Raw genomic sequence first — 69,793 nt, 5'->3', positions numbered from 1 at the left:
GGCACTCAAGAACTATCTGCTGAATGAATCCATTTGGGGGACTTGCCACGTATCGTCAATGGATCGTCTCATTTTAAAGTAGCGGAAAATGAGAGTTGGATTAAGAGAATAAGTCTTTCCTAGACTACGGACAGGTGCATTTGGCAGGAGGTCCCAGCAAAGTGGCTCTGGGGGTAGGGAGTGCCTGAGTATCTGCTGACACCTGTCCCGACAACTGGCCCCCCGTACCCTGACTTAGGGCCGGGGGCAGCTCCAGCCACACCAAGTCCCTCCCTTAGCACGTATAACACCCCTGCCCCCAAGAAGTACAGAGACCAAGCAGACCCTGGGAGGCTCTGGAGGGAGGCAGAGTCCTCACTGGTTGACCTGCTCGCTCAACCGGAGGGTGCCTGTCAGTGGCCTGAGGTCCGTGTGGGGGTCACCACTGGATAAACGATCCCCAGGAAGCCCAGCTCTGTTCTGCCACAGGCCCAGACAGCAGCCTGGGTGTGCAACATTGTGAAAGATCTGGGGGTGACAGGTGACCACCAGCTTCCAGCAGGCGGACAGTACAACACGAGCCACTCAGAAAGGGCCAGTGACCTGAGACAGCATACACAGGATGAGAGGTGCAAACCGGGCAGGTGGGGAACCTGTCTTGTGATGCCTAGTGGACACCCCCGAGCTCCCAGGCACAGATAGGGTCTGGCCCAGAGAGGACACTGCAAACGGGCCTGTCAGAGGCCCCAGCAGAGGGAGGCTGCCCTGCAGGTGGCTGTGGGGCTAGAGGGCAGGTGCTGTAGCAGCCACCCCAGTAGCATCAGACACAAGCCAAGCCCAACAGGAATAGTCCCTGTACTGGGCATCCTACCTGCAACATCTCGATTGATTGTCCTACTTCTAAGGTGGGTGTAAGCGTCCCCATTTATTATGCATCCCCCTCTGTTGCTGAGGCTCCAAGAGACAGTTAATTTGGGACCAGAACCAGGTTTGACCCAAAGCCCCTGCTCTTCCTTTCTAACTTGGGAAAATACCTTCTGTTTAGTTTTAGGAATTCTCAGTGCTTATTAGCTCTGAAGGCTCTGACAAGTCCTGCAGTAAACAAGTCTGTTCTTTTTTGTTAAACCCTTGTTGCCAAACTTCTTCAACGGTAGCATCTTTTTTCACAGAATATTTTTTAGCATCCCTTGGAACAAGTCCTCCCTGGAACCTTCTTGGAGAAACGTTACAACAAGGCAGAGTTTCCCAAGCAAGGGATCCTGTTCTTGCCCATCCATCACCTAATCCTGGGTGGAGCCGGCACTCAGCACATCGGTGTTAAGTGAACAAGCATTTGCTCCAGAGGGACAAAGGGGGTAAGCTCTCCCAGCTCCACTGTCCATCCCCCACCATTCTAGCAGGCTCTGGCCACCACTGCTCCCTGGCTGCCTGCCTTGGGGCAGAGAAGACCAAGTGGGCTTTGGAGGCAGACAGATCTAAGCTCCAGCCCCAGCTTTGCCACTAACCTGCTGTGTGACCATGAACAAATCCCCAGGCCTCTCTGAACCTCTGTTCCCTCCTCTAGAAAATGAGGGTGAGGCTGAGGCAAGGCAGTAGTAACTGGGGACACTGGACAAGCAGGTCCTTCTCAGAGGCTGTCCACATGCCACCCTTTGTCCCTGCCCCCTCCCCCTCCCCACCGCCTCCCCAGGTATCTGGCACTGGCTTACAGGTAGCCCCACTCTGTGCTGACCAATACTGGACTTGCCAGCTCGGGAAAGCCAGATATAGTCCAGAGTCAGGGAACAAGCGTGCCAGACCACTCCTCAAGGATGGGGCTCACAAGGTGAATACATGGGTCCTGGGCATCTGGACAGGAAGGCAGGTAGAGGCCAGGCCCTGGGCTCATTGACTGACCCCTGACCCAGCTTGGCTCTGGCCAAGCTCCCTGGCCTCTATCAGGCTGAGCCCTGAGAAGAGAGGACGACGACCTTGTGGCCTGGGAACCTGGCCTTGCTCATCCTCCCCCAGAGGGGCCAGGCCCTGCTGTCCGGCAATGGTCTCCCCAAGCCCTGGCCTTTAGTGGTTCCCCTCGCTGGGCAGACAAGGTCACACTGAGGCTTGGCTGGGCCTTTGAGGTCTCAAGTCCCAGATAGGAGGCTGTGGCTTTTATTCCATGAGGAGCAAGGAGCCTGACAAGGGTGGTTACTGTCGGGCAGGAGGCTGGCCCAGAGCAGAGCTTGCTGATGAGGTTGTGGGAGTGCAGGGGGCATGGGCAGAGACCCCTCCTGTCCTGAGCCCTCATCACAGCTGGATGACCTCTGGGGGCACTTCTCCCAGAGCTGGGGGAGGGGAGGGGCAGGCAGGGGCAAGCATCACAGGCTCTGGCCCTGGCACAGCCCTGAGACGCAGCCCTCCAAAGCACACACCCTCACTCACCCAGGAGGGTGGGGCTGTGCAGTGGCCAGGCCCAGATTCTTCCTCTCACGGGGCGGCCACAGGGACAGAGTGGCTCGAGCTGCAACCCATTCCAGGGGTCACCAGCTCCAGGAAGCCACAAAGCACCAAGGAGAGAGGGGGCCTGGGCTCCCACCCGCTCTGTCCTGCCTCGCAGTGTGACCTGAGCAAGTCACTCACCCTCTCAGGGCCCTTTTCTCAACTGGCACATGGGCCCAGGTCAGCAGGACCGGCCCCTCGGCTACTATCCTCATCCCCAGTTCACAGATGAGCAAAGCTGAGGCTCAGACAGGTCAAGTGTCGCCTGAGGTCAGCAGCTGGTGGGCTGAGAAACTGAACAGACCCTTTGAACTCTCACAAATGCTGGTGTCGCAGGCCCAGGCTGCTCTCGCTGAGCACCTGTGTATCCCCAGCGCCCACAAGTCCCAGCACAAAGGAGGAAGATGCGTAACCGATATGAATGATCCAACCTGTCTAGGGGCTTCCCCAGGTAGGTACAGGACGGTGGTTGCCCCCCACCCCGCTCTGCCCCCCTGCACTGCCCCCCCACAGGCCAGCAGAGCCAGCAGGGCCACCACCTCGCGCCTCGCCCGCCTCCCACCTGCCCAGGCCTGGTGTCCAGCTGCCACCTCACCATGTTCATGATGGTCAGCACGTAGCTCTCGACCTGCGGCTGCCCATGGTACTCCACCATTTTGGCGTCGGCTACCACCAGGGTCTCCACCCACTTCTCTCTGCTGACCGAGCGCTGACTGAGACGCCTGGGCCGCTGCCGCCGCCACTGCTGCCGCTGCTCCCACCGCTCCCGCCGCGCCTCCACCTGCGTGGATGCTGTGGGCCCAGGTGGTGGGGTTAGCAGCCTGGGGGTTAGCGGCTGGCCGAGGGTGCATCTCAAGGCCCCCGCTCAGCAGCTCACTTGGGGCCGAGGGAACAGTGCGGGGTCAGAGCAAGCTGCCAGGACACCCACTGTGGCTCTGCCCCAGACCTGGGCTGTGTGACCCTGCTCTGGTCACGTCCCTCCTCTGACCCGGAGCATCCCCGACTATAAACAGCAATCAGCCAAGGAGCCTCAGAGGATGCCCTTGGGGTGCAATGAAACAGTAGATGTGAACAAGGAGCTCCTGGGCCCCATCTCCAGTGTTGCTCCCTGTCCCCTGGGGTTGGCAGATCCCCACACAGGTGGACCCCAGGGCCCTGCCTGGGAGGCCATCCCCACTGGAGGCCTGTTCCCCTGTCTAAGCCACCCCAGACAGAAGCCAGGAAGACTGGGGCCCAGAAGCCCAACTCTGGATACTGTTCCCATGAATAAAGTCACTGAGCTATGGCAGCTTCTGAGGCTGGCATGCTGGCCAAGCAGCCCCCAGACCCCTGCGGCCCTTCGTGGGCAGCTCCTCATCTGGACTGGCCAGCAATGTGGCTCTGCAGAAGAGGTGCTGGTGCTATGTCTCCAGTAACAGAGCTCACCTATTCTGGGCTGGGGCCAGAGCAGGGAAGGGAGGGACGTTCCTGGCTAGCTGCTCTGATGGCCCGGCCACCCAAGGAAGAATGGCCAACAGAGCTGCAGGTGTGGTAGGCAGTGAGTAAGGCAGAGGCAGAGGCCTCAGGCCTGTGGCGCATGTGGAAGGCATGGGCTATGGTGATATGTCTGCATCCCTTTGGTCTGAGGGGAGCTGGACATGGAGATGTTGATGAGAGAAGCTTCTGGAAAGGAGCCCAATGCCTGCAGCCCTTTCCCCAGAGCTGGCAGCAGAGGCACATACCTTGTACTCCACAGGTGCCTGCGGCCCTGGAACCACCCAGTGCTGCTTCCCTCTCAGAAGCCTGGCGCTTGTAGACCACATGCGGCTGGGCATGGCCGGGCCGGGCTGGGACACCCTCTAGGGGCTCGATGAAGTAGTCCTCATTGGAAAGCTGGAACACACCTTTCTGGGAAGAAGCGCCAGGGTCACATGGAAAGGCTGCAGTGGGTTCCTCCGCCCCACGGTCCCTGAGGCCCCACGCTCTCAGTGCCTCTGACCAACCCCCAATACATGTGCTTTCACTCCTCTGGGCCTCTGCTCACTCTGTTCCTTCTGCCCTGCATGGCCTTCCCGGCCATTTCACACGGCCCAAGGCCTCAGGGCAGAGCTCAGAAGCTAGTACTCTCAGGAGGATGCTCCACATGTCTGCTTTACCCTCCCCCCCTCCATGCACACCCAGTTAGGAGCAGGAAATGCAGCCACGCTAAATCTAGGATGGCATCTTCAACATGGTTCCAGATGGCTGCCTTGAGTCAGGCAGCGGGGCATCCAGACCATCTTCCCTCTTCTCAGCATGCCAGCCATTGTGTCCTCTTGCCCCTGGCCTGCGTCCCGATCTCCCTGAGGTGATGAATCACTCCAAGTGCAGCCCTGCCCACACCCAAGCCACTGAGATGCCCACAGTCACCAGGACATTCTACTGCCCGGGCCTGCCAGAGCAGGGAAGCAGGCAGGGGCATCTCGGGCACATCCGCTGGCGTGCAGAGGCCAGGGCAGGGGGGCCTGGGGAGGCATCTTTGGGTAGCCCACCACCTCCAGAGGAAGCCCAGCCCTCTGGGGGGAGGGTCTTGCCTCCTCTGCAGCTCCCTCTTTGCACCAAGTGTACCCCTTGGGCTGCACAAGGCTGGGAGCCCCGAGGGCCAGAAAGTGCAGCACCAGCAGCAAGGACCCTGGGCAAGGTTCCCACTGAGCCTTCTGCTCATCTGTAAACGGGAACGACACCAATATGCACAGCTGCTGCAGACTCAACAAGATGACCATATGAGAGGACAGGCCCCGGCTCTCAGAGGTCTGGATGTCCTGCAGCAGTGGTCCTGCTACAGCCTGTGGCTTCTTGGGCGCGCTCTGAGCTGAGGGCCCTCCTGGGACCGGTAGACGGCTGACCCACTGACCATGTACACGTTCCTCCCCCTCTACGGTTCCCACACTTGCATCCCCAGAAAGGGGAGGGCATATCTGGTCACCTGGCCAGGAGCAGAGGGATCCCTGTGCTGCTTGAGGTGGGAGCCGTGCCAACCCAAGCAGAGGGAGGCAATCAAGGCTGCAGCATAGCCAGCATCACCTCCACCCGGGGCAGGGTGGCTGAGGCTCTCGGGAAGGAAAGGTAAAGGCGAGGCTGCCCCACTGAGAACAAAGGCATAACCCACGCTCCCCAGGACGGACAGCTGCGCTGTGTTAGGAGTGACCTGGTCTACAGGGTGATTCTCAAAGAGCCCTCTCTGCACCTGCAACTTCCACACTGGGAAACGCTCAGAGATGCTGGCCTGGGAGCATCACCCACCCCATCCTAGCACAGTGTTAACAAGCGTGCTTCTGGCTCAAGTTCGAAGACTGCCACCCTGGGGGACAGGAACCCCCCACCGTACAGCTGCACCCCCCACCCCGCTCCGTGAGTCCCCTGGGGTGCGGGGCACTCACCAGCCCGTCGCAGGCGCTGATGGCCGCCAGGCCGCCCTCCAGCTCCGGGTCCTGCACCTCGCCGAGCAGGTGGCAGGCGGGCGCCTGGGCATGGATGTGCGTGCTCCCCAGGTCGCCGCGCCGCCGCGTCTCACTCACGTAGCCGGGCGCCAGCAGGTGCCTGTTGGCCGTCAGGTTGAAGCGCAGCTCGCGCCCGCGGTACTGCAGCTCGTAGAAGGTCGGTGCAGCGCGGGGTGCGGACCCGTCCCGCTTGCGCAGTGCGCGCGGCCACAGCTCATAGGACAGGAAGGAGCCCCCCGCGTCCACGCGCACGGGGTGCACGACGTCCAGCGCCACGCGGCCATCCACGTCGCGGCCTGCGGGGAGAGGGCGGCCGGCGACCGACCCGGCGTGAAGAGGCGGCGGTGCGAGCCGAACCCCGCCTCCCCAGGCCCACTTCTCTGCCCTGTTACCCCATAACCCCCAGCCGGCCCCTCCCAGAGGCTGCTTGCAGCACAGCGGCCAGAGGGAGCCACCCCACAGCGGTGGATGGAGGCCCCCACTCCTGCCCAGGCCACATCACAGAGAAAGGCAAACCTCTGGCCACAGCCAGGGAGGCCCCGGGCAAGGTCACTCAAGGTTATCTGCTACACCTGCTGAGTTCCTGCCACTCAGCCCACTGGGCTTCCTGCGGCTCCTCAAAAAGCCACACCTGCTCTGGCCTGCGATTCTGTGCTCCTGCCCCCCAGCCGAGTGCCACCCCGCGAGGCCAAACCCTCACCTCCCTCCAGTCCCGCTCAGAGGGCTCACTGGCCTCCTCTGACCACTATATCTTCAAATGACAACTCCCTGGCTCCCTGTCCTTCTTCCCTGCTGTATTCCTCCCCATAGCACGACTGACACACTATGTGGCTTAGCATTTTAATTATTTTCTCCATTTGTCTATTTTCTTCCAATGTAAACCCCAGGAGGATGAGAATCTTTGGTCTTTGTTGAAGACTCTACCTGTCAGAACAGTGCCTTAGCGCTCTAGGTAGTTAAGACTTGGCAGTTTCTCGAGAAATATCAGATCTGTAGAATGGGGATAATTGCTTGTGCTCTTAGTGAAAGAGCCCATCCACCCACGGCAGTGCACGGCTTGCTGACCGCGCGTGTGGGCCATTATGATTATTAGGGTGGACTGTATAGCCTGGTGGATTTTTAAATGTGCTCTCAGGGTCCACGGTGGGGTAGGTGTCCTGCCCCTGGGAGATTGAGAAGGACCATCCAGATGTGAGGCCCCCACTCCAGCTGAGCAACTCTGGGTTATTTGTGTTACATGCAAGGGTCCATTTGAAGAGAAGGTTCTAGGCCTGGACAAAACCTGCAGCCCTGTGCTCAGGCCCTGGAGGCTGTTAGAATCCCTCTCAGAGTCTTCTCAGAGCAAGACTCTTAACTAACCTCTTTCGTTGAGGAGCCCTTCTCAGAATGACATTCTCGAATGCATAAGATAAAATGCAAACGAGTGCCAAGGAAATGGATTATACTGAAACACAGTCATCAAAATTGTTTTGGAAGTGGGATATACACTTAAGCGCTCCTTTATGAACGTGTTTAAAAAGACCTAAGGGCAAATTTAACCATTACAGTAATTTTGCAGTAGTGATGAGCAGTGATTTGATTTGAGATAGAAAAATAGTTTGGGGGACCCCTGGGTGGCTCAGTGGTTGAGCGTCAGCCTTCAGCTCAGGGCGTGATCCTGGGACTCCAGGATCGAGTCCCACATCGGGCTGCCCGCAAGGAGCCTGCCTCTCCCTCTGCCTGTCTCTCTGCATCTCTCATGAATGAATGAATGAATGAATGAATGAATGAATAAAAATCTTTATTAAAAAATGGTTTGGTTTTCTAGCTCGGTAACAAAGTCACAGATGCTCCTAATGCTATTGTAGTTTGGTGCTAACATGCAAAATTGAAGGAAATGCTAACTTAGAAGTAAAAGAACTTAAAGACGTAATATCTTCCCATCAGAGTTTATGGATCCTCTAAATTTTGCCCACGTCCCTGGGGCTGTGGAGTCCAGGGGAGGACACCCGTGGGAAAATCTGCAGGCTGCAGGCTCAGAGAGGAACACAGCCGGCCTCGAGCCACAAAGCGAGAGTAGCAGATTGGGCTCCAAGTCCCCCGGGAACATCGTTCTGCATTCTCAGCAGCCCGTTCCTTGCTAGGCCTGTTTCCTCATCGCTCACATAAAGGAGTTGCACCAGATTAAGTGTTTCAAACTTCTTTAGCCACCAGATCTACTCTTCAAAAGAAATCTTGTATGGACACATACACATCAGAACAGCACTACTGTGGGGGTGGGGGAGGGTTGTCCCAGGGATCCTGGTGCTGATGCTCTTGTCTCCTTTCCCTCTGCAGTCCCCAGGCTCTGGGGAGCACTTAGGAAACTGGCCCATCTGAGGTCTTTCTGCCCAAGGTCCTGCCCTGATGAACCAGATACAGGCCCAGCTCTCCCAAATCCTGGCTGCTCGGGACAATGACCCCTGGGGCCATAGAAATGTCTGGGCACCCTGCAAATGCCCCCCAGGCTTTCTCTGTGGCTGAAAGGGCAGCCCAGCCCAGTCCAGCCCCAAGCTCCATCCTGGCCAGGCTGCAGAAACCAACTGGCCATCTCCTGCCAAACCACGTGCAGCGTGCCCTGCACACACCAGTGGTGTGCTCCTGCCAAGGACATGCCCGAATGCCCCAGCCGCCTGGTGGGCAGCCCACAGGGTGCCGTCCAGGAGGATACTCAGTGAGGGGCAGACGGGCAGGGTCACTCTGTGTGGTTCTGGGCAAAGGTTCCCTCTCCCAGTCTCCGGAGGACACAAGTACAAGGATTTTCCAGGCTTCTTGGGGAAGAATTTGTTAAAATCAAATTCCCAGAGCCATTGCAGACCCACTGATTCAGCATCTCCAGGAAATGGGACTGGGAAGCTGTGTTTTTTGCCAAGGGCCTCAGGGGACTGTGATCATCAGGGAAGTCCGGAAATCCTCCTCAGAGAGTGAACTTGGCCGAGCATCAGCAGTACCTGGAGGAGAGCTCTGAAAGGCTACAGAGGCTGAGAACACAGCCCACAGATGGATTCCATAGACCTAGGGCTCTGGGGCCCCAGAATCTGCATTTTCCATATTTTCCTAAGCCTCACAGGGACTCAGACTGGACTGTTTCCGAGGCTGACCTTTGGAAGCCAGTGGGCAGGCTGGTTCAAGGAGGCTCCTTGCTCTGACGTCCTAATGAGGGTATTTGGGATTACAGCTCCACAATCACTGCCTGCAGATTTGGTTTTTGTCAGTTTATTGATCTTGTTTGTTCGTTTCAACTTGCACAAATATTGAAAAATATTTAATCAGTTGCCTCCGGTTTAAAAATTACATGATCTGGGCAGCCCCAGTGGCACAGCGGTTTAGCACCGCCTGCAGCCCAGGGTGTGATCCTGGGGACCGGGGATAGAGTCCCACATCGGGCTCCTTGCATGGAGCCTGCTTCTCCCTCTGCCTGTGTCTCTGCCTCTCTCTCTCTCTCTCTCTCTCTGTCTCATGAATAAATAAAATCTTAAAAATAAATAAATAAATACAAATAAAAATTACATGATCTTATCCAAAAATTTCAATTTTCAGCTTTCTCCGAAAAGCCTTATCATTCATACATGTCAGACCTCAATCTCCACCCAGCAGAAGTGGCTGCGGTAGAGCAAGGAGCCCCTGGGAGAGGGCCTGTACTCCACCCTGGCTGCCCCCCACCCCCTCCCACCCCCCGCCCAGTCCCCACGGCTCCCTCTTCTATTCCCAACTGCCACTGACTGCCTCCTAGTTATGCTGTCTTTCAGTGACTAAAGAACTGAATTTCTAACAGAAATGGAGAAACAGGAGATGGGCCACCTGCCAGGCTTGTTCACCCATGTTGCTGCCCTGGGGGACGGCACCTGATGTGTCACACTGGGCTACTGATTGTGAGGGAGCGGTAGTTGCTCCGAAGTCCAGGAAAATGTATGAGACACCATCCTTCCCTTCAAAACAGGGAACTGGTGTCGGGCACTCCTGACCCTGATGCCTGGCCCAGGACTGAGTGGTCCAGCTGGGGAGGGGATGTCACACAGATAGGCTGAGGTTAAGAAAAGCCTCATCAGGGAGGGTGCTGTGTGCAGTCCTCTGACTCCGGAGGGTCCCGTGGCAGACACCAGGTGATGGACCCTGCCGGGTGATGGGCCCCAGGAGGACTAGATGCTGTAGGCTCAGGCAACGCCCACGTCTTGTAAAACAAGACCATGGAGTGATGAAATAAGGCATTGTCAGGAATGTGGGCTTGGAACACAGAAAAGTTTGGGGGCAGTCGCTGGATGGTCGCTGAGCCTCTGTGAGCCTCTGTGTCCCCACCCACAGGGGGAACCCTGGTCAGGGGACAGAAGCCCCGGGGGGAGGGAGCATAGGACAAGAAGCCTATGGGATAAGTCAGCAGCTGCATCCCAAGGCTCTGTCTTAAGTACCACCCGTGGTTCCTGGGCCTGGGCCATCCCAGGTACCTCCCTGAAGGTAAGGGCATGCAGGTGCCCACCTGCCTGTGGCGCCCAGTGTCCTGAGCAACAGGGGCTGCGTGGCAACAGCAGTGTCTTTAGCACATAGGGTGGGAATCGGGGGTACGAATGCGATGGGGGAATCAGAACTACTGGGGAGAAATGGCCCACTCTAAACAGGTGTCCCTGGGGAGGGATCCACGGCCCCCGGGGATAGAGGGTCTTGCTGAAAATCCTGCTCTAGACCTTGTGCAAATCACAAGACCGAAGTTCAGAATGAGTTATAAAGAAGCTGCCTATTAAGCTCAGAAATGTGACGGAAATGCAGGTAAAAGGCACGAGGATCCGTGTGTTCTGGAGCCAGGCCGCCCGGCTTGCGTCTCATCTCTGCCGCCCGAAGCTGTTAGCCCGCAGGCAGGTTACTCAACCCCTTGGAGTCTGTGCTCCATCTCTAACTCAGGCGCAAGAATCACCGCACCTGCCCCTCCGGGTGTGTGAGCTAAACAAGCTCCCACGTAGGTGCTGAGCACAGAAACACAGCACACAGCACGGGAGAGCTAAGTTACAACAGAAAAGTAGCCAGAGAGGTTCTAAAGTAGATTCCACAGTTTCCTAAAAGCCTGTTTTATCTCTTTGCCCAAAGGCTTAAGAAGATGATTTTTAATCAAAAAAAGGAAACTAAAGACTTGGAGAAAGTTATCACTTCGCTGCAATAATTTTATTTTCTTGTTTTGCTCTGCACTAATCTTTTTGTAACATATTGTTTTGCCATTAAAATATTTTATGATGGGGGCTGAGTGAGTTACAAAGCAAACAACCCTTTCCCTGTCTCTACAGCTGACCCCTGGTAGAGACTTGGTAGCTGAGACTCTCATCCCCCGCCCCAGGGCTGGCAAGCCGTAGAGGTGTGTGGGCACCACAGGGCTGAGAGGCTGGATGGTGCGGGCGCTGTTCAGCAGGACCATGCTGCTTGGCGGCCCAGCGGTTGTGCCAAGTCAGGTGCTCTGTTCTGAATGGACTGAGCCCCTGCCACGCTGGGTGTTAAATACTTTCAATATCACCACTGGGTGACAAAACCGTCACTTTGCAGCTTCTACCAGAGAAATGCCGTCAGGTCTTTACCCTCACCTCTCTATCAAAAACCAGAGTAACAGTCCAGCCCTTCAAATGACCTGACCCGAAGCTCATGACAAAGAGGAAAAATAACCGGGGTGTGAGAGTGCATGAGTGTGCGAGACATGCCATCCTCCTAGAATTGGCATTCATGTGCCCAGCATGCACACAGGGCTCACATGTGCAATTCAGTGTTTAGTGGGAGGGTACACCACCCCAGTCCCATCAACCCCAAAACGTCTCTTGATGTGTCACAGGAGGAAAAGTCAGGATACACTTTCCTAAAAGGGAGCTCAAAATGTGCCCTTTTGGTCTCAAGGAAGGTAGTTCAGTGGGTAGAGACCCCGGTCTAGGACTCCCAAGGCAGCTCCAGAGAAAATGATAACAGCTGTGCAGTCTGGGGTCAGGATGGGGTAGCCCCGTCTTGTCTACCTATGGGGGCTCGAGAAGACCTTCCAGCGGGAAGGGGGCAGGTTACATGGAAGAGGGTACCTGCCCTGCCTCATCTGCCAAATGGAGGTTGTCCAAACCACAGGACTCACCAAGGCCTCCCTAGTCTTCCTGGGTCTCTGTGGCAGATTACTGAAAATGACCTCCCAGTGGCAGTCACTCTACCCTGTGCTAAGCTACTGACATTCAGCACCTGTATCTTTCCCAAGAACCCTGCGAGGTACATACCATTATCCTGGTAACTACAACAGAAGGCTGGGAAGTGGACCGGGGCCCCCTCACTCCTCTGACACCTGCCCGGGGGGCCTAGAGCCAAGTGCAGGCTCAGGGGCAGTTCCTTGGGGCAAATGCTTTGCTGCCTCATCCCCATCACCTGGGCAGCCTTCAGGGGCCCCCCACTCCCAGCAGTGGGAAAACAGGATTCACCCAGTAGCTAAGGACCCGACCGGGCAGGCCACTCTGAGCCTGTCCCCTCCATCATGAAAGAACTTTGTATTCCCTGCCTTTCAGGACTGTTGCAGAGATGATGAGAAATAAGAATTCATTAAATATTTGTTCCCTCTGCACAGGAATACACTGCCGCTTGAGGGAACCTCCCGAAAACTCCACTTCCACGAGCTACGTCCGTCAGTGGCTCCCCCAAACCTCTAAAATCTGGTTTAAATGCCCCCACACTCGGCCCAGGGAGGCTTTCCCCATCAGTCCCTGTCCTGGGGGGCAAAGGCCCCCATCCCCAGCACGCAGGCCCAATGCGCCCGCGCCCTGCCAGGGGGCGCCCCCACCGCCTCCAGCCCACCCGGAGGGGTTCATCCATCCCGTCCCTCCCGGCTCTGGTCTCTCCTCCCCTACAAAGCCTCCCGGAGCCCGTCGCCCGCATGGCTCTCGCGGCCATCCGACCGGCCCATCAGCCCAGGGATCCCCCGGGTCCTCGGCCCCCCAAGTCCCAGGCCAGCTGCCTCGGACGCGCCTGCAGCTCCGCAGCCTAGCAGGACCTGGACGTGGGCCAAGGGCTCGTCGGAGGCCGGCCGGGCGGGGCAGGGAGAGCCGAGCCCAGGGCCGGGAGAGAAGCTCCCCTCCGCTCCCTCCGGGGAGCTCCGGCGTCTGCACCCTCCGGGCGGGGAGGAGAGGGAAGGAGAGGGGAGGGGAGGCAGGAAGTGCGGGGGGCCCGCGAGTCGGGTCCCCGCGCCCCCGGCCCCCCGCGCCCCCGGCCCCCGGCCCGCCGCGCCCCCGGCCCCCGCCCGCTGCACCCCCGGCCCCTGGGCCCCTGCGCCCCCGCCCCTGCGCCCCGGGTCCCCGCGCCCCCTGCACCCTCGGCCCCCACGGGCTGCCCTGCGGACCAGGAGCCGACGAGGCTCCGCACCGAGCCCTCCGCGCGCGGACCAGACCCAGGGGGACCCCGCGCCGTGCGCCCGAAGGCCGAGGGGCTTCCTCCAGGCACGGGCAGGGGGCCCCGACCCCACCGCTCCCAAGCCCCCGGGCCGTGCGGGGGGCGAGAGGGGGGCGCGCGGGGCGGGCGGGGAGGGGCGGCCACCCACCTGGTGCGGGTCCGGGGTCGCCGGGCGCCAGGGCGCAGAGCAGCAGGAGCAGGGGGCGCAGCCGGGGCGCGGGGCTGCGGGGGCTGCGGGGGCTGCGGGGGCTGCGGGCGCCCGGGCGGCGGGGCATGGCCGGGGCGGGCGGTGCCGGGTAGGGGGGCGCCGGGCGCGCGCGCTCTGGTCCGTCCCGTCCGCCGGCTGCCCGGTCCCGGTCCCGGTCCCGGTCCCGGTCCGGCTCAGGACATGCCCGGCCCGCGCGCAGCTCCCGCGGCGGGACCCGGTCTGCGGCAACAAAGGCTGCAGGGCCCGCCCCCTCGGCGGCGCAGGAGGCTCCCGGGACCGAGGGCCCGACGGCGAGAAAGAAAGAGAGAGAGAAAGAGGAGAGGAGAGCGGAGGAGAGAGGGAGGGAGGGAGGGAGGGAGGGAGGGGGCCGCGCTGCCGCCAGCCCCTCCCCGGCCCGGGCCGCCCCGCCCCGCCCCGCCCCCGGCCCCGCCCCCGCCCCCTCCGGGCCCCGCCCCCCGGCGACAGCTTGGGGGCTGGCGCGGGGACCGACGCGCGCGGCGCCCCCCGACGGCCCCGACCTTCCCGACCTCCCGCCGGGCCGCGGGCGCCCTCTGGCGGCGGAGCCGAGCCGGACCTCTGGGCCGTGACCCTGCAAGTGTCTCCCCGCCCCCCACAAGCCGCCCCCCCCCCCCCCCCAGATGCCGGCATTTCGGGACCATCCTTCCCGGAGCCGGCCGGCCCCCAGGAGCAGGGCACGGAGGTCTCCCCGGGGACCCCCACACAGACCCCACTCCGATGCTGTCAGCCGGGAGGCCCGGCTGGTGGGCCCGGCTGGTGGGCTCGTCCCCAGGCTCCGTCCTGCCCCGCCGGTGGGTCAGCACAGAGGCCGGCCATCTGTCCCCAGGGTCACAGCCCCTCGGCCAGTGCCGGCAGGAGCCCACCCCCGGGACACTGCTGCCCTGGCTCAGCCTGGCCTGCCCTGGACTTCCCTGCTCCTGGTGGCCAGCCCCCCTCCCCCAGGCCCACGCCTCCTCCTGTCTGTCCATCTCCATGCACTTTCCCCTGGTTCCTGGAAGCTGACTCCTGGCTCCTCCAGGGTCGCAGGGAGCATGTGTCAACTCGGCTCCCTGACGTCCTCGTGTCCAGGGACCTTCCCTTCCAGCTCGGCCAGCAGCTCCCACAGCCACAGCCTGGGCTTGTCATCTGGGACCTCCCCCTCTGACACCTGAGGATCTGGCGGCCTTCAGATCAGACCTTGGTCTTTCCTGCCCTCCCCATGCCCTCATCACATTCTGTTTTCTTCCTCTGGTCCTGTGTCACCCCTTCTCTCCCCACCTACCAGCCCCTCCTGGCTTCACCCACTTCCTTTGCTGCTGGCCCCTGGCTCCCACCCGCCCCCAGTGCCCGGGACAATCCCACTCCTCACCCTCCACACATCTCACCCCATGCACCCAGCTCCTGTAACTTCCCCTCCCTCTGGACACAACGGAGCAGGGACCCCCCAGAATCACAGGCAGATACATCCACCAGGGCCCTGTGCCCCTTGGCCTCCTGCTTCCCCCAAGGACCTTGCTCTGGGAGCTCCCTCTTTCCTTGGTCCCCATAGTTGGCAACCCTCAGTCTAAAGGCATCCTAGTCTCCCTCCTGTGAAAGACACAATGACACTCCTCCATGGACTAGGGGGCCCTAGGGCTCCCAGCTGCCCCTCTGCCCCCCTCTCAGCCCCACGTCTCCAGGGCCTAGCTAGACTTCTCTCCCTCTTCCATCCTCCGTTGTGGTGCAAGAGCCCCTGGACCCACCCCGGTCCTGGTCTTGACCTGCCCTGAGCATTCTAGAAATGCCCCTACCTCACCCCTGCACTTCACCCTCAACAGCCTGGCCCGTCCCCTCCTCACCCTGCAGATGTGGGGGATTCACAGGGGCCTCTGCAGGGAACAACATGGACATGGTGTCCCTTCTCAAGAGCCCTGTGGCAGGGGGCTGCAGACAGCGGGCAGGCGGACAGCCCCTCTACTGAGAGGGCTGCAGGGGGTTGGGGGGGAGTTTGCGGGGAAGCCTTCAACCAGAGTGATGAGGGCCAGCCGTGTGCAGTGAGGGGATAGATGGGCACAGACATGGTACCTCCAACATCTATCCTTACAGACTGTAGGTAATACCAACTCTCACGGGCACTCTGCCCACCCTGCCCCCTCCTCGGGCCTCCCAGAGGATCCGGCGAGGGGGTACCAGCTCTCCCTGGCCAGTGCCACAACCTGCCGCCCTTGTTCCTGTGGCCACCACCAAGGCCAAATCCCGATCTGAGGCCTCTCTGAAAGACAGCCCTGGAGTGTGTGTTTTCACGCCTCCAGGCCGACGACAGTGGCCATCTGCCTCTACTCCAGCCCCAGGCCCCGGCCTCTACCCTGAGTGCACCCCTTAGGAGTGCCTTCCCTGTGCACCTCCTCCGAAACCAGGCCGGACTGCCCAGCACACAGAGGATGGGACACGGGGATGACCCAATCAGGAAAACAAGGCCCTGGGGTCAAAGAGAACATTTTGAACAAAGCAAGGGAGAAGATATTTCAGCATGTTCAGTGCAATCGTTCAGAATGTCCCATTAGAGAGTCTCCCTCCCAAGTCCTAATAGAGATTATTTTCCGTTTTCAATGATCACTGCGCTACGTGGCCCAACATCGCCAGTTAGCCTTAACTTAGCTAAAACGTTACCAGAAACGGCAAAAGTAAACCAGAAACTGGATGTATTGACAGGTTGCTGAAACGGTAGTACACACAGGAAAGCACTGTCTATTTTTAAGGTTATAAATGAATAGGTAACTGATAAAATGAGGCACAGAATTTTTAAAAATTCAATAAAAACTCTGAGCCTCAACTGTCTTAACCTATTCATGGAGACGGTGATCCGCACTCCTTGTTTCATGTGTTTTCTAGCATGGGCGTTCTCAGCCGGGGGTGATGTCACCTCCGGGGAATTTGGCAGTGTCTGGAGACATTTTTGGTTGTCACAGCCAAGGGCGAGATGCCACGGGCAACCTCCTACAGGGGGCCAGCCTCCACCAATAAGGATTATCCAGCCCTGAATGCCACTAGTGCCTAGCTTGAAAATCTCCGGTCTCGTGGATTAAATCGTTTGAAGGCATGTGGCAAAGCAAAAGGCCTTATGTTCTGGAGTTTTGTTGTACTTTGCGTTTTTTGGTCAGGCGGGCACAGGACAAATATTGAGACTTGACCCGCAGAGAAAACTAACTCTTCTCCCAAAGCGGGTCCCTGGTGCCTCGTGCTCCATCCTGGGGCCATTTCTGCCTCAGTTTCTCACAAATCATCCCAGGGAATGTGTGTGCATACATGAAGTTGTGTTTCACACACAGGGTCACACATACACTCTAGCTATATCTGGATTTTTCACTTAAAACAATGTAGCATGGGATCCCTGGGTGGCTCAGCGGTTTGGCACCTGCCTTTGGCCCAGGGCGCGATCCTGGAGTCCCGGGATTCAGTCCCGCATCGGGCTCCCTGCGTGGAGCCTGCTCCTCCCTCTGCCTGTGTCTCTGCCTCTCTCTCTCCTATGTCTATCATGAATAAATAAATAAAATCTTTAAAAAATAAAAATAAAAAAATAAAACAATGTAGCATAGTGATGGTCCCACCTTTCTGCTTGTGGATCTGTCACAGCCTTTCATGGCTTCCTAGCAGGTGGCACACACATCGGAACGTGAATAGCTCGACGAGGGAATCTTTGTTTCACCCACTGATGCATTCTAAGTAGCAGTCTCACTGTGGCCATCCTCTGTGCATCAGGGTGAGCACATTGTGGGGTCAGGTCCAGCTCCAGGCTAGCTGTCCAGGGCACGTGCACCTGTAACTGACAGATGGGCAGCTGTTGCCAAATTAAAGGCACTGTTTTGGTGGGGTCTCTTCCACCCCAGTAAGTTGCAAGAGTTGCAAAATTAATTTTAAATTCCAGTGTAGGGGGCAGGGATGCCCCACAAGCCCCCTCTGAAGGGCCAGCCCGGGAGATGCATGAGACCGTTGCCTCAGAAGGGAATGTGGAGGCACCACCCCAGGCCCCATTGGCCATCATCCTGGAAGCCCCGAGACTCCAGTGTCCTCAATTTATCTGCATCTCTGAAGCCCGACACCTTCCCACCTAGGCCAGGCCTTGGCAGGGCGGGCTGCCCCAGGTCCCCCAGGGAGGCCAAGTGTGGGTGCCTAGGTGGCTCAGTGGGTTCAGTGGTTGAGCCTTCAGCTCAGGTCATGATCCCAGAGTCCTGAGATCGAGCCCCATGGCCATCCAGCTCCCTGCTCAGCGGGGAGTCCGCTTCTCCCCCTGCCTCTCCCTCTCTCCCCTGCACATTCTCTCTCTCTCTCTCTCTCTCTCTCTCTGTCAAATAAATAAAATCTTTAAAAACAAGACAGAGGCACATGTGACATTGGATGCACCGAGTCCAGCGTGCTGGCCCTACACCTTACCTGCAATATCTCACGTCATCCTGTTCCCAAGTGAAGTAGAGGTCACCGCTATCCTCAGTGATCGATCAAGTGGAAACCTGCAGTGCACACAACCTGCGTCATCTGCTGAAGGTCCTGAAGCGAAGGTGTCAGAGCCGGGCCTGCCCGCAGCACCTGGGTCCCTTGCCACCGCGCCCTCTTCCTCCCGGATCCATCATCAAAGGCTCCTCAGTGGTGCTGCTCTCCTTCTGGAGATGTTTCTGTCAGGCTGCTAAATGCGTGTGGGAAATAGGCCATCTCCTCTTCAAGAAGGATTCGCAATACCTTCCTTCAACAGCCGTGCTGACTCCAGAGGGACCCTGGCGATGGCCCTCTCCCTGCTCCCTGCCGTCTGCTCTTGCCTTTACCCCGAGCCCCGAAGCCCCCAGAGGGCCGGGCCTGCTCTCCTGGGCGGCCGCCCACAAGGACCACGAGAGGAGACTGTCACCTGCGAGTCTGAGCTGCTCTGCAGGTGAGCTGCGCACCCGGCCTGAACCTGGCAGGAACCTGGCCCTGCTCGGCCTCTTGCCACCCCACTCGTCTGCAGCCACTCGTCACCTCCTTGCTTCCCTTCTCTTCCCGCCATCGCTTCAGCAATGGGTGCTCCATATCCCCGTGTCTGGGAATCATTTGAAAACTCCTTATGCTTCTCTGTTAATTTACTGAGGGCTTGGTAGTTCTTTCTGTTCATTTATCCTTTAACTTTTTTTCCCATGCATTTTATTAACTTTTGTAAAGAAAATACCATTTCAACACTTAAAAACCAGAACCTTGGGGCACCCGGCCAGCTGAGTTGGGGGAGCATGGGGCTCTTGATCTCGGGATCATGAGTTCTAGCCCCACGCTGGGTGTAGAGATGACTTAATGATAAAATCTTTAAAAAGAAAACAAAACAGAATTTTGCTGGTAATAAAATCCTGGATAAAATAGATTACATGGGTCGTTTTTCTTCTTTTTTTAATCAATAAAACGTTTCTCTCCTTTATTCACCTGACGAACACTCACATGTGCTGCCTGCGGTGGAGCCAAGCTGAATGGAAACAGCACGAGCCTGATTGTGAAATTGGTTTCACCAACATTACAAATGGGGCTGGTTATATAATCTGGGGGTTGGGATGAATACTTTAAAGATGAAATCAACAGCAAAATCTGTACAGAAAAAAAAAAGTTAATAGATGCGCCTACATAAAAGGCAAAACTTCTCCATATTATAAACCTCCATAAACCCAACATCCAAAAAACGGGAGATCTGGAAAGATCAGAGAGGTCAGAGAGACGACCATCAGGCCGACGGCACAAGGACGTCTCTCGGACAGAAGCACCTAATTTTCCAGATTGGAGGAGCTTGCTGGCATCCAGCACAATGGAGAAGGAGCAAGCGGATCCACACAGGCACACCGCCTCGCTGCATCTGTGTGTGCCAGCCCACGGGCACTCGGGTACTCGGGTAAGTCACCCCTGGAGCTTCCAGAGCGGGGGCCACGGTCACAGAGACGGGAATCGGGAGTCCTCGCCATCACTCTGAGAGCTGGAAGCCAGCAGAGCGCTGCCTTTGAGGTTCCGAGGAAGATGGTTTGTGACCTGGAGTTCAGTTCTTGGACTCTCCATCCTGTTACCATGGTATGACATAATTAAGGAGATAAACCCAAATCTGAATGCAAGGCGGGGGTGGGGTGGGGTGGGGGTGGGGCTGTTGCTTCTACGAAAAGTGGGCAAATGTTTTTGGAAAGATCATGGAGAACTGCCTAGAACCATAGTGGAGCCCAGGAGGCTCCAGGCCAGGCTGACGCCGGAGCTCTGGCCGTCAGCGTGCCCTGGCCACCGGGCCTGCCGACAGCAAGTCCCCTGTGTGCCCTGAGTGGGCCTGCAGTCCCCAGTCCACCACCCCGCGTTACAGCCACTTGGGGGACAATCTGGTCGTCTCATTCCTGCGCTGACATTGGCCTGTGGATGTGGTGCAGCTCGTGGATGTGGCGGAGACCGTGGACATGCTGGATGCTCTGCAGGAATTTTCTGGTTAACCCTGTGATCTGTGTGTGCCCCAGGCCCACCTCCCACCGTGGCACCTCACTGGCAGTGCGCACGGCATTCAGAGAACACAAATGGTGATGTTCATCCTCACCGGCCACAAAGGGAATGTCAGTCCAAGCATCCATGAAGCCCTCATCACCTGTCAAATTTGCAGAAATATCTGGTTTTTGCTGTTTCATTTGCAGATGTATCCAAGTAACACCTGTTCATGGTTAAAGAGGCCAAGTGGTGCCACAAGAACCTGGGCCGCTGACCCTGTCCCGACCTCCCCGGACACACACGCACACAGACACACTCTGTGGAAGGATAGGATGCAGTTCCAAGGGGGCCCTGAGCCAGACCTGTCCTCTGTAGGTCCCAGAGGTCCCCTGGGCCGCTGGCACGTGGGCTCTGAGATCATCCAGCAAGGCTCTCTGGGAGTGCGAGGGGGCTTGGCAGGGGCTGTGCGGCAGGCAGGAACCCAGAACGGCTCGTGACTCACCACCTGTAATCTCTTCGTGGGGAGTTATCCCAAAGGGAAAAATACTGACCACATAACTTGTGAAAAATGATCCATGGAAGTGCTATTTTTTTCACTGTAGTAACAATGGTCAAGAAATTGTTTTTTAGAAAAGAAAACTAATTTGTCCCTCACCCGAGACCCTCTCCTACCCATGACAGCCTCCTCTTGGGTGGATCCTGTGTGCTTGTCCTTGGGGAGCCATCTGAGCAGCACAGGCAGACCTCAGGTTCCTCCCGTGTATGTGGGGCCCCATCCCATTCCCCCAGGGCCTCACAGGGGCCATAGGGTGGGAAGAACCAATCCTGTGACAGTGCTAGCCCTGGGCCTGGATGCAGGAGGCACAATGTCCCCTGCCCTGGCTCCCTCCACCCTCTCTGAGACACTCACCCTGGTGAATGCAGGTCCTGCAGGTCCTGCAGGCCCAGCTTAGAGCTCGACCCTCCCCATCTGTCCCTTGACCTTGCCCCCAGCACTGTCTGTGCTCCCCTATACCCTGAGAGCTCCTGGTCCCATCTCCATCACATTGTTCCCTGAATGCGGGGTCCAGAACGGGCAACGTCCCGTGGCACAACCACCCCGTGTGTCATGCTCTGCTTCTGGATGTGGGTGCTGCTTACGTGGGTGTGCTTGGTCTGTGAAAATCCATCATCTGTACACTTGTGATATGTGGGCATGTGTGTGGATATTACATTTTACTTAAAAAGGTGATGAGAGGGAGACTTGAGGTGGGGTGGGGTGGGAGATATAAATACAGTGGTCAGGGAGGACTTCTTGGAGGAGACAACTTCTGATCTGAGACCTGTGGCGTAAGAAAGAGGCAGTCTTGGAGCAAACTGGGGGAAGCACTCCAAGCAGACAGTGTGGCAAGTGCCAAGGCCTCCAAGGCAAGGAAAGGTTTGGTGCTCTGGGGAAGCTGAGGCAGATGTAGGTGGATCCTAGCACAAGGTGGGCAGAGTCAGGGGGCAGAGAGGGGAGCCGGCACCTGATCAGGCAGAGCCTTGTGGCCAGGGGAGGAGTGAGGAGCTTATTCTAAATGGGAAGGAAGTCATGGAGGGCTTGGGGGTGGGGCATGCTGGCATCTGACTCCTCCGAATGCAGAGGGGCTAAGAGGATCCCAGCCGGATTACCCACACACCATCCATGAACCAACGAAGACAACAGGTGCACAGGGAGCTCATAGAGTATGGGGCCTTACAGAGCACTGTATGGGGGGCGGGGGGCGTACAGACGGGTGAGGGAGGGCAAGGCACTCACCCCCAGTTATACAGCATGTTAGGTGCCGAGGAACAGACACTAGAGCCCAGGCCACCTGACACACAGTGACACCTCCCAGAGGAAGAAACCCCTGGCCCTCAGGGTCCCCTGGAGGGAAACCCTGGGAAAGTATGACCTAATTTTGCAAACTTCCTATGAGATTTCTAGTTCATCCAGGGTCTGGCCCAGACTAGAGCTGGGTAATTGGGTCAATTTCCCCTTTTCTGATCACTGGGTAGAGACTCCCACTTGTTGCTGATTCTCCTTCCCCTGGGTAAGGGAGGCAGAGGCCTGGGAGCAGGGCTGGCTGTGGTGACTGATGGAGGACAGGAGACTCTAGCAAGACCTGGTCTCTGGGGACCACCTCCCAGCTCCTGGTGGCATGCCCAGCCAGTGTTCCTGAGGAAGGCAGGAAAGAAGGAAAGAGCCAGGGCCAGCAGGGGATATCCACCCACAGAGAGGAGCCTGGGAACCATGAGAAGAAGGAGGAGGGGAAGGAGGAGGGGAACCGGGAGGGGGAGGAGGGGAAAGGAGGGAGGAGGAAGAGAAGGGGGAGGGGGAGAGGAGTAAGGGGAGGGGGGGAGAGAGGGTAGGGGAGAAAGAGGAGAAGGAAAGGAGGAGGAGGAGGAGGGAAAGAAGGAGCAAGGCCCCATAGCAGCAGAGCTAAGGCCCTCCCCCATTCACTGGGCTACTCCTCCTATGACCCTGACAAGGAGTTATCACTAGGGTCCTTTACAGATGGGCAGGGTTCACCGGTCAGCCCCAGGACACGCAGCTAGTAAGTGACTTCACGGGGCCCACGGTCTCCTCCTCCCCTGGGGGCCCTCCCATCCTTCAGTCCATCGCACCTGGAGCTTCCTGCCAGGCTACTGACCGTCTGTCTACTTCCCTGTGTTATCCGCCGCCCAGTCCCTTGCACCGGCTCGGCTCGCCTACTGGTCTTCATCCCCCAGCAAAGGCTATGCTCCCCCTGCACCACTGCAACCCTAGCGCTCCTGGAGTGCCTACTGAATACAAGGGCTGCACCAACTATCTGGGACCTGGAGAAGCAGGTGGCAGAGGGAAGGCTTCCCTGAGGGGTGGCACTTGATGAGGCCTGCGTGCTGAGAGGAGCCAGCCACAGGTAACTCTGAGGACTGGTGACATTGGTGTGCTCGGGTAGGTTAGGCCAGTGTGCCTGGAGTAAACTGAGTCAGGTCCAGAATGGTGGCAGGTGTTCAGGGATTGCACAGGGAGACTGTCTGTGCTGGCGGGCTCTGGGGTTGCTTGGGGCACCTGTGAAAATACCAAGGCTTAGATTCTAGCCCACAGCTCTGGGGTCTGGGATTCGTTCATTGATTTGTTTTCTAAAGCCCGGGTTGAGGGTCTCTGTCACAAGGCCTTGCAGGAAGTCTGGATGTCACTCCAACTGCACGAGGAAGCCACTGGATGCGTTAAGCCAAGGGAGTATCGTGAGCAGCGCAAAGCCACCTCCTCTGAGAAGCCTTCCAGGCTTTCCCTGGTTTGGGACCCCTATTCCGAGTCTGCTCAGCAGTGCACTGCCTTTGGGTGAGCTGCTCCTTCTCCTCCCCTCCCCACCCCCACTCCTGGCTTAGTCGCCTCTCAGGGTCCAGCCCAGGTGTAGGGGCCCCTCTGGTCTTGGGAACCAGGTCCAGGGCTCAGGAACAGACCAAGATGGGGTTCTGGGGAGGGGTGTCCCGAGCTGGTGCATGGGGGAGCACCTTTCTCTGGAGAAGAGGGCTCAAGGGCCGGGTGCTGGAGGAGGAGGGACGTGGGGCACCCACGGGTCAGCGCCCCACCCGGGGCCTGGGAGTGCGAGGACTCTCTGAGCAGCTGCCAATAGGAGCACGGACTGGAGCCCTGGGTGGGGCTCAGCTGCTGCCCCCGGGACAGTGACGTGGGTGGAGGCGGGGGGGGGGGGCGGAGGCGTGGACCCTGGAGAGGGCAGGGTGGGGCACAGACCCCAGAGAGGGAAGGGGGGTGCCGAGTGGGCAGGGAGAAGGTCCCTGGAGACGGTGGGACACACCCCCCTTCCAAGGCTCCATCTACCTGGCCCACTCCAGCAGCTGCCCCTGCCCCCTGCTCTGCCAGCAGCCCTCTGAATCTGCCAGGGTGGAAGAGAGCTCTGTGGCCCCAGCAGCTGTACCTGCAGCTCGACCTGCACCCCCAGAAGCACCCCTCTCAGCAAGGTGCTCCCTCTGTATCAGTACTGGGAGCTACAGGCTGAGCTGTCATTTGCGGGGGCCCACGACCTCTGGCATCAGGGCCCGTGTTCTGGGGTCTCAGAGGGGGCGGTGGAGAAGACTTACAGGTCAGAGTGGCCCAGGCTGAGAGCCCCCTCCTGCCCAGCCTGGGTTTCTTGTCCATGAGTAGAGGCGAGGACCACTGAACACAGGGACCACACCAGGTCTGGCACCTGGGTGTCCTGCCACAGCCTCTGCCCACAGTGCCCTCCGCTCCTCGCCCTCTGACGGACCTACAGCAGAACGTGTCCCCTTTGTGTTTGTAAGGGGCCCTGGCATCTGTGGGATCCTACAGTGGAGAAACGGAAGGCAGCCCTCCATGGCTGGAGGTTTCTGAGCTCTTATCCGGGAGGCCTGCCTGCGCCCTATCCTCCAGATCCTGGTGCTTCTCTGATGGATCAGCATCATTGGTTGGCATGTGCTCTGGCTTGGAGAGCGCCAGCTGTTGCCTGAAAAGTGGCTGCAAGGAACAGCCAGAGGCCTCAGATAAACATAAGGGAGTGGGGGTGGTACAGTGGTAGCCTGGGTAGCCACAGACCATGCACCTGCTGTGGGGTTGGTGGGGAGAAGTCATGGGAAACAAATTTGATCCCTACTTATGACAGACTTTTCCCATTTTTGAGCACTTTAGCATCATGAGGTAGTGAGAAACCTGTCCTTGGAGGTATTCCAACAGATGCGGGTTGGTCACACGGGGGTATGGTGTTGCTGGGTGATTTCCACACTCCTGTGAGCCTAGATGGGGAGCGTATCTTCAGTATGTGCTTAACATCTGCCTTAGATGGGAGCACCTTCTCCTCCTACTCCCCACATGCACCCCAAAAGGTAAATGAAAAGGCATGTGATTTACATGTGGTAGATAGTAGTTGATTCTTCCCAATGCAGAGCCACTGTAAATCATTCTCCGCACAGCTCCCTCGAGAGGAGGTGGTTAGAGCTCGGAGCCATAGTCACATCTTTGGCAAACATTGGCGCATAAAGTTCATGCTTGGTGCTTCTCAGGGAGGAAAACTTGAAGCTCGAATGTAAAGGAAAACCCATTCTGGCCCCTGGGTGGCTCAGCAGTTGAGCGCCTGCCTTCAGCTCAGGTCATGATCCCATGATCCTGGGATCCAGTCCCTCAACGGGCTCCCCGCAGGGAGCCTGCTTCTCCCTCTGCCTGTGTCTCTGCCTCTCTCTGTGTGTCTCTCATGAATAAATAAACTCAAAGAAAACAAAAGAAAAGAAAAAGAAAGCCCATTCTGCCTGCATGGTGTCCAGGCCCAGAGTCCATGCAAGACCTTGGTCAACCTGCATGTCTGCAGATGTGCCATCCCAGAGCCAGTGCCTGATGCAGTGAAACCCTGCGGCTCATGGTGTGGGCAGTGCCACTATCTCTGTAAAGCACAGTGTTTAGGAGGGATCTTAGTGCCTTGGAATACTTGTCCACTTACAAGGAAGTTACTCTTTTCTGGAAAGTAAAGAACTGCGCTGCTTCATCAGCACCAAACTGTGATTATTTTTCTTGGTGTTAATTTTAAAAGTGGGCCATTTGCAGTTCACTTCTCCCTCACGTGTAGGGGGAAGTGTTTCATGGAGCAATGGCGGGGAGGACAAGCCTGGACTGTAGTTTCCACCTTCTCCCTGCAGCCCAGGCCCCAGCTGTCCCTAAGAGCCAATGGTGTGACACAGGGTCCTCTCCCGAGACACCCTGAGACTGAGAACTGCAAGCTCTGAATCAGAAATAGTAGCTTCTTACACGGTCACTCCTAAAATCATCCTGTTTCAAGAATATCATAGAAAGGCACAGTAATCAGCCCATGAACACCATACCGTGGACACCAACCAAGGTGTGGGAGGCAAAGACATTCAGCGTGAAGCCAGCCTGGCCAGAAGCCCCTGGTCTGCCCTGCGGTGTGACCCTGAGCAAGTCACCCTGCCTCTCTGGACTCGTTTCTTCCTCCATAAAATGAGGGGATTAGTAGTGACTCAATGATGAATTTTTATACCATCTGTGCTGTTTTTTGACTGTTCTTCACATGCAAACTGCTCTTAGGGCCATTTCTTGCCACAAAGCAGAGTTCGTCTGACTATTGGTTCTGGCAAACCGTCTCCTTTCCGGAGATCAGGGTGACTTTCCTGGCTCTCGTCATCAGAGTGTGAGGCTGTTTACCCAGAAAAGGACTACGGACCCCAGGGAGGTGTGGGCAGCCACGGCCAGAGCCGACGCGCCTGAGGCCTCTCCGCAAGCTGCCCCGGGGCTGGGGGATGGTGAGGAGGGACACACGGGTCCACAGCACCCATGCACCTTGGGATGGGAATTGTCAGCAGACGTGGACGGGAGGGCCACGCCGAGACCCAAGCGTATGAGCCCAGCAGACGCGACATTTCCGAGGGAGCTTGCAGAGTGGGCGTGAGCAGTGGGCTGGCGTGGACCGACCCTTCCCGCAGAGGCAGGCGGGTTAGGCAGTGGGGACTTGCGTGCTTCTCATGGCCCGGAGGGGGATAGTCTCACACTGCCACTCTCTGATGGCCAGGCCCAAGCCCTGACCTGGGGTCGGCTCATCTGCCCAGAGCCCGGCAGGCAGACAGATGCTCGGAGGGCATCTGTCAGTGAGCACGCACGGCCTAGACACAGAGGCGACGAGGAGCCGCGTGCCTGCCGAGAGCGCTGGTACTCCAGAGGCCAGGCTGATGGGGCAGCAGATGCTGCAGGGATGTGTGTATGTGGGGTGAGGGTGGGGGTGATGGCTTGAGTGGTCCCAGGCACGCTGATACTGCCCTTCATCCCAGAAAGTGCTTGTCCCCTCGGTGGTGCGTGGGGGACCCTCCGGCGCCTGGAGCCCCTCTGAGTGGACCCTGTGTCGGGGTTGGGGAGCACATAGCTAGAAGAGCATCTCCAGCTTGCATGATGGTCCCCTGCCCCGTCCCAAGAGGGCAGCAGGCTCCCTGGTGCCCCAAACCTGAGCCACACAGCCCAGCTAGCCTGTGAACCCTGGGCCCTGGCACTTAGTCCTTGCCCCTCAGGATGGAGGAGCCTTGGAGCCCTCCTTTCCCATCCAGGTCCCCTTTCCCGTTGCCTCCAGGGAGGCTTCTAGGTATTGTGACCCCAGCAGAAGTGTTCTAGACCTTACCTCGACGTCAGCCCACTCCCTGCGGAGGCTTTTGGGGTCATTGGCCTGTGTGCCCTGAGCTCCCCCTCTGCTGCAGGCAGCCCTGCAGTGCATCTGGCTCGCCTTGGAGGACGCAAGCCAGGCCTACAGGTCTTCCTGGTCCCTTCCACTCGGTGCTCCACCCTTGAAGGACGGCACACTGAGTGCTGAGTATGTCTTTGTTTCTTCTTTGCGGTCACAAACCATAGCTACCTGCGTCTGATTCTTGCTCTTACTGCTTTACAGCAGGTTGTCAATAAACGTCTGACGGCTGAGAGGACTCTGCTGTGTGCACTCTCATCCTGCAGTTTGCCTGCACATCATGAGGTCGCAGGTCCCCCTTCTCTTCATCTGAGCAGGGTCTTCTCCTGGACCTGTCCTCGGGTCCCAGAGGGCTGTTCCTGGAACACAGGCTGCGGTGGGGCAGGCCTGCTGGCCGGGGCCTCTGGAGCTCAGCTCCCTGCAGCCCATTATGTGCCCCACACCTCCCCTGCGCCATTAGCACCCTGGGCAACCACATGGCACTGTGCCCACTGCATGGAGGAGTCACCTCAGACTGCTGTAGGGAAGGGGCACTCTGTCCAGACACACCTGAGTGACACGGGGAAACATGGGGATGGCTAACGGCCTGCTAGAGGAGCTAGAGGGCCCCGTGGACGTGGAGGTTGCCAGGGGAGGGTGGCCTCGGGCCAACGCAGGGACTTCCAGATGCTGAGAACTGGGGTCTGAGCACGGATCCCTATGAGGCTGCCCCTGGCTCAATCCCCAGCTCCTGGGAGGTGCTGGGCAGCTTGGTGGGGAAGGCCAGATTGAGGAAGAGAAGTTGGGAGGTGAGAGACAAGAGGCTGCCTGTGTGGACAGCTCTTGCCAAATGGCATGTGGCACGTGAGCATGGGATGCCACGACGACGGTGAGGGAGGATGGTGGCTCCCCCGATGCTGGCGGGAGGGAGCCAGCAGAACACAGCAGGGCTGGCCTGGGAGCCAGGGGGTGACGTCTGTGATGCAGGCCGTCCCTGTGGGGCTGGTGTCCAGGCTGACAGCTGTATCTGAAAACACCTGCTCTGAGGCCTGAGCCGCATCCCCAAGGAGACCAGCTAAGTGTGCACCCCCAGGCCCTGGGGAGGCAGCCTTGTTTGGAAGCAGGATTCTTGCAGGTTGATCGGGTTAAGGTTGGGCTTGGTCCTAAATCCAACAGCTGTGTCCTCGTAAGAAGGTGTCATGAAGGTGGAGACAGGCAGTGAGGATGGAAAAGGAGATCTGCTGCTAACTCCAGAGTTGGAGGCCCCCTTGCAGAGGGCTTTTCCCCAGAGAGTGCACCCCGCCAGCACCCTGGTCTCAGACTAGAGAGAATACAGTGCTGTTGTCCTAAGCCACCCACATGCGCCCCTTGGTTTGGGCGGCAGCGACAGGGATCTAGCACAGAGGTCCCGTGGCAGCCCCCACGCCTTCCTGCCTGCTCCTTGCAGCCCAGCAGTTGGGCAGGTTAGCAGTGTGGGGTCCAAGCCCACAAGGTCCAACAAGGAGCCGCACAGGTGGAAGCCTGGGGACAGGGCATGGGCTGTCAGAGCCTAGAGCAGGTCCTGTGAGCTGCCCCACCTGGCAGAGACCAAGCCGTCCATCTGCCAGTGTGTGTTTTTGTTCTCTTCATGGGGATCCACTCACATCTGCAAACGTTTCCTGCAACCTGGCTGTGCGTCAGGCGCTGTGTCTGAGACATGCGTGCATATGCTATCTATGCCCTGAGATTGTCACACTGCATTTGGAAAACAACCCCAGAGGGTAGCTCCTCGCTGTTCGCACAGACTCACCTCAAACAGGCCGCAGATTAACGGCTGGCAGCCTGCAAATCTGAACCTGAGTGACCAGGAAGATGCAGCGGTGCTACCGTCAGAGGGAGGCGTCCAAGGGCACCAGACCTCACGAGGGCTAGAGCAGCTCACTGGAGGACAACACAAAATAACAGCCCTCCAGCAAGATACGTGGAGACGGTTGGCTCTATCCGAAAAATAGAAGAGCCTCAAATTCTACGATGCAAAAAACAATAGGATCACAAAGGAGCAAAGGACAAATCCACGATTGTGGTGGCAGGTTCTGAACACACCTCTCAGTAGCCAAGGGTTCAGCGGATTAAAAATCAGGGTATATGGAAAAATCTCGGTGACACAGGTAACAAGCTCAATCAAAGGGATAAATATAAAACCCTACAGCTGATGTTCAGAGAATAGATGTTCCTTCAAGTGTTCAGGGAATTAACTTTGTAAAGACGGACCGTGAACCAGCCACAGATCACTTGACAGCAGAACCAGCGAGCTCCTGTTGTACAGACTTCCAACCTCCGATCACAATCCAGTTACACGGGAAGTCGGTAACAGCAACAAAACAAAAACCTGCATGTAGGAGAAAAAGCTTATGAATGATGCAAAATAAACAAACAAATAAATAAACCACAATGGAAATTAGGAAACATTCAATACTGAATAATGAAAATGCTAACAGCTACCATGTCCTGAGTGTCCACTGTGAGTTGGGCCTGTTATAAATGTTGTGACCTCTGTGTCCCCACTTCCCAGGTGAGAAAAATGAGGCATAGCCTGGCTGAAAAAATGGTGCAAGGCTCCAGGGCAGCTAGCTGGCAGAGCCGAGAGCCACAGCTGGCCTGGGGGTCATGTTCAGAACTGCCCACAGGAGCTACATGGCCTTCAGCTCCTGGGGAGGACGTGGCTCATAGGCCTCTCCTACATGCAGGCAGGCACCCAGGTGGTGGTGCCTGTCACATGCTGTCCTTCCGCCTCAGGGGCCTCATCCCACCATCCCCTGCAGCCTCTTAGTGGGAGTTCCATCCTGTATGCTGTGCCCCCACCTTGGGCCCTGCCTGGCCTTTCCTCCCATGCTCACAGGGTACCTTGGACCAGCCCCTCTCCCTGCCCACCTCTCCCCACTACCTCCCCACCCGCCCCTCCACCCCTCCTCCTGGCCTTCCTCCTTGGCTCTCCTCTCAGGATGTCCCCCCTCCCATCGCTCCTCCTGGTCCTCCTCACAGCCTCCTCCCCTGCTTCCAGCTCCCCTCCCACCCCTACCCTTCCCTGGTGAAATCACAGCCTACATCAAGGCCCAACTCAAAGGGCCCTTTCTGTGGGCCTTCCCACCTGCCTTGGGCGCTCTGGGAACTGGAACATACACTCAAAGCTGACCTTGCTGCCCCCGGGTCCCTGCTGCCTGGTGGTGCTTCCCCAGACCTCTCCACCCCTGTGATCTCAAGGACTCTCCATGCAGCTGGGAGTGAAACGTTCTTTAAAGTCTTGAGTTTTATCCTCAGAATTCACCAGTTTGCAGTCTGCTCCATGTTTATTTTATGGTGAAAACATCTCCATGGTCAAGCGCCTGGTGTAGACAATGCTCCAAATACTCCATTGTAGACAACCCAAGTGAACAGCAGGAACTCGCAAGACAGAGCCCCACATCCCCCGCCTCTGCCTGCAATGGGCTTCCTCTGCAGCCCTCTCTGGACCCAGACCTTGCACAGACCCACTCTTGCTGTCCCCTCTGCCCAGGGCACCAGCCTCGTGAGATGGGGATCTGCTGGTGTGCCCACCATCTGTGCCATGACGCTCTATGTCCCCAGTTTCCAGGCCCCTGGACGCTCAGCCTTCTGGTCTGACAGCCCTGCACCTGTCAACATGTCTTCAGCTTTCTCTTTTAAAGCACTCCGGACCACTGACAGCGGGTTGGGGTGAGTGACAAATGTCATGCACATGCCCAGCTTATGCCCTGACAAGTCATGTTGTTCAACTGCCCTGTATTTTGGCTTCCCCCACTTCCTGGGGACTTGGAGGGCACCTGCCACATTGTGCCGGAAGCTCAGTCCCTTGGGGCAGGACACCCTCCACAGGCTGAGTGGAGCCTCTTGAAGCCAGTTACCCACTTCCCTGCTCCGGCTGTCGAGCCTGGAGGGGTGTTGAAGACTCCTACTGACCTGCAAATGAGCATGGCCCCCACTCCTGATGTTTCCACTTTAGGTTTCTCAGCTTCTAAGTAGCTGGTTAAAATGCCAAGTAAATGGGGATCTGATCTGTAAGCCCACTTTTAATTCCCTGCGGGTGGATGGGCTCCATTTCAAACATCCCTCCTGCTGTGGTGAGGATGAATAATCACCTCCTAACCACACACTGGATGAATGTGGGGGCTCCTGCACAGGTCCTGCTGCCGCATGGGTTATCACAGCTGGTTTCTCTGCGATGCCCCAGGGCAGCAGCCACGTGGAGACCACGAGTTGGCGTCAGCTTGGTCAGCAAGACATAGGTCCCTACTGAGAAATGGTGAGGCGAGAGGCAGTTTCAGATGTTCTAGCCGAGCCCCTGCTCATGAGACGGGGAAACCAAGGGGGGAATCTTGTGTCTTGGCCTGTGTCCCTCGGTCTGATGGACAAGGTCCCAGGAGAAAGGCAGGCCAGCCTGAGGGCTGAGGAACCACTCGGTTTGCCTGGGGCGGGTTTTCTGGCTCCTGGGCAAACCCAGATGGAGGCAAACCCAGATAACCCCTCCGTTATCTCTCCTCCCTGTCTATAAGGTCCCCCTGAAGCAGGCAGACCTAGCTGAGGCCCAGTCTGTCACCTGGGACCCCCAGGCCTGTCCTGGCCGCAGGGCAGTGGAGGCCTGAGGTGGCCGGGGCTTTGCCTTGCTGGGTGCTCGCCCCCAGGTCTCTAGCTCAGCCCGTCTCCGCCTGATTCACTCTCTTGTACAGAAGACAATTTAAAAGCTTTCTGGGAGCTGCTTAACTTCAATCTCCATAAACATTCCTTTTGATAAAGGCCAAGGTCCACAAGGTGAGTATTTTGTGAGACTCTGTTTAGCAACGCTCTGTTACTCTGCAGTTGAGGGAGACTCAGACAGCTCTGTCCCTGTGTAATCCTCAGCAAATCCTCACACCTTGTTACAAAAATTATCATTATTATTTTTAAATTTTTAATTCCAGTGTAGCTACTATACAGTGTTATGCTGGTTTCATGTGTACAACATAGTGTACTTCCATGAATCAAGCCCACACCTTTCTGAGCCTCGACTTCCCCGTGTGTGAAGTGGGAGATGTTCACGTCTGCTTCGTTGAGTTGCTCTGTGAAGTAAAGGAGACACACCTGACACATAGTAGGCACTCAGCTAAAGGTAACTGCTCTTATCTCTGACCCCTGATGGCTCCGAGGCCAGGCTACACCTTCCTTCAAGGTTTGGGGAAGTTAGCCAGGGTTCGGTGAAGACATAGGGACGCCCTAAAGATGGAAATTGAAGATTTCTTGCTCCTGGCCGCTGCCAGTCCAAAACTCAGCTCTGCTGTTAGGTGTTTGTCAGTTTCTTTTTCAAGATTGCTTTGGCTATTTGGGGAGAAAAAGGAACCCCAGTGAGCCGTTGGCAGGAGTGCAAGCTGGTGCAGCCACTGTGGAAAATTGTGTGGAGGGTCCTCAGAAAGTAAAACATAGAACCACCCTACGATCAGAAATTGCAGTGTTAGGTATTTACCCAAAGGACACAAAAATGCAGACTGGAAGGGGCAAGTGCACCCCTATGTTTATAGCCAAATTATGAATCAGCTCAGTGTCCATGGATTGATGAACGGATAAAGAAAAGGTGATGTATACACAATGGACTGTCATTTAGCCATCAGAAAGAATGAAATCTTGCTATTTGCAACAACGTGGATGGCACTAGAGGGTGTTATGCTGAGCAAAGCAAGTCAGAGGAAGACAAATACATATGATTTAACTCATATGTGGAATTGAAGAAACAAGGCAATAAAAGGAAGAGAAAGAGGCAAACCAAGAATCAGATTCTTAATTACAGAGAACACACTGAGGGTCACCGGAAGGGATGTAGAGGAGATGGAGAACAGGAGATGGCGATGGAGGAGGGCACCTATCCTGATGAGCACCCAGTATTGTATGTGAGTGGGGTCACTATGTTGTGCACCTGAAACTAATATTACACTGTATGTTCACTAATCAGAATTTAAGTAAAACTTTAGGGGTTCTTGGATGGGTCGGTCAGTGACATGTCTGCTTTCGGCTCAGGTCATGATCTCAAGGTTCTGAGATGGAGCTCTTGTGGGGCTCCCTGCTCAGCGGGCAGTCTGATTGAGATTCTCTCTCTCTTTTTCTCTCAAATAAATAAATTAAAAAAAAAAACACATATCAATCTCCCTGTGGCAGCTTTTCCCAGAGTCTCTTTGCTCCTTACTATCAGTAGAGACTTGCAGCTCTGGAGGGCGCTGGTGTGCTCTGAGCTCAGAGCTTCCCCCACCTAGCAGGGGAGGAGAGAGAGAGGGTGGGGAGGAGGACTGGTAGGAAGGGCACTGGCTTGAGCATCAGGAGACCCTGGACTTGTGTGCTGTATGACCTGGGCAGGGCCCTTCCCGCTCTGGGCCTCTCTGGCTCCCCACTTGTGAGAGAAGCAGGTTGGAGCTACAGGGGTCTGCAGGGCTGTTTGGGCCTTCTTCCTGCGAGTCTCGGTTCCTGCACCTGACAGTGCTGGGTGTACAGCGAACCCCGGGTGACAACTCCCACATTAGGAGAGAGAGCCTGGCACACACCCCTGAAGGTCCTCTTTTGTCCACTTTCCCCAAACATGACCACGGTTCCAACACTGTCTCAGGTGCTATCTGCATTTTACCCAGTGGTTCCCTGCAGGCAGGTTGAACAGGCCAGGAGCCCACATGCTGCCTTGCTCTACTCGTGCGGCTTCCTAAATGTCGGCATGTTTGGTGTGATGTCAGGATGGGGACTCCAATAAGAAGTGTCTGGAGGGCTTCAGAGTCTTTGTATTGTGGTAGGATATAAGTAATATTTATTAGGTAAACCATTTGTGAGGACATGAATCAGGGAGGGTAAGGACGATCACAGTGCTGTGTGAGCATCGCCCTGTTATACCCAAAGCTCTGTGCTGTTAAACATATCTTTCCCTTCCCACCCCCCAATCCCCTGGAACCTTTGTCTCTGTGAAGTTGACTATTCTAGGAGCCTCCTGTAACTGAAATCATACAACATTTGCAGTATTTGTCCTGTGTCTGGCTTATTTCACTTAGCACAATTTTTTAAGGCCCATCCATGTCATAGAATATATCAAAATTTCCTTCCTTCCTATGACTGAATAATATCCCATCGTGTGTGTGTATGCTGTGCTTAGTTTATCCACTGACCTGTTGATGGACCACTGAGCTGTTTCTACCTGTGGGAGCTGTGACTAATGCTACTGGGAACGTTGGCGTACCAGTCAGTGTCTGTTCAGGTCTCAGAGATCATAAAACGGCCGGTGGGGGCCTGTCTCCTCCTTTGTAAAATGAGAAGCTGAGTGACTTCCAGCTCTGAGTCTGTGAAATGAACTGGCTCCCTAAATGCTAAGGGGTTGTGAGGTCAGAGGTCACACATGCATGTTACCTGCCCTCCAGAAGGGCAGGCTTGTCATGGGCGGGCTGCCTCAGGGCCCAGGGTACTGTGGGCTGCTGCCCTCTGGATGAGGCATGGCTGGGGCTGCCCCTACCTGCACAGCTGCAGCCCTGTCCCCTGGGGAAGAAGAGCTTGTATGTATAGAGCCTGGAAGCCTGGTCTGACTCACCAGAGCAGCTGCTGATTCCCTGAGGACCCCCAGGGTCCAGGGCAGGGGGCTCCCAGCCAGGTGCTGACCTGGAAGGGATGTCTTGGTGGAGAGGCATGGGGCATGTGCTCTCACCCCTGGTGGCAGGACCTTCAGACCTCAGCTGATCCCCATGATGCCTAGGATCCCAGGGACAGGGAGGCCTGACCGCAGTGCTGAGTGGATCCTGGGGGGTCTAGTGACTAAATCATTCTGTGCTGGAAGGTGAAGACTGGCAGCCCAAGGACTACATGAGGCCCACGGGCAGGTTTGGTTCAGCTGGTGCAATGTGAGCATTAAAAAAACTTAGTTGCTGGGGGGCCTGGGTGGCTCAGTCAGTTAAGTGCTGGACTCCTGACTTCGGCTCAGGTCAAGTAGCCTTAAATCCCTTTTCAAGCCTTCAAGAAACACTTCATGAGCTCCAGACAGTGAAAGTTCAGATTCAAGAACTTACCAGCTGCTGGGTGCACCATGGTGAAAGCGGGGTACAGGAGCCAGACCTCTTCATCTGTGTTCTAGTTCCACTATTCATTAGCTGTGTGACCTTGAGCCAGCACTACCACTCTGTACCTCAGTTTCCTTAGCCATGTGATGGTAATGACAACACTTTCCATTGTTTTGAGGCTTTAATGAGTTCGTGTGCACACAGCGCATAGGCAGGTGCCAGCGTCATGGAAAATGAGAAGGGGCATCAGAGCAAGTGATGACGTCATGCGTAAGAGGGGGCCTTCAAAGGGCCTGAAGCCCAGCCCTGCTGCTTGTTAGCTGTGTGGTCTCGGACAGGCCACGTAACCCAGCCCAGCTGATGATGCTTTTAGTGCCTGAAGGCGCCTCGCAGATCGGAGACCCCACCAATGGGCAGCTGTTACTATGAAGGCCTGCGGAAGGCTCTTGGCTCCTGCCCACGGCGCTCCCCCATGCTACGGCCCACTCCTTGCAGAGCTGGAGAGTGGACACTGATCTGGGAGGCTGGAACATTTAGCCGAAAAGAACAAAGAGGCCCTGCTGGGCACAATGGCACCATTGTGAGTGCACGGGGCTCACAGTTTCCCTTCTGTCCTCAACCTGCACAGATGCCCTGCAGGGCACGGGTGGGAAGGCGTGGGAGCCCCCCGAGTTCCGCCAGCTGTCCCTGCGAAGGTCAAAGAGGAGGCCCAGCCCCACAGGACCCTCGCCTGTGTGTCCTTATTTCATAGATGAAGACTCTGGGTCCAAGTGGGAGAGACCCTTGCCTGGCATCACAGAACACAGGGCAGGGGCAGTGGGCAGTAGCAGAAGCCCTGCTGCTCCAGGCCTTACCTCCCCGGGGGCTTTTAGAGACTTAGACTTTAGACATTTGACCTTTGGTCCAAATGAAGTTGTAAGTTCTGTCACCAAACACACTGACGAGATGGAAAAAAGTGAACATTCATCTTGCAACTTATTTAGAAGACATCTAAACTCTTATCCTGTTTTGGCATTTTCCCCTTCTTTTTAAAATGGAGCTTATGGAGATATAATTTACACACTTTAAAATTCACTTTTTCTTCCTCAGAGGGAGAACCCCAAGCAGACCCCAGGCCCAGCGCAGAGCCCGACTTGTAGCCCACGACCCCGATATCATGACCTGAGCAGAGATCAAGAGTCGGACGCTCAACCGACAGGCCACCAAGGTGCCCCTGTAAGATTCATTTTTTAAAACTCTGCGGTTCAGTGGGTTTTCCCATATGGATGTAGAATTATCACCGTGTAATTTAGAATATCTTCCCCCTCCCGCAGCCATTACCCTGTCTCCTGTTGGACATTCCGTATGAATGGAATCGTGCAACAGGTGGTCTTTCCTGATTGGCTCGTGTCACTGAGCATAATGTTCCCAGGGAACATCTACATCGTAGCCTGTGCCTTCCTTCCCATAAGGGCTGAAGGCTGTTTCACCCCCAGGTGGACCACATATTATTCACACAGCAGATGCTTACATGCGGGTCGCTCCCACACAGTGGCTGTTATGAAGGGCACTGCTGTGAACACTGGGACGAGTTTTCGAATCTCTTGGGTCCGCATTGGGAGTTGTACCTCCGGGCCGGTGCTAACTCTGTGCGTGCCCTTCTGAGGACCTGGCAGGCCTTCTCCAGCTCTGCCAAGTGCAGGAGGGTCCTGGCTCCTCTCCATCCTCACCAATGCTCATTGCCACCTATCTGCTTCACAACAGCCATCAGGGACCTTGACAACAGTGTGGCCTCCTCTTGATAGCCAGGCTGCCTCATCCCCACCCCCATGATGCCCAGGGATGCCTGGAATCTATAGTCTCATCTCCTTGATATGAATGAGATCATCGGTGGAGAGTACGTGGCATGATGCTTCTCACTCAATGGGCACCCACCGAGGGTGGGAAACCAGGTCCTCATCCTGCCAGACTCACAGCCTAGCGAGGAAGCCCAGTGCCCTGCGTACCAAGCAGCATGCAGCACACATATCCAGTCGTGCAGGCTTCTTGAGGTCCGGTAGGCAGTTTGCAAACCACAAGGCTGTATGGGTACCCAGTGGGCATTTGAACCTAGGTGGTCTCAGGCCAATGCCCATGTGCTTACTTTCTGCACCCTTGACTCAGAAGGGAGCGTAGTTGACTAGGGGTGTATAAGAACAGCATGTTCACCATCTGGGAAGCAGCAAAGCCTTCCTGGGGTGGGGGCCTCCTGACCGGGGTCTTCCAGGATGGAGCTGAGAAGGGAGAGTGGGGAGTGAGACTTCAGGCCAAGAAGAAGGGCACTTGGCATCCTGGAGGCCTGCAAATGTGCAGCTCTGCTCTTCCCAGCTCAGTGTGGCCAAACAGCAGGCATGGAGTGGGGGCGGGGTGTCAGCCATCAAGGCCAACAGGTGAAGACCCACTAAGATGAGGCAGATCTAGTTACGAGGTTCAGACTCAGGACTTCATCCCAAGGCAGTGGACAACCTGCCTGGAGAGTTTTAGGTGACATATCTGAAAGATAGAGCTGGCTTCAGAGGTTGCCCCCAAATCAGAGAGGAGTGTGGTTTAGCTGCGGCTGGTACCCAGAGGGGAGGGGGAAGGAGACCAGACTGATTCTCAGCTCAGCCTGTCTCCATGGTGACACTGGAAGACGGTGCATTTCCTTTGTTGTTGGTGGTCTGGTCTTTTCTTTTCTTTCTTTCTTTCTTTCTTTTTTTTTTTTTTTTAGATTTTATTTATTTAAGAGAGAGAGAGAGCACAAGTAAGGGGAGCAGCAAAGAGAGAGAGGGAGAAGCAGACTCCCTCCTTTAGGATGCATTTAGTGGAAAGCCTGATGCTGGACTCAATCCCAGGATGCCAGGACCAGGGGCCTGAGCCAAAGGCAGATGCTTAACCCAAAGAGTCACCCAGGTGCCCTGGTGTGGTTCCCTTGAATGAAATCTCCTTATTGAAATTTTAAGTGTTTTAGACTAGCCTGGACCCTGGCTTCACTACGCCCCCCTCCCCCCCCCCAACTCGGAACAAAGAAGGTGAACTGAAGGGGCTGCAGGAGATGCTGGAGTCAGGTAGGGTGGGACAGAAGGGCCCAGTCCTGCTGCTGACCTTGCAATCTTGGCCACCCATTCTCTATCCCTCCATCCTCACCCACAGGCTTCCCAGGACCAGCACCTAATGGAAGTCAGGTCATGCCTCTTGGGAAGAAGAGCTTTTCTTCTTATACTCAGTGAGATTCTATGGAGATCAGCACTTTTGTCCAGGGCCGGGGTGGTCACTAGTTCATGAGTTCCTTAGGGACCTTCTGAAGCCCTCTCTCACTCTCCCTACCCTCATATTTTGCAGCTGAAGAAATAGAAGCCCACATTAAGGAAATGATTTGCATGAAGGCTGAAAATTGCAGAAGTGCCTCAAAAAATTAAACTTAGAATTGCTATATGACCCAGCTATTCCATTTCTGGATGTATATATACCCAAAGGAGTGGAACGCAGGCATTTGAACAGATATTTTTCACCAACATTGAGAGAGAAGGTGAAGTCACATACATGTCCACTGACAGATGTATAGATCAACACAAGGTGACACATATGCACGTGCGAGTATTCTCAGGCTTAAAAGGAAGGACGTTCTGACATCTGTTACAACATGGACGAGCCTCAGGGCATGATGCTCAGTGAAATAGGCCAGTCACATAGAGACAAATACTTACCATTCCACTCATATCAGGTACCTGAGAAGCCAAATACTGAGTCCCAGGGGGTGGGGAAGTTGTATGGGAAAGGAGGGTCAGGTGGGGCAATGAGAGAGTTCTGGAGACAGACAGTGGTCATGGTTGCACAACAGTATGGATGCGCCAAATGCCACTGATCTGTAATTCTTCAAAACAGTTAAAACACGAATTTTATGTTATGTATTATTCTACTACAACGTTGAAACACCCCCCCCCCCAACACACACACACAAACATGATTCCAAAGGAACAAGGATCAAGGTATCTTTGGTCTCAGAACAGTTCTTTCTAAATCACAGGATCTCTTGAGCTGCATCATTTTGGTCCTGGTACCCAAGGAATGAGTCTGGTTTAAATGGCTTAATGTCAAGGGTCCTACAAGCTGCAGGATGATCAGCTTTCCTTCTTTGCCTGGCCTGCTAGAAGAACCAGCACTGCAGTCCTCTTATGCATGAGAAGAATCCAGACTTCTGGGCTCCCATTTCTGTCAGCCAAATTGTAAAGCAACGTGTGAACTTGTTAACTGCGTGAAGGCCCTCCCTTTCTTTTACTTTCTTTTTTCTTTTTCAAGTATTTTTAAAAAGTAACCTTTTTATGATTATGCACGTATACAGATGCATTTTAGGAAGCTAGAGAATCAAAGCAAACAAATATTCAAAAAGTGCAACTTGGGATTCCTATTTTCCAAATGTCACCATACCTACATGAAAAAAAATAAAAAAAAGAAAGAAAGAAAAAAAAAAGTAAAAAAGGAAGAAAAAAATATCTGACTACATCGCCTTGGTTCTCCTAAGAGGAGAGATCCCATTTTGCCTGCAATCTGCTTCTTCCAATCAGCCACCTCCACTCTGCTATTACAGGGAATGTTCATCTCATCTGATATTGAAACTATATTCACATTTCCCATGTTGATCCCCAAATCTGTTTGATAGCTGGTTTATCCAGAACAGCATCCAATCCAGGATCACCTATCACATCTGCTGGCTCGGCCCTTGGGCCTCTTCATCCAGAAGTCATTTCTAGGAACATAACACTCATCAAAGACCCTGAGCCAGTCCTCCCTGTAGAATGCCCCCATTCTGATTCTGTGTTATGGCTTCTGCGTAGTGTCATTCATCTGTTCCTCACCCTTCTTCCCTTCCCGTGAACTGGAATTAATATCTAATGGCTGGCAGATACACATAAAACATTTTTTGCTAGGATAATTACCACTGATCCCATGTTCTTGATATTACATCACCGCTAAAGACACACTCTCTTGTTGAGGTTTAGTAAAACCACTAGCAAAACTCAGGTCAATTTCTCAGGGTGGTGACAGCCCGATCTCTCCATTCCTCTATTCAACTAGCTCCTCCTGCAACTAGGGAGTAATATGTGTCCTGTTACTTTGACCCCGTGTGAATGTCCAGTTCTCCACCAATGATGAATGCAATGGTTTAACTACAATTTGATAATCCTTATTTCTAAGAGTCTGCAAAATTATGCTTTTTCTGATCCTACGTGTTTACGGTTTTGTTTGTTTTGTTTTGTTTTTTTTTCCTATGAAGCAGCACACTTCCTCATCACCTGGAACCAGGTGGTAATGACAACTACAGTTCCTACCGGAAAAGCAAAATAAGTCTTTGATTTTTCTGTGTTAGTGGGGAGAGGATTGAAATAGTGTCCCTTCCCATCTTTTAGATCTGTGGGCGACCAAACACCGTCTGGTATTTTCAATTAATTTCTGAGACTGCTTAGTTTTTCCATGACCTTCTATTGTGTGAACAATATGGCATGGTTTAGTTGCAAAATCCCATAAAACCTCAGAAAAATTCCAGAAACCTCAAGCGCACACAGGCGCCAGAGGCCAGCTAGCTCTCCTTACTGTGCCTCAGGCTCTGAGCTTTGCTGCAGGGTATGCTCCACGCAGGTGTCCGGAACCTTCCCTGCTCCCTGCATCAGGGCGAACACCTGCTCCGTGGTTCCCTGAGATGGCCTGGAGCAGGTGTCCGGCACTTCCTGGGTCCCCCTGCACCGGGGGCGCGCGTCCCGCCGGGGTCCTCTGGATGGCCTGGGGCAGGTGTCCGCCCCGCCGCGCCCCACGCCCGCTCCCATCTCCAGGCCGCAGCGGGGTCGCCCGTGCGGCCGCGGTACCTCTGACCACTAGGGGGCCGTCCCACGTTTTATCAATCAGAGTTTGTGTGCGCAGAATCAGAAATGAACCGCAGTGTTGCGAGTAGTGCAAAACTTTACCCCCCAAGATATGAGAAATAGAATTAATGAGGACCCCGAATCTTGGAGCGGGCTGGAACAATCTTACTCCCTTGAAAGGCTCCAGGAAGGCGGCAGCCTCCGCCCGCCCGGCTAGCTCAGTCGGTAGAGCATGGGACTCTTAATCCCAGGGTCGTGGGTTCGAGCCCCACGTTGGGCGGTTGCCGTTTTGATTTTCCGAGTTGCCCCCGGGTCCCCCCAGCCTGTTCTCACCCACAGTGCTCCGTGCGACCTGGGCTGCCTTGTCATCAAACAGTGCAGTAGGTAAAAAAAAAAAAAAAAAAACCGGGTTAAAACATCTGAAACGTGGGTTTTTGAAAATATCTAATCTATAATTATCTAATTAGTATTTAATTGAATGCTGTTCGGTATTGCCCGGTTTGGGGACCCGCTGTGACTGGCGAGGTCTTTTATGCAGATTGATGTCCTGTCCTTCACTGGCTTCCTGCCTGTGGGAAGGGCCAGTGGGTGGGGGGCGCTGTGCAGGGTCCCCAGGGCCGCTCAGGGGTCAGCTGATGGGGTACCTGCTGTGAACAGACCCTCAGGACTGCTTTAATCTTTCCTTCCCAAGTTAGTGATTCAAACTGTAGGGTTAGAATTTTCCACCTGACATTTGGGAGTCTCAAAAGACCTCTTCCCCCGCACAAGTTTTCCTGAAAGAACAAGTTCTTAGGGGTAAAACTTTGTTTTTATGGTGACAGCTGCAAATGTTTTCCTTATCAAGTAGATACTTTCCATCATATGTAGCAACTTCCAAATATTCTCCGCAACTACTGGATGCTGTTATCACCAATTCAAGATACAAGTTCAGGCTTTGGAAGAAACACACGGAAGATTTCAGCATCAGAAATGATAATCCCTAAATACTTCTATCATTACAGTAGTTTAAGAATCTCTAGTGATGCGAGTGGCATAGAATTTTTCAGAAGGCAAAAACTCTGTCAGAGAAGAGGCAAATTAGCAAATTGACAAGAAGTTAATGAAGATATCGCCCATCTATTGATTTATTGATTTTTAATTCCACCATAGTTAACATACAGTGTTATATTATATCAGGCATACAACACAGTTATTCAATAATTCTGTACATTACCCAGTGCTTATCACCATAAGTACACTCTTTTGCCCAGAAATATTCATCATGCATCCATTTTATTTTATTTTATTTTATTTTATTTTTTCATGCATCCATTTTAAGTTGAACATTGGTATTATGGGTTGAACTGTGCTCCTGTAAAATGCATGTGTTGAAGCCCTAACCCCTGGTACCCCAGAAGGTAGCCTTATTTGGAAATAGTGTTTTGGTAATTAGTAAAAATGAGGTCATTCGGGGGTAGCATGAGCTCTTAACCCAGTTCCACTGGTGTCTTTATAAAAAGAGGGAATTTGGACACAGACACACACCTAGAAATGCACATTTGGACAGCAAGGAGAAGACTGTGAGGATGCAAGGAGAGGGCAGAGTGCTTTCACAAGCGGGGAACGCCAACCATTACCACTAGAGCTAGAGGGAGAGTCAGAGCAAGCTCTCCTCCCAGCTCAGGAGGAAGCAGCCCTGCCCACACCCTAAGCTCAGACTTCTGGCTTCTAGAGCTGTGAGATAGATTACACTCTGGCGCACCTTGTTATGACAGCCCCAGGACACTAATATAACCAGTGTTCCACTAGGAGGGGATCTTGATTTAAAATTTATTTATTTATTTTTAGATATGATTACTATTTTTTAAGGATTTTATTTATTTATTTGAGAGAGAGAGCAAGAGACCAAGCACAGAGGCAGAGGGAGAAGCAGACTCCCCACTGAGCAGGGAACTCGATGCAGGACTTGATCCCAGGACCCTGGGATCATGACCTGAGCCAAAGGCAGATGCTTAACCCACTGAGCCACCCTCGTGCCCCTAAAATTTATTTTTTTAATGCTCTGTATTAAGTAATTGCCATTCATTTCATTTCATTTCATTTCATTTCATTTCATTTATTTCATTTCATTGCGTTAGGAAAATCAATGCAGGCGTTCCCCTCCAGGGAGGGAGTTAGGGTCACAGCTCCTTCAGAACTAACATTTAAAAATGAGCTTGATCTCAAATATTTTTTTTCTTATTGCTGGCTGGTGATGTATTATGTTGACTGATGATTTATTACTATTTCTAATTTTTAAATATTTTTAAATGTAGTAACATATTTTAAAAAGAGCCCTTCAATTCCCAGTTGTTATATAGAAGTGATGAATCACTGAATTCTATTCCTGAAACAAATATTACACTGTATGTTAAACTGAAATTTAAATAAAGATTTGGAGAGAGTGGCAGCTCTGGTGGCTCGGCGGTTTAGCGCTGCCTTCAGCCCAGGGCCTGATTCTGGAGACCTGGAATCGAGTCCCACGTCGGGCTCCCTGCATGGAGCCTGCTTCTCCCACTCCCTCTCTCTGTCTCTCATTAATAAATGAGTAAAATCTTAAAAAAAAAAAAAGAAATTTCTTTAAAAAAATTTGGAGAGAGAAAACATAGAAGAAGAGATGTGTACTAACTTGTTTATAATGGAAATAGATATGATATCTGGGCTTTGTGTTATGGATTTTGGTGGCGAGAGGAATGATGCACAGCAGTGAAACAGGATTGGCTGTGGGTTATTAACTTAGAGGCTGAGCAATGTATATACCACAGTTCATCATACTATCCCCTCTGCTTTTGTACATGGCTTTAAATCTATATAAATTTATTTATTTTTTTTTTTTAAATTTTTATTTATTTATGATAGTCACACACAGAGACAGAGAGAGAGGCAGAGACACAGGCAGAGGGAGAAGCAGGCTCCATGCACCGGGAGCCCGACGTGGGACTCGATCCCGGGTCTCCGGGATCGCGCCCTGGGCCAAAGGCAGGCGCCAAACCGCTGCGCCACCCAGGGATCCCTATATAAATTTAAATACTATTTGATTATGCAAAAACGAAATGATCTTAACCTCCTTAGCCCAGTGATCAAATTTAGCATCACTAATGAGATGGCCAAACATCGTGTGTTTCCGATGGGACGCAGTTCAGAAGTGCACAGCATCACCTGTAAAATGTTCTTGTCAAAAACTCAACTTAGATCTAATCGAGGCTTTTTTTTTAAAAAAAAAGATTTTATTTATTCATTCATTCATGAGAGACACACAGAGAGAGGCAGAGACACAGGCAGAGGGAGAAGCAGGCTCCACGCAGGGAGCCTGACGTGGGACCCGATCCTGGGACCCCAGGATCAGTCTTTGGGCTGAAGGCAGGTGCCAAACTGCTGAGCCACCCAGGGATCCCCACTTGATTCATTTCTAATGCATGAAATAACACGATCTAATAAGTGTAGTAACTTCAAAATAATGAATTTACACGATAGCTCTGAGATCTATACAAGAACTGCAATGTGAGTGAAAACATCTAATTTATAGTGTGGCAAAGCCACAGGTGTTGCTGGGGTTACTGCACTTTGTTTCCTTCATCTATAATGAAAGGAAATGCTAAATTTCATTTTGAATGTGGTTGAAATAAGGATGTAATTTTGCACCTATGTGAGTTCTTGGATCCTTTGAATTGTATCCACAGATTTTCACCTTAGGAACTTGGGGCCTAGATTTAAAGATTTAAGAGACTTAACCACCAAATGCAAACTGTCACTTAATAGATTGTTTCGAAAAAAAAGAAAAATAAGCAACAATCATTCAAATATTTTAGGAGCAAGTGAGGAAACATGGAATAGGAATTGTATGATTTTAGGGAACCACAGTTAATTGTGTGTGTGTATGATCATGGTATCGTGGTAAATGAGAGAATGCCTTTCTATGTTGGAGGTGTGTGTTGAAAAAGTCAGGCATGACACATAATGAATTATTCTTTCTAGTTAGAAAATTCTATGTTTGAAAATCTATATCTAAAATAAGGGGACTTTTTTTGTTTTTGTTTTTTTTTAGAGAGAAAGGAAGAAAGAGCAGGCAGGGCTGGGGCAGTGCAGAGGAAGAGAATTTTAAGCAGGCTCCACACCCAGGATGCAGAGCTAGATGCAGACCTGGATCCCAGGACCCTGAGATCAAGACTTGAGCCAAGATGAAGTCAGATGTTTAAGCGACTGCCCCACCCAGCCACCCCCAAATAAAGTGACTTTTAAAGATATTTTTATTAAGGTACATGGTAGGTATGGTGATGTGCATGACTCCTAAGTGCACAGCTTGATGCCTCCTCACCTATGCCAACAGCAGGTAACCACAGCAGAGGGAGAAGCAGTACCCATCCTGCACCCTCAAGCTCGCCCGCCCGGCCCCCTCCCACCCTCGTTTACCACTCCCCTGATGCTGGATTCCCTCCTACATGAAGAGCGGGCTGTGGGAACCGATGGTAGCACGGTTGGCAAAGCTGTGGGGAAACAGGCTCTCAAAGGGGTGCTGGAAATGTCAGCTGATGAGGCCTTCACCGGGGCTACCAACGTGCCCCCCTTGGATTCCGGGGCCTGCATAGATTCGTGTACACCGGTGTCCCGCAGCGGAGCAGCCTCTGAGGCCTGCAACACCGCCGGCACCAGACAAGTTAAGGTCTGTTCATCCTTAGGGATGCGGCGAGCGCACAGACGCGCTGCAGGCTCACGGGGTGGACGTGCACCCACAGGGACCCCGCAGGGAGCTCAGGGAAATGTCCGCACTGCACCTGGACGGGGAGGCTCGGCGGGGAGAGGCCGGGCAGGGGGTTGGCGGACCGGGCGGGAGGCCGGGCAGAGGGGAGGTGGACCTGGGTCGTGCAATCACAGCTTCCAGGCAAACCCCAAGTTCTCCGTGACGACACAAGGTGGGGGGTGCCAGGTGCCGGCAGCAAGGGGCACCCACGGCCGCCACCCCCACCCCCACCCCCACCCCCACAGCCGGGTTACTGGGACCGGGGCGGCCCCGAGGAGCCCCGAGCGAGGGAGGCGGGCGGGCTCGCAGAGACCCTCACTCCCGTGGGGTGCTTCAGGGGTGCGGACGGGCGGGAGGGGGAAGGGGGGCCCTTCCCCTCCCCCTCCCCGTGCCCAGGACTGCTGCCCCTCCCCCGCCCCGTCCCCGCGGAACTACGAGTCCCGGCATGCCCCGGGGCGGCGCGGGCCTCAGGGCGCGTGCGCGGCGGGCGGCCGTTGGCTGGGGCGGCGGCTGCGCGGTGGCGGCGCGGTGAGGTCTGCGGGCGCTGGCAAATCGGGCCCAGGATGTAGAGCTGGCGGCGGCTGACGGCGCGTCTGACGCGGAGCTGGGTGGGGTAGAGAGTAGGGGGCGGTAGTCGGGGGTGGTGGGAGAAGGAGGAGGCGGCGGCGAATCACTTATAAATGGCGCCGAAGCAGGACCCGAAGCCCAAATTCCAGGAGGGTGAGTCGGGGCCCCCGGGGAGAGGCGGCGGGGGCGCGGGGCCGGGGCGCGGGGCCGGGGCGCGGGGCCGGGGGCGCGGGGCCGGGGCCGGCGGGGGCCGACGCGGGCCGCGGCCGGCGGCGCGCAGCGCTTGGTGCGGGGGTCGCATTGCGGCGGGGGCGGCGGGGGCGGCGGGCGCGGGCGGGCGCGGGCGGGGAGGCCGGGGCGGCGGGGCAGCGGGCGCGGGGGCCGCCCATTGTGGGGAGGCGGCGGGCGCGGCATGGCGGCGGCGGGGCGCTGATGTGGCGGGGGGAGGGGCGGCGGCGGGGCAGGCCCGCGGGGGAGGGGCGGGGCGGGGCGGGGCAGCCCGGGGGCGACGGGCGCGGCGCGGGGGCCCGGGGGGCGCGGGGGCCGCGGGGGGGCGGGGGGAGTGGGGCCCCCGCGCGGGAGCCGAGCGCTGCTGCGAAATGGCCGCTGCGAGGCGAGGCGAGGCGAGGCGAGGCGAGGCGAGGCGGCCGCGCCATCATGGCGGCCCGCGCGGGCTGCGCAGCGCCCCCTCCCGGCGGCCGCGCGGGGCTTTGTGCGCGGGGGCCGCGGCGGCCCGGGTGGGCGGGGTGCCCCCTGCGCCTGCCCGCCCCGGCCCGCCCCGGCCCGCCCCGGCCCGCCCGCTAGGACCCCGCGCGCCGGAGGGGGCGCCCTGCCTCCGCGGGGAGGGCTCCCGCCCGGGCGTGCGGCGCTGCAACTAGGCGTCCAGCGCGGTTGGGACTCGTTTGGTTTTGTAAAAGTTATTATTATTTTTTAAGATTTTATGTATTTATTCACGAGACACAGAGAGAGGCAGAGACACAGGCAGAGGGAGAAGCGGGCTCTCTGCGGAGAACCCAGTGTGGAACTCGATTCCAGCGCCCTGCAGCCATCCCTGAGCGGAAGGCGACGCTCAGCCGCTGAGCCAGCCAGGCGCCCCGGGCGTTAGGGTTCCGGTGATGGATCTGCCCGCCCCACCCTACCACCCCCCGCAGCAGCCCCCGCAGGACGTTTGCATCTCCAGCCCTGCGGTGTGCGAGATGCATGCGGTGTGGACGCCCCTGACCCGAGGTCGCGGTGGTTGTCCCCGAGCTTCCTGAACGTCCGCACTGCGGTTGGAGTGTTCAGTCGCAGTTTTGTCTCTGGCTGGCCCTGTGGTTGCTGTGTGGACGGAACCGTCCTGGGCGGGGCCCCGAGGTGCTCCCTGCTGGGTGGTAGTGGAGGAGGGCCACTGCCTGGGCTCAGCCCTGCCGCTTTCCCTGGGAAAGTGCTCCACCAGGGGTGGGGGCGGCTGCAGAGCCACGTGCTGCGCTGACCCCTGCAGACCCTGTCCAGGGCCATCGCTTCCACGGGGTTCTCCTCTCTGGCCTCCTCTAAGTGGTTGTTTGTAGGACAGGTTCAGAGAGCAGGAATGCCTTGCCGGTGGGCACAGAGTTAGTTGTTGGGGCACCGCAGGACTGATTGGTCAGAAACTGTTTCTGCTTATGGTTGCTGTAAACTCGGAAGTTTTTCATCAGGGTTCAGCACGTTGTAGGTAAGCAGCGTTTGGGTGCAGTGACACATCTGTCTGTGTGGGACTCCATTCTCCTTTTGAAATTCTGATACAGCACAGAGTAAACTGTTGGCATTTAGCCTGCTGTCAGGGAGGGCCTTTTTGCCTTGTCAGGAATTCACCGGTGGTAGTAGCTTCTGAGCATTTCCAGTGCACACAGGCCAGTGGGTGGAGGGGGCCTGGAGTCTCATGGACCTTGATGGAAGAGCACTGGACAGAATTACCTTTGTTTCAGGATACCGGAAGGATCAAGAGTGGGCAAAGGCTTTACAAACCATATCTGATATGCTGGTGTGCTCTTTTCCCCCATTACAGGTTTTTCTCCACGTACATGAAAACTAGGCCGTAGGTGTTTATTACCCTGGCTCCTATGCCTCCTGTTCACTGTGTATTCATCAAGACAATAGGAGGGTCAGGTAGCCAGAATGGAGGTCAGAAGGGCCTCAGTCTCAGGACAGTAGACTTTTGCAGAAGCCAAAAAGGAATAAAGCCATTTTCAGGGTGTCTTTATTCTTTTTTCTTTTTAACAGGTTCCATGCCCCACGTTGGGCTCCTGACACAGGGCTTGATCTCAGCCCCCCTAAGATCACGACCTGAGCTGAGATCAGGATTTGGATGCTTCACTGACTGAGCCGCCCAGGCGTCCTTAAGGATGTTTCTAAACTGTGCCTGGAGAGTGAAGTTAGGAGACACAAGTCTGTTGTTTGTTAGTATTGGACCTTCCTTATATCCCCAGGGTCTCGTCCTTGCCCCTGGTATTCAGTGATGGCTCCAGCCCAGTTCCCCGCTGGGCTCTGGACTTGTATACCCAACTGCTTCCTAGACGGCTCCATTTTGGGTGTGCTGGATCCACTCTTCAACAGTCCAAAACTGGCCCCCCCTCCCCCATTTCCTGTTCTGGTTAATGCTTCCACAGTCTAGAAGTCTTTAAATGACCACTTTTGCATAGTCGGTTCTTCACGCGTACCTGCTTTTGGTTCAGACCTATTTCTGATTTCACCGTGGACTGCTTATTTGTAGTCTCCACTTGAAGCTTTGCATAGGCCCAGGAACCTCTGCACGAGAATTACATGGAGAACTTCGATCAAAGTAAAGTTCCTGGGGCTGCTCAGAAGGGTCTCATACAGGTCCCTGGTGTAGCTTGAAAATCTGCAGTTTAAAAAAAAACTCCTGAGATTCTTGATCACATTTGGGAATCCTCACAGGATAAAGTCCAGACTTCATAACGTGGGACTCCGTGATCTGTGTAGCTTTGATTTCTACTTTCATATGTTATCCAGTGATAGTGAACTATTTATACTTAAATGGTAGGTAGCCTAATAGTGTTTCCTTGTCATGTTTCTATGCTTTTGTACTGGTTGCTTCCCTTTCATAGGGCTCACCTGCAGGCAGCCTGCTTCCCCCTATGCCTATGTCTCTGCCTCTCTCTCTCTCTCAGGAGTAAATAAATAAAATCTTTAAAAAAACAATAAATTGGTGAAAACCTTATTGCCCTATAGTTTTAAGAGTTGAGCTGGAGGTGCCTGGATAGGTTAAGCATCTGACTTTGGCTCAAGTCATGATCTCAGGCTCCTTGCTCAGCAGGGAGTCTCCTTCCTCTTCCCCTCTTCCTCTTCCAATGTGCGCTACTCTCTCAAAATCTTTAAAAAAAATGTTGAACTAGTAGGTCATTTTTAACGATTTTAGAGCTGAAAGAGCTGTTTGTGGTGGAGTACTTTTGTTATCTTTGGGTCTGAAATCCAAGGGGACTGAAAATAACGTGCAAGAAAATCCATTTCTATAGTAATTGAAAGTGATCTTCAGGTCTGCCAGGAATTCACTGCCTGATTGTCTGATTAGCCAAGTTGGCTTCCACATCTTAATCCCTTACATTTAGTTACTCTTGCAAGTCTTAACTGTAGGTTTGACATAGAGTATGATTTCCGAAAGTTAGAATTCTTATTTTAGTTGGCCAGTAAAAGGTTTGGAAGGAAAAGATAATAGGGAGATTATAGGGTTCTAAATATGGAAATATTTTAGGGGCCCCTGGGTGACTCAGTTGGTTAAGCATCTCACTCTTGATTTTGGCTCAGATCATGATCTCGGGGTCCTGCTGTGGAGCCCAGCATCAGGCTCTGTGCTCAGCATGGAGTCTGCTTGAGGATTCTCTCTTTGCCCCTCCCCTCTGGTGGCCCATACCCATGAGTTCTCTCTCTCCCAACTAATTTTAAAAAATCAGGAAATATTTAAAAAATTGTGTTCTTCAGATATTGAAAAATCCAAATCCTGCCAAAAGGTTGATACAGTGGATTTTATTGGTTTATAAGGTGTTAGATGATTTGATCTACATAGATTGACATTCTACTCAATTTTTTTTTCTGTTTACAATGTGTATGAAGGTGATTTTTTTGTTGTAAGGTACTATTGAAGTTTGACCTGAAGTATTAATCTGTACATAGCCATACTCTGCCAGTGTTTCAAGGAATACATGGGAACACATGATGACCCTCCCACGTGACCCTTAGGTATGAAGAGAAATTAAAATTAACCTGGCATTTTTTTTCTTTTTTTTTTACTCTTACAGGTGAGCGAGTACTGTGCTTTCATGGGCCTCTTCTTTATGAAGCAAAGGTATGAAATCTGTTTTCCTTTGAGAAGTTAGCTGAAATGACTGGTCAGATGACTTTTGAGCATCAGATTTCAGTGGTTGGTAGGAAGAGAGTTAGTTGCCTTTTTCAGATTGGTAGTCCATAGAGTCCGAATGGGTCAGGTACAGTATTGCCACCTTGTCTTTTACCTTGTGACCTGCTGATGGCCCAGCAGCTGGAGGGAGCATTTGAGGGGAAAGGTAAAAGCCTGGTTGTTTGTGGAGCAAGTGCATTGTGTACTTAGTGACTTGTGAGAAAATACTGCCAGTCAGTTTTGGGTGTAAATGATGCTGAGTGAGCTCTAAACTAACATGGCTGCGTTAAAGATAAACGTGAACATTAAAAAATGTGACAACATTGAACTTGCTGGTTTGTCTGTCAGAGTTTGAACCCCAGGGGCTTCCTTTCCTCTGTATCAGTGCTGTGGTCCCGCAGTCAGAACTGATTTTACATTTAGCCGGAGGTAAATGAGATGATGTGTTCCCAAGTAAAACAGATTTCTAAAAGTATATTGTTTCTGCTTTCAATGCAAATATGTTGTGACTGTTTTTAACACATAATTTTTAAAAACAGTATATAAAATAATAAAGCATTTAGTTAAATACAATTTCTACAGCATCTTTGGTATTTATATGTTTGAAAATGGTCTTAATCTTGAAGTGCCCATGTGACCAAATAATAACTGTTTTTACAATTTCTCAGTTGTTTCAAATACATAGATGTGTGTTTTTAAAGTTCTAAAATGGCTGAATATGGATTCATGGAGAATCTGGTAACTTTATGTTTTAATGATGTCATACTAACACTCCGTAAGTTGTGAATTCTATCAATCGTTTATATCTCTGAATGTTACTTTGTTGTGTCACCTCCACTAACCTGGCAGATTTTTTCCCTCAGGCAGCAGAAACTCCAGGGAATGATTTTTAAATGGCTGTTGGGATGGCTTAAACTATCATGGTTCTCTTGGTTTACTCAGGATAGACTTAATCCAGAACGAGTAGTGATTGCTTGTCATAGTTAATGATTTCCTCATAATTCATTCTAATTTGGCTTCTTTTAAGAACATAAAATGTTTTTCATCTGTCACTTGGCTAGTTGCTGATATTCTGCAGCAGAAACAGTTGATTGCCTTCCATAGGTAAATGACACTTTTTAATAATTTGGTATAAATAATTTTCTTTAGCTAAGTTTGTTTTTGAAATACATAATGGCTTCTGGTTGGTAGACTTTGAGAAAGTGCAAACACGGCTTTAATTAGCCGTTCTTGGAGTGCTGAGCCCATTGATTTAAGCGTCAGGGTGACCTCTTAGGGGGTTTTCAGCTTTGCTAGACTGGATCCAACAGATGGTGACTCTGAGCATCTTTATGACTGGTGATGAATGTGAGGAGCCCGGAGCTTGAACTCCTGCCTCTGTGAGAGTCACATTTTGTTGTGCTCGATTTGGCCATCAGTCTGAAAGGAGTGTCTCTGAAAGATCGCATACTTGAAAAGCACACGTGATGGTTGTCTTTTTCAAAACATATTTCTGAGTGAACTTTTTCTTTTTTATTTCAGTGTGTAAAGGTTGCCATAAAGGACAAACAAGTGAAATACTTTATACATTACAGTGGTTGGAATAAAAAGTGAGTATTAGTATTAGATCTTTAAGAGCAATGTTTTATTTCTAACAAGGTAGCTTGTGTCCTGTGTGTCATGGTTTTAACCTAATACATTTATCAAAGCAAGGGTATTGCATTTGTAGTATGAAGAAAGTAATAGAAATGAGGTTACACAGCCATTTCATTTTGAATTCTTTGGATTATATCTGTTCTAGTAGAATGTCTAATAATTGTTAGGCATCCAACTATTTTTCTGGTTTTGGTACATCTCAGTACAGCTTGAGTTTTTTGCCTCAGCACAAATTCATTTACTATATGTTATTGCAAACAGTTATACTCAGAGCTAGTTGGATTTTCCTGCCTAGAAAAGGAAAAAGGATAAGGTTGCCTGATTAGGAAGTAATGACCAACTTTTATATTCTGAGCTTTGGTAACAAATTAGGCAGAGAGTGATTTCATATGGTTCACTTTTTAGAATATTAATACAGATACAGAAATTTAATTACACAACCTAATGTTTCACCTTGAAGAGTTATTAGACTTTTTTTTTTTTTTTTAAGGAGTGTTGTACTGATCTGTTGTTACCGGGAGTGGACAATGGTCATAGATTGAACACATTCTAGGATATCTAGCCCGTGGAGCTCTTGTTCAGTGATGAGTCTTTCTCTTTGGGACCCCAAATAACACACACAATAATGGACTCTTTTTTGGTGCTTAAAGTTGAAGAGCCTGTAATTTTTACTATGAGAGGTTTTAAATGACTTTATTAGTGATATTTTGTCTTTCAGAGATTGCTAGAAAGTAGTTCTTCAGGGGTCGTTTTCTAGCAGCTTAAAAGGCTTTGTGTCACCTGTGCCCTGTGCATGGTCCCCCATCTGGTTTGATGAGCACTGTTGGTATGCAAGGAGGTATTCTTTGGGACTTTGGTCTTGTTTCAGGTGACACAACCCAGTTTGATTTTCTTTTTTTTTTTTAAAGAAAAGTTTTCACAAAATGCTTTTAGCTAAGAAGAAATACCAGACCCTTCACTTTTCTTCCATTAGTGTAGTTGTAGAAAGGTGGAGATCTAAGATGTGTAAAAGCACATTTCTGACAACTTGTAATTTTCCCCCCCCATTTAATGATTAAACTATTTCTAATAATGACAGCATTTTAAATAGAGAAATTGGGAAAGTAATGGAGAAAACTATCCTTTTGTCTTGTAGAAGTAAACTCATTGTAAATGTGATTTCAGTAGGAGTGCTAAATTACTTCTCATATCCAGGGAAGTTCATCGTATGGCTCCTGGTGTATATTGTAGATTTCCCTATTGAGAAAATGTTTAAACTGTATTTCAGTCTTGTATTATTTTACATATACTCTTGTCAATATTGGGTAAAGTTGAGAACATTACAGTAAGAATCTCCATTCTCTACAGATCATAGACCATCTCATTTGTGTGCATATCATGTGTAGGAAACTTAAAGTCCATCTAGGAAATAAAAAAAAAACTTACATTCATGGCATAGCTTTGTCCCCCTCTCCATGTACACTTGTAAATAATTATTTTAGCATTTCATTGTTATAGCTGTGAATACACAGTTTTTGTGCTTAACTCTTTTATGTACAATATATGAGTAAATGTATAGCTTAAAGACTTGGGTTTTGAGTGACATTTGTAACTTATAAAAAATTGTGAAAGTGCCAAATGCTTGTATTTCCTGATTTTGTGGCTTCAAAATAATGTTTTTTCCCTTTTTAGAGTTCAGTAACAAAAGTAAATGATAAGCTGCATAGATTTGTTTTCAGCTAAGTTTATATGCCGATTCCTTGAAAAAATAATTTAAAAATGGCACTAAACATTGGAGATCTTTAGTATCTTTGTAGATGTATTGAGAATATTAATGAACAAAGATGTATTTTTTATAGGTGATTAGGAATGTAGATCAATATATGTAATTTTGGAAAATTTGATCTTAGTGAGTTTTTAAGAGTTACCTTTAAATAAGCCCATTTTAAAATGAGGAGTTACTCAAATGCCCAGCAAGCGTGTTACGTTTATGTTTAGTACTGTGTAAGCAGTGCCACGGGTCAGTGTTATGTGGGAATTAGTGACAAGCTTCCTTTGAAAATTCTGAACTTTTTTATGCTTGTGACCTGTGAAAATTTCTGAACATCTGGCCTTGAGTTGTTACTACCCTCAGTGATATTCCTCAGAGCAAAAGATGTTATTTTATTTTCCTGTGGTTCAGCAAGGATTTTCAGCTTCTGACACATAAAGGAAACTCTGGAATTGATTTGGTTTTTATTTATTTTTAAACTTGTTATTTAAATTTTTTTTTTTTTTTTTAACTAAATGCTGTGCTCAGTGTGGGGCTTGAACTCATGACCCGGAGACCAATGAGAGTTGTGTGCTCTACTAACTGAGCCTGCCAGGTGCCCCTTGATTTGGTTTTTAGATTGAGGTACTTTTTTAGATGCATCTTCTCTCAGAATGGAAAGGGATTTGCAAGTTGCAAGCCTTAAAATGGAACTTCATGGTAAATAAAAATTTGCCATCTCTTAATTTAGAATGGGAATAGTTCTAAGTAGATGTATAAATAAAAGTAAGATTCTCACTTTGAAAATGGTTTGTAGGATACTTTTAGAAAGTCATACAACAAAAGCCCAATTTCCAAATTGGAGTTTTTTTTAACTTTAGTAAATATGTAAATATTTTCAAAAGCACAGTAGATAATATATTTCTAAAGTTTCAAAAACCTTACTGGAACTTGTTGACACAGACAATTAAATATTCCATTTGTAAATAAATCTTAATAAAGCTTAAGCTAAATTCTGCACCTAGTGACTGAGATTACTTTGTACTATGCTGTCTGTATCAGAAGTGCTGTGAGGCCCAGGCGCTCTGAACAAACTTTGAAGACACGTGAGGATATTGTAGCCCTTTTTCCTGTTCCTGAAGGAGCTCCCTCAGTACACCACCCCCTCCTGACCTCTAGGTAAATGCATGTTTTCAAGTTTTCTCTAGGAAATCATATTGAGGATTGCTTTTTCATTATTTATTCTCCTTTTGGCTATCTTATGTAAGAGGTCAGAGGTGGGAAATCATTAAATGAAAGATTTTGTTTTGAGGCTACATCTAACTGTGTCACTAAAGGAGCTCCCTCGGCAGGAGAAAAGAATCACTTTGCATGAATAGTTAAGCCTTCCCTAAGAAATACTTTGTTTTTGTTTTCCCCTTTGGGGAGAAAAACCACATCAGAAATCTGGAAGGAGCTTTTCTACATGCCAGGATGCTTAAGCAACTAGATATTTTTCAAGAGTGGTTGGTTCTACCTCCTGATGTTCAGAAAGCCATCTCTGGATATGTCTTGGAAGTTAGTACATTCCTTGGTCGTGAGTGAGTGAAGGTTGAGGACTGTGTAGTCTGATAAACTATGATAATGGTTTGATCTACAGTCTTAGCAGAATAGGTCTGGATGGTATTTGAGTGTGATCAACTTAATCACGTTTCTGACCTACCTTTAGTGTTTATGTGTCAGACTCGCGACTATTGTGTATATATTATTGAATTCTTAGGATAATTCTGTCAGGGTAAGTACCGTTACCCCCATTTTACAGGTGATGAAAATAAGACACAACTAGTTCTGTCTGTAACTTTGCTGTTATATTACAATATTGTTAGCTTTTGATGGATTCTTTCATTTTTTTGGAAATTAAAATTCTTTAAGATCTCTTTATCCTGTAAAGGTAGTTGCTTAGAGACTCTTAAGTGTCATGCTCTTAAGTCATTTGAAAAAAGGATTTGAGTAATCTGCTTTTGGAATCTGGCAGATTTAGAATGCTGCTTTTGATATGAAATGTTTACTTCCTTTACAGAACAGATTTTCATTTTAGTTGAGAATGGATTTGTAGTCGTAGCTAGTTAAATTTTGTCAGAGAAATCCAAAGTCTTACCTCTTGAATCTCTAAAAAGTAATTGGTGGACAGAATCTAAATAGTAGTAAAAAATAATTTTGAATGATAATTTAACTTCTCTTTTTCAGTTGGGATGAATGGGTTCCAGAAAGCAGAGTACTCAAATATGTGGACACCAATCTGCAGAAACAGCGAGAACTTCAAAAAGCCAATCAGTAAGTTTTGCAGCACGAGTATGAGAAATGAGAAATGTCTATAAATTTAATTTTGAGAAATGGAAAAGTAGAAATCATGTTGGCTGCCTGCCTAAAAAATGATTCTTGGTACCTATCAGCTGCTGTGTGTTGGGGCTTTAACTTCGAGCAATCAGAGAAGCCTTTTCTAGAAAAAAGGAGTTGTTAGCATACCGGTCATTTCTTGAGTCTGTCCATAGAGTTAGGTAGAAAATAGCAGGATGTTGTTGGAATTCCTGTAGTTGCAAACTCACTGTGATCTTCCTTCCTGATTCTATTATACTTGGAAAGGGACATGGGACGTCAGTTTGAATATAAATCTCAAATGGAATCAAGGTGGCACGATTTACTTTTCCACATACTCATTTAATGACAACTTTATTGAAATTATTTTTGAAGGGAGCAGTATGCAGAGGGGAAGATGAGAGGGGCTGCCCCAGGAAAGAAGACATCTGGTCTGCAACAGAAAAATGTTGAAGTGTAAGAAGCTCTCTTTGTTTTAATTTTGCATATTGTTTTATACGTGAAATTCAAACTCAGTACTCATTATCATGTTTTAGGATTTATTGAAAATGGAAATTGGAACATTTTTGACTTGAAAAATGCCAATGAGAATCGCATTCTCAAGTGTTGGGTTGTTGAAAATAGGTGATAATTAAATACTCCTTAATTTCCCTTAGGTTTTTGTACCACCCTGCCCCCTTTTTATTATGGTGAAATATATGTAACTTAAGATTTACCACTTAACTCCTTTTTAAGTGTATAATTCAGTGGCATTGAGTATTTTCACAACCCTTACTTTTTAAGATGTATTTGTGCATGTATGTTTTTTAGAGTATTATCAGTTGGATACAAGTCAGGTAAGGTATTTTTTGGGTAGATTTGGTTCTCCTCTAGCACTAAAAATAAATACTAGTTTAATTCTTCTCTTGAAACCCATGGTAAGAATGTGTGAGATGTTAACAGTTTCAAATTACCTGTCCACCCCATGGGAGAGGAAACATTTCTTGTTAACTCTTAAGATTTAGAATATCTTGGTAAAAAAAAAAAAAAACTGTGTGGAAGTCATACACATATGACAAAAACTTTAATCAAAAGATCATTTGGGATCCCTGGGTGGCGCAGCAGTTTGGCACCTGCCTTTGACCCAGGGCGCGATCCTGGAGACCCGGGATCGAATCCCACGTCGGGCTCCCGGTGCATGGAGCTTGCTTCTCTCTCTGCCTATGTCTCTGCCTCTCTCTCTCTCTCTGTGTGACTATCATAAATAAATAAAAATTTAAAAAAATTAAAAAAAAAACAAAAGATCATTTTATTTCTTGTGATTTGATTATTCTCCTTTAAAAACAGGTAGTTTAATGAGAGGTTGTATTCTTGTCAAAGGATCAAAAGTGACAGTGCTCTAAAATATGATTTATCAAAGAAGTTTTTCCTTAGAATTCTATCATATTGCTTTACAGTTAGCGGTCTGGTCTGACTTTACTACCTAAATGTGAGACGTTAGTCATGAAGGTAATTAGACGTTTGGAAGGTTGAGGTGATAATTGATGGCCAGGGAGTGGGTGTGCCACTGAGGGTGTCCTGTAGCTTTCATTAATAAACAATAACAAATGATGCAGTTTTTTGGAAAACTGCCATGTGGTAGTATTCATTAGGGTTTTAATAGCAAGTGAGTCTTAAAAGTCAGCAGTTTTCTCATATGGGAGAATATGATGGATTTATATCAATAAAATAATACATATTTTTTAAAAGATTTTATTTATTCATGAGAGAGACAGGCAGAGGGAAAAGCAGGCTGCATGCAGGGAGCCTGATGTGGGACTCGATCCTGGAACTCCAGGATCACGCCCTGAGTGGAAGGCAGATGCTTAACCGCTGAGCCACCCAGGCATTCCAGTACAATAATATTTTTGATATGTTAATCCTTTATCATGTTAAAAGTTGGTGTAGAAAATTAGTCTACATAGTAGTAGACTTAAAAACTTAGTATTTGAATATAAAGCGTACATATAAAAATGGTTCAGTAATTACATGAAATAAAGTTTTATTTATTTATTTATTATTTTTTAAGGTTTTTATTTATTCATGAGAGAGGCAGAGACACAGGCAGAGGGGGAAGCAGGCTCCATGTAGGGAGCCCAATGTGGGACTCAATCCCAGGTCTCCAGGATCAGGCCCTGGGCTGAAGGCAGCACTCACCTGCTGAGCCACCCGGTTGTCCCTGAAGTAAAGCTTTAAACTCAACTTTCCCTTCCTTGGAGAATTGGGACCTCTTCACATTTATGGACTCCTGGGTCCTTTTGAGGGCTTCTAGGTGTTTTGGGTCTTCTGTGTCATCAGGTAGGATAAAGGTATATTCTAGGATCACCTGGTAAATTTTGTGCCCTAAGACCTGGAACTTCCTTTTTCTCCAAGAGCCTTTATTAGTAGGAAAGATGACATTTTATTGAGCTCATTATCTGGGTGGTTAGAGAAGACCTCAAGTAATTTTTAGCATTGCTTTTCCCTAGTAGAATAGCAGGTATATTTTAAAGTATATGGAAATAATGAGTAATTAAACCTGACAATATTTTTCCCCCATTTCTTTCATTTTGATTTGAGTTTTGATACATTTTTTTTTTTGATACAATTTTTAATGTTTGGTTTTATCCTACTTGATCTTTAGGGTTTAGTAATTGTTCTTTTTCTGAATATGCATAGAGAAGTAAAGTAAACTTTCTCTTTGTTAACATCTTGGTCCTTAAACTTTTTTTCCCTAAACTAATAGTGAATATGCGTGATGTTTGTTAGTACTTTGGCTTCAAAAGGTTGTGCTTTGGTTCATTGTTTAGTGGAATGGCTTTTCTTAAGAGTGACTTAGGACTTCTCTTATTTAAATTGAAATCTAACAGCTAATATTTTGACTATATACTTGGTCATAGGGCTTAGAGAAAGAAACAGCACTAGCAGTTTATTGTAGGAAATTTTTGCAATATGAGAAAGCTTGCTTTTTAATTAACTGTAAGCAAGAAGGTTGAAGCAAGAATGTTCGTGATTCTTTGCTGCTGCGATTCATTTAGGTATAGTTTATAGATTATATAATTAGGGCCCATTGTCAGTGTTTTTCCTTTAGTTTTGTCATATAGAATAAGTGTTTAAGGAATGCCTGTCAGAGCTCTAGGTTTCTCTTAGCCACCACCTGTGTTCTTTTTTTTTTTTTTTTTAAGATTTTATTTATTCATGAGAGACAGAGAGAGAGAGGCACAGACACAGGCAGAGGGAGAAAGAAGCAGGCTCCATGCAGGGAGCCCGACAGGATCACACCCCGGGCTGAAGGCGGCGCTAAACTGCTGAACCACCCAGGCTGCCCGCCACCACCTGTTCTTAACGTGTATAAGTAAAAATTTATGGTTTAATCTGACCCAGAAATAACTCTCCAACAAATACTTGTGCTCCAGAAGTTTAAACTTAGAGAAGCAGGAAAAAACTTGTACTTTTGGATGGCCGGGTTTTTTTTTTTTTTATATTATTCATGAGAGACATAGAGCCAGTGACATAGGCAGAGGGAGAAACAGGTTCCATGCGGGGAGCCTGATGTGGGACTCAGTCCCGGGACTCCAGGATCACACTCTGAGCCGAAGGCAGAAGCTTAACCGCTGAGCCACCCAGGCATCCCAGATTTTTGTATTTATAACCAAACACAAATTAATTTGAATTGCAAAATGAACCCCATGCTCTAAATTAGGTCAGTGCAATTAATAACATTTATAAATGTTTTTTAAAGCAGTAGAAGAGTCCACATAATCCATTGTTCTGGTTCAGTCCCACCAGATGTAGGCCATAATTGTGGGCTTCAAATGGATTTCCTTGTGTTCTATAAATAGTTGTGTGTGAAATTAAAATTAATAATTTACTGTTTGCTAGTTTGTAAATAGACATGAGTTAAGTTGCTGTTAGAAATGTGGTGACCAAGAGTAAGGAGACATTAACTTTGTTCTATGTAGGGGAAGAAGAGAGTATTAGGTGTTGAGAAGGAGGGAGTGTCCAGTTGAGAGTAGTTTAGGGAAACTGGCCAGTGAGGGTGGCATGTGCCCTGCACCCTACTCTCTGAGCTTTCTGGTACTGAGTTAATGGAGGAACTTTATTTTGGTGGAACTAATAATGTAATCTTATAAACCATATAACTTACATGCTGTGAACTTGTAAATTAGTAATATCCTAGAACTCTCCCAACATGGTGGTTTTGGTTTATTTTTGTATTATATGGAGGGAGGTGTGAATTTAACCATCTATCAATGAAAATTCTTATCTAAGCAGGAAACTATTTGCAGCTGAGTCTTACCATCTAAGGCAGTATTTCCGTATGAACTTAACCATTGTAAAGGGGAATTCACAGAGGCAGCTTTAGTAGCAACAATCACTTATTTTTCTTTCTTTTTTTCCCCATCCCCTTTTAGGAAAACCAAAAAGAACAAACAGAAAAGTAAGTATATTAACTTTGTTAAAATTATTTACTTTTATTGCATTTTCATTTTGAAATTAGTGTTAAAATGTTAAAACTTGAAAACTTTTTAGAATAGGCATATTATGTTGGTCATCTCAAAGATGAGTCACAACAACATTCTATAGAGTCCATCCAGTTCATAGTATCGTACGTGGGTAGTAGAGACCCAACTCTGACATTCTTTTTACCATGGAGAGACCTATGTCACGGTTAGTCTTTATAATTGAGAAGAACATATTTTGGGGCAGCCCGGGTGGCTCAGCGGTTTAGTGCCACCTTGAGCCCAGGGTGTGATCCTGAAGACCTGGGATCGAGTTCCGCATTGGGCTCCCTGCATGGAGCCTGCTTCTCCTTCTGCCTGTATCTCTGTGCCTTTCTCTCTCTCTCTCTTTCTCTCTGTCTCTCATGAATAAATAAATAAAAATCTTAAAAAAAAAAATAGTTTGTAATAAATATCAGATGATAATATTGGTAAATGTTACCTGCTGCTATAAAGTTATATTTTTGGTAAGACTTTAAGATTCTTTGCTTATAGATGCAGGCAACTCCTGTATAATGGGAACATGAAAAGAGGAAGGGGTATCATGGGACTGGTTTCCTCACAAATTTCTCCTGTATTAAGCTGAAATCTCCTCCTTGTCCTGAATCTGTGCAGCGCCTGGAAACGGAGATGGTGGTAGCACCAGTGAGACCCCTCCACCTCCTCGCAAGAAAAGGGCCCGTGTGGATCCCACTGTTGAGAATGTGAGTGGTTCCTCGACATATTAGTATCTGTAGTCTGTGCAATCAAACAGAACTTGAGTCTTGAGAACATTGTTAACCAAATTAACTACTGAAATAAAAATACTCCTATTTTTGGATGAAGGATTTTTAAAAAATACATCTTTCTTTATTTCACTTGTAGCTCTGAATATGTCCCTGTTATGTCTTCCCCAGCTCATCATCAAATACTTGTTTGCAAGCTCTGTTGATGTACAAGACTAAATATATTTCATTGATGTTTCACTGTATAGACTTAACAATTCATATTAAACAGTTTAGTATGTCCGCAGATGACTTAATAAACCCATAAAAAATGCCACAAAAGTTTTATCTGTGCATGCATGAGAGTTTAGAATTTCTTTAAGTGAAAAATGTCTTATTTCTAAAGTTTGGAATTTGGAAGTAGAGTTTTTATTTAATTTTAATATAAGTGAAGCCGAGATTAGGAACCTGGTATGCTTAGAATGGTATGTTTTGAAAACAGGCACTTTTGGGCAGTTAGTGAAGACTTCATTAGGAGTCAGTACATTTGATTTTAGATGTTAAGTAATTTCATGGTAGTCGTGTTTGGAACAGTCCTTGGTATCAGCGATAAATATGAAAACACCAAGTTAAAGTGCACCCAGTCTGAGTGCTCGTTTACAAAGAAAAGAAAATGTGATGATAAGTTTGTGCCTTCACACAAAAAGGCACCAAATAGACGAATTCTCTGTGAAGACAAGATTCTTTGCTCCCAGCAGTTTAGCTATAGGGGTTTTTCATTTCGGAATTGTTGAATGCCAACTCTGGCAGTCCACCTGAATACTTGGTGCCTCTAGAGATTGAGAAAATCCCTGTAGTTGCTGTCTCAAAAGATGGGGTTTCAGTGCCAAAATCTTTTCTGTCCAGGAGGAAACCTTCATGAACAGAGTTGAAGTGAAAGTGAAGATTCCTGAGGAGCTAAAACCATGGCTTGTTGATGATTGGGACTTAATTACCCGACAAAAACAGGTACTTTGAAAGCTACATAGATTGTCATCTAGAGATGTTTTTGCTAGTGTGAAAAAGAATTTTAAGGAAAAATCTATATGGACTTGAATACTGAAGGAGTATGAGTGATGAGTGTTTTGTTTTGTTTTTTTTTTTTTTTTTGGATGAGTGCTATTTTAATTCAGAGACTATGAATAGTGTGATCGCCAGAAAGCATGACTTGGAAAGGAATACAAGTACGGCTATAAAGTCTCGTGAGTTTATATTGAGAAAAGGTTGAGAGAACTCAATTTTGGAGGGTGCTAGGATAGGAAATCCTTCTGAAAACCAATAAAGACAAGCATGTGTTTTCCTGTTCTGCTGTTACTGAAAATGAGATATCCTTCCATAATCTTGGGACTAGTGAGGTGTGATGAGAAGCACACAATACTTCCTGTAAGGTCTTCTGAATCTGTTCCAGTTCCTGTGTCTAATTACTAGTGTAGAGAACACGGCATTGTGAGGTACACGGGGGACATTGCAAGGGTTCCATCGTCAAATCCAGATAGATGAGCCAAGTCTTAAAACAGGTGGCACGGGCAGGAAGGGGGTGGACTTGGAGTGTGACTGGTTGGGGCTCATGAGACTTCAGACCTCAGTCACAGACAACATGTGGACCTCATTTGTTCTGGGGCCCAACTCCTGGTGTCAAACCTTGGCCTTATCAGGGATTCAGACAAGTGACTTGGCCTCTCCATGTTTTAATCCCTACCTCACTCCTGATGTGAGGATGTAGAGCAGTTTTAGGAATGCTTCAAACAGGGTCTGGCACATGATGCACATGTAGTACATAATGTCCGTGTCAGGAGCCAACCACTTCTTTGTGGTGCATTCCATAGATTGTGAGTAGTATGAACGTATGTCCAGTAGGTTGCTCATCTTCAGAGCTGTGCTGTCCAATATGGCAGCTGCTAGTCACACTTGGCTACTTAGTTGAAATTATTAAAAATTTTTATTAGTTCCTCCGCTACATTAGCCTTGTTGTAAATAAATGCTAAACAGTGCCATTTTCTATTTCATAACTGTTAGGTGGTCTTTTATTGCATAGAAGCTTTTCCAATGTAATTTTTCTTTAAAAATAAATAAAAATACTGGAATTGAAGTGTATTTTTGTTTTCATAGCTCTTTTATCTTCCTGCCAAGAAGAATGTGGATTCCATCCTAGAGGATTATGCAAATTACAAGAAATCTCGAGGAAACACAGATAATAAGTAAGAATATATAAATCTTGAAAGTATACACAAAAGATTTTTCTTTTAAGTATTATTAGTTCCAAATAAATCCTCTGAAATGTCCACTTTCTCTAAAAAAAATAATGCCATCAGAAACCAGCAAAATAAAATTTCATTGATTCGACGTGAAGTTTGGCCTCCAAACTTACTATTTAAAGCACCAGACAGTAAATATTGTATGTGAAATTGAAGTTATTATGTGTAAGTGTATATAACCACAATACACAATTGTTTGAAGATGTTTTTAAAAACCATTCTTAGCCTCAGGGCTAAAGCTTGCTTTACTTCTGGAATTGATTTTTCTTGTTCTTTTGTTTAGAGCTCTAAAAATCTGTTCAGTAAAAGTTCATTGTTATAAGTTCAACCTTCAGTTCAAATCTCTCACTCTTACATTAGTTGAATTAATCTCTATTTCTCAATTCTTTTCAGTGACTTGCTTTGAAATAAAGATTTTTGTCTCTCTGTCAGGGAGTATGCTGTTAATGAGGTTGTGGCTGGAATAAAGGAATACTTCAATGTGATGTTGGGCACTCAGCTACTCTACAAATTTGAGAGACCACAGTATGCAGAGATCCTTGCAGATCACCCGGATGCACCCATGTCCCAGGTGTATGGGGCACCACATCTACTGAGATTATTTGGTAATATCCTCTTTAAGAAAAAATGTACTTTTTATCCTTTGGGGTTTTTTTTTTTTTTTTTTTTAAGATTTTATTTATTCACGAGAGACACAGAGTTGCAGAGATACAGGCAGAGGGAGAAGCAGGCTCCCTGTAGGGAGCCCAGTGCCTGATGCCGACTTGATCCCAGGACCTTGGGATCACGCCCTGAGCCAAAGGCAGACACTCAACCACTGAACCACCCAGCATCCCTGTCCTTTGGATTTTTAATTATTTTATCTTTCCTGGTTGGCATCAAGGGGTAACAGAAAATAACATAGAATATTCCATTTCAATATTCACTTTTTATCTAAAATACTAAATATCAAATCTGTTTAAAAGTGAGGAGTTTCTAAAATCTGTATTTTAAAGGAGTCAGCGATTTCATCTGCTCCCATAATGACCATAGCGCTTATAGAGCTATCTTGAATGTAACTTGGACTACATTGTTTTGTTTACACAGTACGAATTGGAGCGATGTTGGCTTATACTCCGCTGGATGAGAAGAGCCTTGCTTTATTGCTCAATTATCTTCATGATTTCCTAAAGTAAGTTTACTGGTATGCTTGAAATTAAAAACATGAATTAGTACGGTGTAGTGGAAGTCACTCTGATACATTGGCAGTGTGGACAAGAACAGAGCAGTGAGGGGTGCCAGAGTTGAGGCTGTTAATGGGGCAGCATACCTGCAAGTGGTGAATGCCACAAACTGCTGGAGTGGTGTCTGATGGAATCAACTAGCCAGTCTTTTGGAAGGATCCATGCTTACTGTCACAGATCAAAATTCTAGACTGAATCAAAAGTTTAAGTTTAAAATTGAAACTATTAAGATAATGATGAGAAAATGGTAATATTTTCATTATCTTTAGAGTTGAGAATGGTTTTTCTAAATACTCAAATTGTAGAGGAAATAGTCGACCATGTAAAAGATTTAAAATTCTGTGATTAAAAACAGTAACAAAGAAAAAGAGTTTGATCAAGATGAGCAAAGCGATGACAACCAGTACTCTGGGATCCCACAGGGGTGGCAGTACCGTGGGCTCCTGAAAGTGGGGGGTTCCCATGGTCCGAGGATCTCAGTCCCGTTGGCCAAGATTAAATAGACTGCAGAAATGGAGAAGGAGGGCAGTTGTGTCTGCCCGCTTTTTGGAGGGTGTTCTGGCAATGCCTTTTGGAAATTCCAGTGTGCTTCCCTCGGACCAGACTGTTATTCCTCTGGGAACTGACCCCGTGGAAAAGTTGAGGTGCATAAAGATTTCCAAATGCATGAAAATGTAAGATTTATGTGTATGTAGATAGTAATGCAGAATTGTCAACACCCAAGCTGCCATTAGAGGGTGTAGGTGTAAACACACTGATGAGGAAGCTGTCCGTGTTGTGGTGTTGAAACAGCCGCGTTGCAGGAAAGCTAGGTGTGGTTGGAGTCCCCTCATTGACAGAGAAACATTTGTACTCTTGGGAAAAGATTAGAAAATTGTGGATCATACTGAAGGGTGGGTTAGTTCTTGGGCACAATTGTGGGAGGGAAGGTTGGAGTGGTTAGTTTCTATTTCATATATTTCTGTATTAGAATTTTCTTAAAGTGACACCATGTATTTTATAATCTCAACATTGCAACACATGCCTGGGTATCTACACGGCTTTATAGTGCTTGCTCTGTCTTTATAGTGCTTGCTCTGCCAGTGATCCTCTCAGCCCGATTTCTTTATGAAATGAAAGTGTTCTACTGCTTGAGGGCTTCAGTTCAGGACCCTTGGAATTTTTTTTTTTTTTTAATTTTTATTTATTCATGATAGTCACACAGAGAGAGAGAGGGAGAGACACAGGCAGAGGGAGAAGCAGGCTCCATGCACCGGGAGCCCGACATGGGATCCGATCCCGGGTCTCCAGGATCGCGCCCTGGGCCAAAGGCAGGCGCCAAACCGCTGCGCCACCCACGGATCCCTGGACCGTTGGATTTTTATGGTGTTTGTCCGTTTCCGAATCTGTTTCATGCAGAGTTTCTAAGAGCTAAAGAAAACACCATATACTGCTTTAGGATGCAACGTCTGCTTTGTAAAGATAGTCTAAGCTCTCGCACTGGTGTTCTGAAAACACCTGTTCTTTTACCGTTCTGAAATTGGGAGCAACTCTGGACCTACTCTGGACCTCCTCCTTCCTTGATGCATGTTGTCTGGTGGGTGTAGCCCAGTGTATCTGAATTGTAACCACAGGGTTTTACCTCAAAATCTTTAGTGTATCTTGCAAGAAACTGTGCAGCTTTTGTGCATTGATTTAGTTCGAGGTAGGATTCTCTTTCATCTTTGTAATGACTAATACTTTATTTTTAGGTACCTGGCAAAGAATTCGGCAACCTTGTTTAGTGCCAGCGATTATGAAGTGGCTCCTCCTGAGTACCACCGGAAGGCCGTGTGAGGCGAGGCGCAGACCCTCGCTTCGTTTGGATCTCTGTAAACACATTTTTGTTTAGTCCTTCTCTTGTACAAATGATGTACTTTGAAAATGTTAGTGTATAACAGAGTTGATGTTTGTTTTCTGTTTGATCTTAAACAGAGAAAATAAAAGGGGTTACAGCTCCTTTTTTCTTTCCTTTTTTTTTTTTTTTTTTTTTTTTCATTTCATTTCAAAGTTGCTACCAGTGTATTCAGTGACGGACAACGGAGAGACATACTGTAGATGGTTCTATTGCCTAGTCGACAAAGCTGCTTTGAATGCTGGTGGTTCTATTCCTTTGACACTACGCACTTTTATAATATGTGTTAATGCTCTATGACAAATGCTCTGATTCCTAGTGCCAAAGGTTCAATTCAGTGTATATAACTGAACACGCTCATCCGTTTGTGCTTTTTTTTTTTTTTTTTTTTTTTTTAATGGTGCTTAAAGAGTCCATCCTTTGCAGGCCATCCATGTTGTTCCTTAGGCATTTTATCTTTGCTCAGATTGTTGAAGAATGGTGGCTTGTTTCATGGTTTTTGTATTTGTGTCTAATGCACGTTTTAACATGATAGACGCAATGCATTGTGTAGCTACAGTTTTCTGGAAAAGTCGATCTTTTAGGAATTGTTTTTCAGATCTTCAATAAATTTTTTCTTTAAATTTCAAAGAGCAGTGTGCTTGTGTGGATGCATTCTGAAACCTTTGTACACTGTGTATTCCTTTCATATCTAGACTGATTTTTCAGGTAGGTGTTTAATTTTTTTGTTTGGCCATATTTATGGAAGGAGGTGGTTGGCTCAGTATTGAGCCAAGAACCGTTGGCAGTTTGCTATTGAGTTGTGGCTAGCAGTCCATTTTGGGCAGTAAGGAAATTTTTACCTGCTTGACACTGGCTTTCTAACTATTGTAACATGTTTACATATTCACCATGCCTAATATGTAGGATTTTCTTAATTATTCATTAACCTCGCCCCTCACTTGTAAATGGAGCATAAGAATAGAATTGACAGGTTCGCCTGATTGTACTGAGGGCAGTAATCTTCCATGGACACTCTGTGAAGTGTTGGTGAGTATTTTCACTCAGCAGTGGTTCTTGGTGCGGCTGGAGAACGGGCTGTGTGGCGGAAAGAGTAGCTGGACTAGAGTATAGTCAGGATGGCCCTGAGGGGCAGCTATAGTTCACTGATGTGTATCAAGAAGTGAGATTGGGTTAATGTTAAAGTCTCTGTTTATTCAACGTATAGCTGAGATAGGTCCTTAGTTTTACACGTATGCCATCGTGATTCTGTATTCGTATTTACTGTGAAATGACAGTTGAGGGCGGAGTCCTGGCAATGTTGGACCCTTCTGGATCTGCTTGTGGCAAGTGGCGCGATCTAGAGTTTTTAGTCTTAAATTTATTTCTTGAGTGAGTACTTGAGCCACACGAAAGGCAAAGCTGGAAGGGCAAGAAGGAGCTTTGCTTTGTTCCTGACGAGGGTGGTATGAGACCAGCACTCCTGGCTTCTCCTCCCTATCCTTCCCTCGTCCACTGTGGTTCAGTTAGTAAGTAGTGCATCACTTCTCCACGTCCTGCTTTAGTACCGGCCTGGAACCTGATGGCCGTATCTGTGAAGGCCTTGCCTGCTGGGGTGACTGGCTCACTGTCGGGGCGGGGAGCGGTGGCTGTGTTCCCAGAGCCAGTGTGTCAGTGTGCCTGTCGGCACCATGATTACTTGGTTGAGACAGGTTTGTATTTGTCCTGTTGAATTAGTTGTGACATTTTCTGGGATACTGATCCTGCTCTGGGTGATACCACCTTTCCATGCCTTTCCCTTCATTCTTCAAAAGCGGAGTAACCCTAAAATGTGTTTTTTTTTTTTTTTAATTTTTATTTATTTATGATAGTTACACACAGAGAGAGAGAGAGAGAGAGACGCAGAGACACAGGCAGAGGGAGAAGCAGGCTCCATGCACCGGGAGCCCGACGTGGGATTCGATCCCGGGTCTCCAGGATCGCGCCCTGGGCCAAAGGCAGGCGCCAAACCGCTGCGCCACCCAGGGATCCCCCCTTAAAATGTGTTTTATACGCACTTTTATAATATGTGCGTAACACAGAGATACTACATGTAAAATACTTTGAATAATAAATAGAACGTTGTAAACATGAGGAAAAGAATGTGGGGATTCAGACAGCCTCCTGTTGGGGGTTCTTAGCGCAGAAAGACACAGGAATGTGAACCTCTGCAGGAAAGCCATGGGAGCTCAGGCCCGGGGGCAGGGGGGTGGCGGTGGGGTGGGGTGGGGGGAGCTCATGTGTGGTGCGGCTGTACTGTGCAGTGGTTCATCCAGGTGTGAGGAGGGGGCAGAGGCCTGGTGGGCTGACTGTGCAGGTCAGGACGCCGTGAGGTTCTACCTCAGGAGTGAAGAAGACAGAATTATTTCTACGATAAACAAAAGTAAGCTGTTCACCTCAGTGTGTGAGACAAAACAAATCCAGAGGAGGTTTGAGAAGCAGACTCAGTCTGCTAGATTCAATTTACTTCTTACAGAACAAGCATCCTGAGCCAGCCTCTGAGAGTCCACATCTGGGAGAGGCTAGGACACTTCATTTTCAGAGAGGGGTGGTTGGGATGGGGAATTCCAGCAGAAACTTAAGTCCGGCACCTAAGTCCAGAACCAGGACCTCCAGAGAGCTGGGAGATACGGGCCAGGCCCCAGCGGCTAGGGGCTCTGTGCTGGGATGTATCCCATGGTGACAGCACCTTTGCGGACCCACTGTAGCAATTGATCTAAAGATTGAAGCGGCCCTGTGAACCTTG

General features: G+C 50.4%; 2 protein-coding genes, 1 long non-coding RNA gene and 1 other non-coding gene across 7 annotated transcripts in view; 3 read left to right on the top strand and 1 right to left on the bottom strand.

The window, feature by feature from the left end:
* The window catches only part of ADAMTS7 (ADAM metallopeptidase with thrombospondin type 1 motif 7), a 46,581-nt gene extending 28,049 nt beyond the window's left edge, over positions 1-18,532 (bottom strand). Inside the window, exons 1-5 of the mRNA XM_072784760.1 lie at positions 18,484-18,532; positions 13,462-13,740; positions 5,853-6,208; positions 4,176-4,341; positions 3,050-3,246 (exon numbers count right to left, since the gene is read on the bottom strand). Coding sequence (XP_072640861.1) covers positions 3,050-3,246; positions 4,176-4,341; positions 5,853-6,208; positions 13,462-13,740; positions 18,484-18,532 — 1,047 coding nt within the window. The remainder of the gene's footprint in view (positions 1-3,049; positions 3,247-4,175; positions 4,342-5,852; positions 6,209-13,461; positions 13,741-18,483) is intronic.
* Positions 18,533-36,576: 18,044 nt separating this feature from the next.
* Positions 36,577-40,315, top strand: LOC140619207 (uncharacterized). 3 transcript variants are annotated; one of them, XR_012019141.1, is made up of 3 exons: positions 36,577-37,046; positions 38,510-38,891; positions 39,195-40,315. It is a non-coding gene; the product is annotated as an uncharacterized lncRNA (long non-coding RNA). The 3 variants fall into 3 exon arrangements; XR_012019136.1 differs by having other exon boundaries at positions 36,577-37,200; XR_012019138.1 differs by having other exon boundaries at positions 36,577-37,205.
* Positions 40,316-41,232: 917 nt separating this feature from the next.
* Positions 41,233-41,305, top strand: TRNAK-CUU (transfer RNA lysine (anticodon CUU)). Its single transcript has one exon. It is a non-coding gene; the product is annotated as a tRNA-Lys (tRNA).
* Positions 41,306-46,255: 4,950 nt separating this feature from the next.
* MORF4L1 (mortality factor 4 like 1) lies at positions 46,256-67,659 on the top strand. 2 transcript variants are annotated; one of them, XM_072802231.1, is made up of 13 exons: positions 46,296-46,501; positions 50,620-50,666; positions 52,239-52,306; positions 55,144-55,260; positions 56,308-56,394; positions 56,812-56,892; positions 60,849-60,874; positions 61,551-61,639; positions 62,546-62,647; positions 63,788-63,876; positions 64,366-64,538; positions 65,020-65,104; positions 66,887-67,659. In XM_072802231.1, the coding sequence occupies exons 1-13, from the start codon at positions 46,462-46,464 to the stop codon at positions 66,969-66,971; spliced, it is 1,089 nt and encodes a 362-aa protein (XP_072658332.1). In that variant the 5' UTR covers positions 46,296-46,461; the 3' UTR covers positions 66,972-67,659. The 2 variants fall into 2 exon arrangements, with proteins under 2 accessions (XP_072658343.1, XP_072658332.1); XM_072802242.1 differs by lacking the exon at positions 55,144-55,260 and having other exon boundaries at positions 46,256-46,501.
* Positions 67,660-69,793: the final 2,134 nt, after the last annotated feature.

Source organism: Canis lupus, chromosome 2 (assembly GCF_048164855.1).
Source record: "Canis lupus baileyi chromosome 2, mCanLup2.hap1, whole genome shotgun sequence".
NCBI classification, from domain to species: Eukaryota; Metazoa; Chordata; class Mammalia; order Carnivora; family Canidae; genus Canis; species Canis lupus.
This window is presented reverse-complemented; position numbering and strand designations above follow the sequence as displayed.

Coding starts and splice junctions, on each gene's coding strand:
- MORF4L1 (XM_072802231.1), top strand. CDS start 46,462: ATGGCGCCGAAGCAGGACCCGAAGCCCAAATTCCAGGAGG. Junction 60,875..61,550: donor CAAAAAGAACAAACAGAAAA/GTAAGTATATTA, acceptor GAATCTGTGCAG/CGCCTGGAAACGGAGATGGT. Junction 62,648..63,787: donor TAATTACCCGACAAAAACAG/GTACTTTGAAAG, acceptor TTGTTTTCATAG/CTCTTTTATCTTCCTGCCAA.